General features: G+C 42.9%; 2 protein-coding genes across 2 annotated transcripts; one reads left to right on the top strand and one right to left on the bottom strand.

Moving 5' to 3' along the window:
* The first annotated feature begins 28464 nt into the window (after positions 1-28464).
* Positions 28465-49681, top strand: SMAD9 (SMAD family member 9). The gene is made up of 6 exons (XM_066571074.1): positions 28465-29039; positions 35476-35733; positions 38476-38613; positions 40413-40634; positions 44847-45103; positions 49538-49681. The coding sequence occupies exons 1-6, from the start codon at positions 28628-28630 to the stop codon at positions 49679-49681; spliced, it is 1431 nt and encodes a 476-aa protein (XP_066427171.1). The 5' UTR covers positions 28465-28627.
* Positions 49682-58399: 8718 nt separating this feature from the next.
* RFXAP (regulatory factor X associated protein) lies at positions 58400-71063 on the bottom strand. The gene is made up of 6 exons (XM_066571772.1): positions 71019-71063; positions 70113-70261; positions 69312-69397; positions 68082-68728; positions 65474-65581; positions 58400-63535 (listed from the first exon to the last, which is right to left on the bottom strand). Exons 1-6 carry the CDS (start codon positions 71061-71063, stop codon positions 63425-63427), a joined length of 1146 nt encoding a protein of 381 aa, XP_066427869.1. The 3' UTR covers positions 58400-63424.
* Positions 71064-71875: the final 812 nt, after the last annotated feature.

Raw genomic sequence — 71875 nt, 5'->3', positions numbered from 1 at the left:
ATAAAGCCACTGCTTCACTCAGTCAGATATTTAAGAGTTAGGAAAATTCAACAGGAATGTAGACTGATGTTCTCAGCTGTGCCTAGATAATAATTTACAAGGACCTTAGAAGTTTCTTAGGAAATTCCTAGCTCTACAAAAGTTTTGTTCTTTCCATGTTGCTGCTGCAGACTCGTCAACATTTTTCCCTCAATTGAATCTGCATTTATATTCACTCAGGGTTGAATCCCATACTAAATGGGACTGTGTCCTGTAGAGATTAATTCTTCATTCTCAAAGAAGAGGACAGATGAAAGTATGCAATGCTCCTGATGCAATGCTCCTAAGATGGCTGTTGTGTTTGTAGTTAGTACCACCGTAAAGAACTTCAAAATAAATTGATTCAGGTTTCACAGGTCTTTGCTTAACACAGCAAAAAAACTTACAGGAAACATTTACTGGATGTCAAGTTAGTGGCAAACATTATCTTTCATATCTGAGAGGTAATGTAATTAAAACAACCAAAAAAAGATGTGGTTGTCTTTTTGCTAGGCTGCAAACCTGACATCAAAATGCTATGTGGCCAACACACCATTTGGTGTTTGATAGCACCACCAAGTCTGAGGGAACAGACCTTCAAGAAGAAGGAGGGCTTGCAGCATGGAAGTAGTTTCACACAAGAAACTCTCCAAATTGCTGGTGTGGAGCCACAACATGGCAGTGCTAACAGTATTTTGCTTTCCCTTGTGAGGCATTGTACATGCACACTGTATTTCAAATATAGCTGTCACTTAGTAGATTGATTGCATTAGTGCAAGGCTTCTCAAGTTTTATGATGCCATGGCTTTCTCAACAGCAGGGAACAGTCACTCTTACAGATCTACTACATTTTTGCCAGAAAATAAAAGGCTAATGACTTGAAATATGAATGCCACAGTAAGGCCCATGATTAATAGCCACTGAGTAATAAAATCATTGCTGACAAAATATGTCGAATGACAAGTTTAAATCTTTTCCAATGAAAAGTTTAAATATCCCCTTGGGAAAGGAGTCCTCTGTCTTGTTTCCAGTGCTGCAGAGGCATTTTTTATTCAATTGCTTCTTGGGCAAGTGTTGTGAAGCAGTTTCCAGCACATGGACAAGAACCAAGTCTTCCCATTCTCAAACACATTTTTCTGCTAAAAAGGAGGGTGTGTACCTCTCCACTTTGTCTGTGTCCTCAGGAGTCCTGCACTCCCTGCTGAACAGTGGCCCAGCAGATTTCAGTGGCCTCATGCTGGACCTTTCCATAGCTCAATGACTGTTTCAGAGAGGAGGTACCACAGATTAAATTCCTTTAAGCTAAGCAGGATCCAAAACCTGTCTGCTCCATTTTGTTGTAGCCATTATATTGCTGTGGTGACACAGCCCCTACTTCCTACCGTCTTCAGATGATGGTCTAGTTCTCACTGTCCTACAAGTACCAAGCACCACCTCTTATGCCCAACAGCTTTTAGCTGAGGGGCTGAGGCAGGCAAGGAGAACTGCTCTAATTCATTAAAGCTGTAAAAAATAAAAGGGATTATACATCCATGTTGTGGAAATGAGATCTATTCCCTAATTCTTCACTAAGAGGGAAAATTAATTGGGAAACTGATGTTTTGTAGCATATGACTAAATACTACAGAATGGTTGGTTACTGCTGCTAGAGAAAACTAGATTGGGAGTATCATGGGAAAATACCAAACAAGAAGATTTTTCTAAAACATGCTCATTTCTTCGTCCCCTGAACTATGTGGTAGTTGTTTATAGTGGTCAGTCCTAAGTCTTGTCTTCACAAGATACAAAGTACAATGCCCCAGTAAATAGCACCAACCCACTGGAAATACCAAATTACATTAAAGAAACCTGTAGGGAGATGTTGCTTCAGCCAAGAAGAATGTGGGCCAGGTGACGGGCTCCAGCATTTTGGAGTGGCTGCCCCCACCAGAAGAGTCCTGACACTGTCCATCACATAATCAGCCAGAACACAGCCCCCTAAGCCATGGAAAAGATCTGACCTCACATCCAGAGACCAGAGGGCAACACCACCATACCCTGGCCCCTACCCTCACTCTCTTCACATTATCATCCTTGATCTAAAACCATGCCAGCTGTAGGCCCAGCTGGGTAATAAAGGGAAAATAGCAACCACCTTTTCTTCTAAAACTTTCGATCATTCAACTTACATCACTTGTCTTCAAGGCATGATAGAAGAGGGTACAACAAGCACTAAGTGCCTGCCCCTCTTCTTCCCTGTCAATGTCTCTTCCCAGCAAAGCCCCACAAGGCTGCACCTACAGTCCAGCCAGTGCCAGTGCAAGCAGTCCACACAAGCATTACTGCTGACTCCTTCTTGCTTTTCAGGACACCTCTACAATGACCATCACTTTTATTACTTGCCCAAAGCCCACAGCTGCAGCTCTTTCCATCATGGGGATTGCTGAGTCCTTATTTCCCTAAACTGCTGCCTCTCTACCTGCATTTTCCATCACCTGGAGGCTGCCAGGCCATAGGGCAAATAACTCACATATGCTGACGAAGCCTTCATCAGTGCTATCTAAAGCCACAGAGGAAAAGAGCAGCCCTATCCAAATACCAACAGTGGCACAGCAGGCCCTTGCCCATTCACATCACAAGTGCCATTCTTCTAGGCAGACCTCTGCTTCCCAGGAATTCCCCACACAACCTTCAAAAAGCAAGTAAACAAAAAAAAAACCTTTAAAAATATGCCAGCTAGGATGTAAATTCCTGCTGACTCCTTAAGACCTGCAGCCCAGTTTTCCAACGCTGCTGGGCTGCTGGTGGGCCCACAGGCAGGCTCATGTCAATATGAGCTGATGTACAAACTGAATTAGACACACAGCTCTTCATACAGCAAAGGGTAACAGAGCAGTGGTGCTGCTGCAGTATGTATTGAAAATCAGGCATCTTTGCCTGGGACCTGGTATTTTACACAGTATTATGATTTGTTATGCACAGCAAGGCAGAGATGCCCAGACCACATCATATTTTCTCTCTCATAAGAGCTTAAGAACTAAATGTAAATGGAGAATTTGAGGAAACACAAGCCTTTGATGTGTGTGGAGAGATGTAATGCATTTAGGCAGAATATTTTAATTATGTGAATTACAACAGGACAGCCTGCTCTTTTTCTTTTTAGCATGCTGAGTCATTTCCACTTGGACTCTGCAAACATGGACCCTTGCACTGAGTGTTTAAGTATTTGGAATAAACAATTAATGTTGTGCTCCAGCTTTCGCAAACCTTGTGCAGAATAAAGAAACCACTCAATTTCTTCTCTCTTTCCTTGTGATTGTTAGTGCCTCCTTTGGAGGAGTGTGGAGCTAGTTGGGCACCCCATTTTGAGATACAGAGTGCCAAGGGCCAGCTTGCTGAAACTATCTCACCCAGTTCCCAGGGATTGACTTCTGAGCCTTCTCTAAGGCTTTCAGTTGCCATCCAGTCTCATTTGTGTACAAAATATGGAGAGATGAGTCAGAGTAATTTCTCGCCCTTTATGAAGAAAACCTGATACCTTGTGCATAGTTGTGGTATTTCTACACACAGTTTACATACTAGCCACCAACCCAGTTTTATTTTTCTTTTGAATCTTTTGATTTTTTTCATACAGTAATTGTTCTGCTGAACTCTGTAGCTAGATGAGGTGTTTATTCAGCATCTGTGCCTTCTAAATATTTACTAATGAAGATCTTTTTAAAAAAACTTTTTCCCTCAGCTTATTGACTAGGCAGCGTAACTTTTTCCATTTCTTTGATCCTGAAGCCCCCTTTATTTTAATTATCCTCCCTTTTGGCAGCCAAAAGAAAATGTGGCAATATATTCCGAGCCCTTCCTTACCCCTCCAGTTAACAGAAATACCGGTTGTAGATCAAAGAACCCATCAGAACAAACTGCTTCCTATGCAATAAGCCCTCTGTCTCTGGAATAAGCAAGTTTATCTTCATTGTGCATTCCGATAAGATGTTATTATAGCAGTGACTTTAATTACATTTCTCATTATTACATTAGTGTGCAGCAACATAGAGTTTCACTGAATCTAAATGTGTTAGATTGTAAAATATGGTGCCTTTAAGTCTTGTGATGGAAGCCACAAAACAACAACAAAAAAGGGGTCGGTTTTACAGTTGGACAGATGTTTCTGTGAAAGGAATGATGAAATTTTTCTGGAGTATGGATTGGAGCATGGAAAAAGATGAAGAGACATCATGAGGTGGCAACAGCATATGCCTCACGTACTGTACATCATCTCTGTAATTCAAATGTGGTAAGACTCTAGAAAATAAATAGCTGCTTTATGATTTAAGCTGCTGTATGATTTTCCTGTCTGAAGTTCATACAGTGATATGAACATGTATGCTTTAGTGGCAAGTCTTGAAATGTTGATTTGCTTTCTTCCATAAGAAATAGCTTATTCTCCCCTTATTTCTCTTTTGGTTTGTTTGCAGGTTTTTTATGGTAAGACTAGAAAATGTAAGACTAATGAACTATCTCAAAGTATTTAATGCTTGGCATTGAGTGGGTTAAAAATATTTGTAGGTATAAAAACATTCTTCAGGATTTGTACATTTCAGATGTCTAATAGCCACTGAACAGATGCTGAGTAAAACAGATCTTTATGTATCTCAGCTTCTCTGATAACTTGATTAAATATGAGGCCTGGTATTTGGTGCCAGGTGTTTTCCAGGGGAGTGAATTTATCACATGCTTAGTCTTGCAATTCTTATTTAATAACTACTTGATCTATAACTTAATGTTAGTTCCTATGAACTGCAGTCAACTTTAAATCAAGGCATAAATTACCAAATGCATCTCCCTGTGAAAGGCACAGACCTCCAAGCAGACTGTTCCTACTTGCCCTATGGAGTGGCAATAACTTCATGATTTCCAAGACAACAACATATTTGTGAGGAGTGGATTAGAGTGCAGTGGTCTCCTTCTTGGAACTCCTAAGCAAAATATTCAGTCAGCACCCAACTTGTTTCAAAGAAAACACAGGGTAAAATGATGCACTGCTTGACCCCTATTGCTTGAAGCAACTGTAAGTTTGTGAGGTTCTTTTTCCTTCTGCCAGATAATAAAAATACAGATAAATCTGATCCATATAAATCAAGTTTTTAATTAAAATACTTTGAGCTTTCTAATACAGATGGCATTTCCCCTTCTAATCACTGCATCCTGGTTTAATGCCAACACCGAACAAATAAGATATGTTTATCAGTATAATGTTCTAGTCTGTCATGTATCACTGAGCGTTTTTTCCTTTTTATATTTTGAGTTTTAAATAGTCTAGATTATAAAGATGTTGTTTTTTCTCCCCTGGCAGGCACATATACCGTCTCTCTTTAAACTGTGGGAGTGTTTTAAAATAAAATATTATTAAGGAGATGTTTGCAACTAACATTTTTAACATCTTTACATGTTTTCATCTGGAGAGGGAAGGCTGAGGACACCATTTAGTGATAAGAGTTTCAAATGACTTTTCAAGATGTTCTTTCTCCAAAAGTGAAACACATCTTTGCAGTCTCTGTTTTGAGAAATTTGTTAATGATCTTTTAAGCCCATAAAAAAGAAAAAGGATGGGGGAGGAGGGAATTACTGGCTTCTTCTTGTTGTGACCACTATTTTCCCTTCCTAGAGCAAGAATATGAAGAAACCATATAAGAATGTGAAAATCCAAGCAACCACACCTTCTAAGTAAACAGAACACCCAAGGACATTTTAGGGATAACTGCTGCACTAGATAAAACAAAGTTTCCATTTAGATTGGAAAAGACCTCCAAGACCACCAAATTCAACCTCCACCTGAATAGCACCATGCCCACTAGGTTGTATCACTGTGTGCCACATTTTCTTGGGTTTTGAACACTTCCAGGGATGGTGGCTCCACTGTTGCCTAGGGAGCCTGTTCCAATGCATAACCACTCTATCATTAGTTTTGCCTGGGAGAAGAGGCCAACGCCCACCTTGCTACAACCTCCTTTCAGGCGCTTGTAGAGAGCATTTGAGCTGTTCAAGCTGAGTTTCAAACAGAAGGAGGCGCATCAGAACTGAAATTAACACATCAAGATGACCCCACTCAATATTTCCACAATCTTCTTCATACCTCTTCTTCATTGACAATGTGACCAAGAGAAAAGAAATATCTCTATGGACTCACTTTAAATCTGCTTCCAGAAAGGGTCAGGAATGATACCCTATCAAGTCAATAGTTTCTTCTGAAAAGTTCTGTTCACTAAGGATGGCTTCACTGGCCTAAAAATTTAGTATCTAACATGGAAGGAATATATGTCGGACTAAGTCTTGACTGGTAGAGAAGCCTATCACTAAAATACAGAGATTGCTTTACAGAGATTGCTTAATTGCAAGGTATTGCAATTGCATTTGTGATGTGTTATCAGGAGATAGTTCAGACAGCTCTACGTGTTCTTGGAAATAAATTGGAAGAAAACCAAAAAAAAAAAAACAAACAACCCCCCAAAAAAAACAAAACCAAAAAAAAAAACAACCAAAAAAACCCACACAAAACCACAAACCAAAACCAGAAATTCAGTCTTACAAAGCTGAAAGCATTTTGAAGCTAAATCAGCTGAAAAGAAAGAAAATAAATAGAAAGGAAATAATAATTAGGAACTGCTTAAAACATTCTAGGAGATACTTTCAAAACCACAATCCAAGTGAGAACAGAGGCTATTCTGGTTAACAGAGAACAGACAGACCCCAAATGAGTATGAATGCAAATATGTTCTAAAAAACACACAAGACAAAAAAGAAATAGAGATTTTAGAAAAAAAATCCTCATGGAAAAAAAAGGAGGATAAATCCATGGATGGCAAAAGTAACAATAAGAAAGGGGTTAAGTATTTCAGATAAATTAAAGTAATTCAAACAATTATTTGTTCATTACTAGGCAAAAATGATAGAACTGAGAATAAAATTAAAGATTTCAAAAACTTTCTTGGAAAAAAAAAGAGTTAAATTACTTATACCGCAAGGTAATAACATTTTCTATTTTAACAATAACTGAAGATGATGTTAAAAAGCAAACCCTGACTTAAGACATTTTGAAATCATCAGGTCAATAGCTTCTTGTGAAAAGTTTTGCTTACTGGATTCCCTGGTCTCAAAAATTCAGCATCCAACACCTTGTTCTCAAGGATTTTAAATGGTGAGCACTAATGAGCTCTATCACCAACACATGCTACTTCAACAGATTTGGAAAGGTTAGGAACATTAAAGCAGAAGACAGCTAATATTATATTAGCATTTTGAGATATATGGAATATGTGGGGTGATTAGAGGTCTTTCAGAGTTAGAACCAGTCCAGGTAAAACAAAACAGTTTAAACAGGTCATGGTTGCTAAAGATCAAGGGAGGACAACAGGAGGATGGCATATGTACCACCACTCAATAAATACATCTGATGAAATTAAAACTGAATTAAAAGATTAGCTGGTAAAGGAAATGAGTTTGATATTACAGACTTTTCAGAGGTATTCAGCTTCACGCTACCTGACATTTTAATTAAGAAAGTAATGTAAGCTGTATTGAATTTGTATTATTTTAAATTGATTAAAAACTGACTAGTTCCTAGGTCTGAAAACATCACCATAAATGGGGAAAATTTTATCAGCTTGATGGATTTTTAATGAGGGCTCAAAGAGAAAATTTCTTGACCTAACAGTATTTAACTATCTTTTTTAATAATGGCACAGAAGAATCGATGAAGTTGTTACTGAGAACTTTGTCAATGACAAGAATTATAGCATTGTTGAAAAAGGAAAAGAAAAAAAATTGAAGAGAATATGTAATTAGACTATCAGTAGCACAGGTGAGGACCTCAAAGTCATTGTATCCCTCCCCATTTCCATGAAAGAAACAGGTGTTCTGACAGATTTTTTGCCTAATCTGTTCTTCAGAGGCAGGATTTCTCCCTCAGCAATGGGGAAGTTATTCCAGTACTTGCTTGTAAGCCTGGCTCAAGAAAACAGCACATTTCTGCACACTCTGTTCCTGTCTGTAAGGTGACATGCTGGAGTGAAGAATTTTTGCAGGTCAAGGTATGAGAGGATGGGGAGTCTAACCTAGAACCTAAATAAATCTTGGGCTTCATCTCAGCAAGAGAAAATTATTAAATACTGGTGTGATCTCCATAGGTTGAAATAGAGACTTACAAGGTCAACTGCTCTCTGTGTATGTCCCCTGATTTCTAGTAGAGCTGGAGAAGCCTGGGTTCTTGATGTCCACCATTCAAAAAATGTTGAAAATTTGGAATGGATTCAAAGGGGAGCCCAGCAACTCTTAAGATTATTTAATCACCTGATATTTAAGGGCCATTGCCAGGTTTATGAAGGACAAGGTAGAGCATAAGCACAGGCTGTAAAGGAACATGCAGAAAAAATGAGCTTTTAGTCCCATGTGTAAAGACACAAGATGAAACTGCTAGTAGCTGAAGCTAGAAAAATTCAGAGCAGAGAAAGCCATTTTTCTTTACAGCCCATGCTTATGCTACCTTTTCAGCCAAGGATAAGCCTGACCATGGAACAACTTAGCAAGACTTGTAATGGATTTTCCATCACTAATGATTTCAAAATCTCTTTTTCCAGAAGATTTGCTCTAGCTCAACCATAGCTGTGGCTCTGATGCCAAAGTTCAGGGAAATCCTGGGACCTCTGTATATATGTGAAGTCAAAGGACAGTGGCTCATTCTTACTACCAATGAATCTTTGCATATTGTTTCTTTTCCATACTCTTTCTTTTCATCCAAGCAAGTTCTCAGCAACAAGAAAACTGCTCATGTTAGTAAGATAAAGAATGGACTTAGATAAAATGGCTGAGAGTTCATCTGGTTCTTCTCAACATTAGGTGTGAAGTTCAGAAGGTGAAGTGAAGGCAGGGGATTACAGCAGTTCTTGAATCAATGCCAGCTGAGCCAGAGGCACATAAATATTTCATCCAGGTCAAGCAAACATCAGGGAGGTGATTTATCACAGATTTCAGCCAGTGATGGCTAAAAAGGGTGGAAAGAATCCTTCCAGACTTTGTCTACTAAGGTTTACTAAGTCATCAACATTGCTATGCTAAAGGAACAAGTGCAAGTAGGTTGTCTCTGTCCTCTTCCTCCACATGGTCTCACAGTTTTGAGGACAAAGTAACAGACTCTGTCAGCTGGAAGATCTTCTGCTTCCAACTAATCTAAGCTAGTCTGGCATCAATCCACATATCTTGGAATAAAAAGACATCTCAAGAATCATATTGGTCTGAGCATCTCAAGTCTTATTCTCTGAGGCAGAGAACAAACTCAGCACGAATAACAAGACAGGTGGCTGGATCTCAGTGCACTAAAAGCTTTGGAGAATTAAAGTCAAGTCATTGTATGTGGATCAAAGAAAAGGAAAGAAATCAAGGGACCCTATGAAGTTTAGTATAATAATAATAACAAACTTCCCTGGAATTCCTTAGAATTTATGAGGTTTTATCTCGGAGCAGAAGTTGCCCCCAAAATCTTTAATAACAAATATGATTTCATTCTTTTAGCCAGTACTTACATACACACACTAACAAAAATCTTGTTATGGTACTGGATAGGAAATTATCTTTTCCACTTATGAAAACTGTAGTAACCTGGCCAGTCCAAATATTTTGCAGAGTCTTTTTCATCTGGTAATTGAAAGCTACAGAGAATAAATTCATTTGTCCATACCACAGTATGCTCATTCACTTCTTGACACCTCTTTCAACCCTGGATGAAAAGTGCCATGAAGCTAAATGACAAATTGCAGCTCTTACTAGTCATCTGACCCAAAAGGGAGGGAATCCCCATCCAGGTGGCAGTACCTGAAGCCACTCAGCCCGCTCACCTGTGTCTCCCAATATTTCCGAACTATTGTTTTTCAGTTTTCTCAGGTGCTCCTTGTTACTCCCTTCACGCTACTGCTGGTTCCCTTTATTCCTTCTCTCCCTTTAGGCATGCACCTTCAAACCTGCCTGCCTCCCTCCTTCTTCTGCCTCTATGGATGTATAGCTTTACTTGCAGAATCTGAAGCAAAGAGCAGTGAGATGAGCAATTGCAATTCCTTTTCTGTGACAGAACAGACCACTCAGCTGCTCAGCACAGTCTCTGCAATTCTGCATTCAGTAATATGTTGCACAAGATTGCAGCAGCTTTTTCCACATGTTTTTCTTCTGAGAATTAGCATCTTAAGCCATAAACATGCAGGGAATTGATGTGAGTAGCACAAAACATGTTTGTAAAAGCAAATGTTTCATTCTTCTTGTGCTGTAAAAGATGTGTGAAGGAAGACTCCCTAATGGTTCAAGTGCTCATTTTTAAGCCTGATAGAGATGTGTCCAAACTGTTGGGATCTTAGTTAGGATACTGAGATACCCAAACTGCCTGTGAATAAGAAGCAGGGTAAGCTCCATGCTTCCAGACAGCACAAGAAATATCAAACAGTCAAACCCGAGGGTAAGGAGTTGGGGCTGGTCCAGCCCTATCCTGAGAAGGGGAGTAAAAGGTGTGGAGCTAGGCATCCTGGCAGGGTTGGGCTTGTAGCTCAGGCACCCACGGAGAGAGATGGTGACTGCTACTGCTTGAATAATCAGCTTCTTCTTGGCAAGGCTGCCCCACATGTCTGACTCCACCCTGCAATACAGGAACAGCCCTCACTTTCCAGGGCTCTGGCACAGGCAAAGCGGGCAACAGAACCACAGCTAGTTGCTGTTCCCAAAAATCTGCTGCCAGAGGCAAGTGCCTGCTGCGTCTTTGCCTGGAGAAAGCCCTTGAGGAAAATGTGACTCATACATTAAATCCAAGATACCGTGGCTAGGAGTCTCCTAGTGCAGCACACTTGGAGCTGTTTGAGGGATCTCCATCACCCGGCACACGACACTGCTGTTGTAACAGCTGTTCCTTGTTCAGTGCTGGACACTGCCAGTACTCCACTGGAGCTCTGGAGCAGTACCTGCAGAGTCAGTGTATTTACAGCTCTCAGGAACTTGCAGTTCCGTCCAAGTGGAAAATTCATGTTATTCTATGTTTTACACAGTATCAGAGCTAAAAGACATTAGTACCTTTCCATCCATTTTACAGCTACATCCAGTCTTTACTATATAATCTTATACTGATGATTTTCTTTACAGAGTTATCCAGTACAAAAAGACAAAGTACAGACCAAAATAAGAAGAATACTCCAATAAGGTTTTGTTTTATGAGTAAAGAAGGTTGGTCCACGTTTTACAGGAGGGGATTTGAGAACGAAAGTTACATCATGTGCAGGCTAAGCGAGGGCTTTTACAAAGGGCAGGATGGGAAATGAGGCGCTGGAGAGAGATAATGGCAAATGAGAAATGGAATTAGCAGAGCCCAGGTGGTGCAGAGGAGTGACAGGAGAGTTACCCTGGCAGGAGGAGCAGAGCCTTACAAAGAGGACACTGGCTTTGAAAGCGATGTGGAAGAACATCTGGGCTTAGGGATTTGGGCTCCGAAAGTGTGTGTGGAGAGAGTGGAAAGGACAGGCAGGATATGTGAGCACTGCTCCTGAGGAGATCCCTCATTCCAAAGGTTATTCCAAGCAGATCACAGGTAACACCAGCATATATTCAGCTCTTGTAATAAAACATGTATGTGTGCATGCCACATGATCAGAAATACAACTGCATGCAAAAAAAATTGTTGCCTGCTATATAATCTGTAATGTATCAAACTCTAGTGTTATATATGTACACACACATATATATATATGTATAAACACACACATATGACCTCTGTTAGGTAGAGCTCTTTCTGATATGGGACAGTTAAAACTGCCACCACACAAATAGGAATTCAATTAAATAATTTCACAAATAATTTATGCCTATTTAACTGAAAGCTTCAATCAAAGTAAAGTTTTGGGAGCTGACTGCTCAATCTAGGCAGCAGCTCCACTGGTTGGGATCACTCCAGTAGTGGTACTGGTATTTTAATGTACCCTGCCAATGAAGATGAACTGGAGATACCACAGCAGGCTGTGCACCAGAGTGGCAGGAGTAAAGAACCGCCTTGTCCTGCTACCCCTTTTTTAGTAGCAGAAACTCTGAGCAGAGGCACGAGAAACCAGAGGTTTCAACACCTGACAGAGATCCAGTGAGACCCAGCAGAATGTGGCTGTGCCTCAGTAAGGTGCACACCACACCTCTGCCGACCCACCCCCCCATCCCCCACAACTCCCCATGTATACATCTGCAACGTGATGTCTTCAATTACAAATAAACAGCATTGTGGACATAAAATCTGAAAGCACGTCCAGTTAGAATGTGTGATTGACACTTTATTAATATTTACAGTGATTTTTAATTAACAGCATCTCTTCTGCCACTCATCTGTCGAGAAGTCTCCTGTAGGAGAAGCCCAATAAGCAGTGGGGAAGCCAACGGTATTTGAGGAAGATTTAGTCAAAGCAGGAAACAGAGATATTTTGGGGCATTACATTGTATCTCCCTGTTGGACCACAGCCCTCACGCACGCATGCTTGGATAAAACTGAGCTGCGGAGCAGTAATTGCATTGTGGCTTTTTGAGGTCTACTCAAACAACATTAGCTTTGCTGTCATGTTTTACAATGTAAAAATTTTTGGTGAAAATGTCAGCAGGATGGTATCTTTAATCATATTTATTGATTGACCTCAAAAGGCACAGTGCAATTTAACTGGAGCCCCTCAATGCAGCCAGGGTCAGGTTCAGACAGTACCTGTTCCTAGCACTGCCTGGAGCCCCAATTTCATGAGTAGCTTTTATGTCTAGTGTCCTTGAAGCCACTTGACTTCGCTTTTTTCAGCCCTTCCTTATTACAGCTAATGCAATACACTACATAGCTAGAGATGCTTACTTCTAGGGAATATGAGGGTTTAATAGGAAATCTCTGGAGCAGGAAATGCATCTGCTCATCAGTGCCAGCTGCAGTTTGGTGTTCTCTGACCAGTCCGAGAAATGATGGGACCTCCGCACAGCCCGGCGTGGGAAGGCGCAGTCTGATCCCCAAACCCGTTGCAGCTGTGCTGTCCAGCCGTCCCAGGGGGACGACGTTGATTCCAAGTCTTTGCCCGCAGCCGGCGTTTGTCTCCTGTGCCCAAAAGCCGGGTCAGCAGCATTCGTAGCAGCGCAGGACGGGGCCCACGCCCCGCTTGGCTCCTGTGTCCATCCTCGGGGACTGGCGAGAGGGACCCCGGGGAAGGGCCGGCTGCGGGGGCGATGGGCGAATAACCTGTCCCGGGGCGGCCCGGCGGTCACACACAAACGCCTCGGCGGCCCCGCACGGCCCCGGGCAGGGCAGCAATCGGGGCACCCCCTCGGCGGGCAGCCCGGGCCGGCGGGATGGAGGCCCCCGAGGGGCTGCGCTCCCGCGGGATGCGGGGCTCGGGGAGAGCGGCAGCAGGGGTGTGGGAAGGGCGGGCTCGGCGGGGGTGGTTCGCTTGTGTCTGTGCCTGCGGGTAAGCTCTGTCACGGGGAGCCCGTGTGCCGGAGGGGCAGAACTCAGCGGGTGCGGGGCGGTGAGCCCGGCGAGGGGCGGCGTGCGGCTGGTGCGGGTGCGGGGAGGTGCATGATGAAAGTGTGCGTGTGAGTGTGTGAGTGCGAGTGTGCGTGTGTAACTCACATGGGCGTGCGCTCGTCCGCTTGTGCTTGAGCGTGTGTGTGTATCTGTATCTGTGTGGATGCGCGTGTGTGTGAGCGGTGCCAAGTGTGCGAGCGTGTGCGAGCGTGTGCGAGCGTGGGGATGTGCGCTTGTGTGTGTGCGAGCGTGTGTGAGCGATCTCGGGTGTGTGCGAGCGTGTGTGTGCGATCGTGTGTGTGCGATCGTGTGTGTGTGTGTGTGAGCGCGGCCGGGGGGGCGCGGGGGCGGGGGGCCGAGGGGCGGGCCAGCGGCCGCGGCGCTGCTGGCCGCGCTCCAGCCCGGCGCACTAATACAGCCTGGCGGCTCCCGCCTGACTGACGCCGGCCGGGGCTGCTGCTGCCGCTGCCGCTGCCGCTGCCGCTGCTCCCTGGCCCCGCCGCCGCCGCCGCCGCTGCGCAGCTGCAGCCCCGCTCCCGCCCGCGGCGCGCCGAGACCCCAGCCCGCGCCCGTGGCAGGTAAGAGCCGGGGCTCCCGGCAGCGTCCCCGGAAGGGCGGAGGGGGGAAGCAGAGGGGACGGGGGACAGTGCCGTCGCTCCAAACTTCTCGCCGGGGCTGTCCCGCATCCTTCCCGAGCGGTGCCGGGTGGCGGGGCGGTGGCGGTGGCCGCAGCATCCATCCCCCCGAGCGCCCGGCGGAGCAGCCGCGGCGGCGCCCCGGGCCAGGGTCCCCCCGGCTGGCGGCCCCGGCCCCGCTGCGCTGGGGCGGTGTGCGGGCGGGGGCTGGGGCCGCAGAGCAGCGAGATGAGACAGACCGACGCCAGGACGGCGAGCGAAAGGAGGAGCGCAGGGAAAAACATTTTTATGGATGGCTAAACGGTGACATGTCTTCCCGCTGTCAGGATTTCTTTCTTTCTCGCTTAAGTAGGAGAGGGGAGGTTAAAAAAAAAAAGAAAAAAAAAAAAAGGAAAGTAAAGAAAAGAAACAACAGAGCCCCACATGACACGTTTGGAAATACTTTTCCTTTCAGAGGTTTTTTTTCTGTTCAAGAAATCCCGCTCCTGGACACGCTCCCGGGAAAAACGGAGCAGAATTGCTGGGATTCGGGGGGTTTTTATTCCAGCTATGAACGGTGACTCTGATTGGCTTCCTGTCTTTTGGCTCCGAAGTTAAAACGTTACACGTTTGTTGGTTAGCAAGTAACCAACATTTCCAAAAACAATAGCCCTCGATATGGCAAATTAGAAATCACTGCAATTTTATCTCCGTGCCCAGGCAACTCTAAGTGGGGGGAAATTCAGAGTTCGGCTCATTGGTAACAATTGGGATATTGTTTGGTAACTTTGTGTTTGATTTTATGGGTAAATTTATTTCAGGCTAGCCAGGTCTGCTGTAAAAGAGGCAATAGTGGAATAAAAATAAAAGACAGACACACGGACACGTGTGGATGCACAGACACGCACGCCCGCTGTTAATTACTTGCATCTTATAAATTAGTGAAAGAAATATTTCAGCCCAGAATGGTCAACTATTTAGTGAAGGAGCTCTCCCTTGGCAGAAGTAGGAAATTGTATGCACGGCTTGGGAATGAATTCAAGTTTGCAGTGGTTTGGGAAGGGCACTGCAGATAACACAAGTTTCAGTACTCTTCAGCATCTCCAATGTGTGGAAATGTGCCCCTCTATATGTGCAAGTATTGGTGTGGTAGGACTAATCTTCCCATCTTCAGGAGCATGAGATGAAGAAAGTGCTGCAAAATTCTTCTCCTCAGCAACGGTAGGACAAATGTCATCACTCAAACAAACCTCATCTGTTTTACTCCAGCCAGACAACTCCCTTCTTTCAGATTTGATAAGTACCAGTGTCTGGCTGGTTCATCTTTGCTTCCTGTTAGATTTTAAAGCAGACGCTGGGGATGTTTGTGGTTTGTTTTTTGGTTTTTTAAATATTGAGTTAATTTGACTTAGTAGCTAAAATAAACATGCCCAAAAATACATTTTTAGTTCAGTTGTATCAGGAGGGATATCTTGTATTTACTAGGTTTAGCAGTAGTTCCCATTTCCCTCTGCCCTTTGTGATGGAATTAGAAACATTTTCTTCTTCACTTTATTAGCTTGCACATAAGCTGATAAACAGGAATTCTGCAAAAGTGCCTTGAATAAGGGTCAAGTGTATTTTAGAACAAATCCTTATCATATCCATATTATATATGCAAACCAAGAGATTTCCTGATGGATGCATCAAATCGGTGTCAGTATTTGTAAACTGATACAAGGTGGAGAGAGCTTTTATTTATGTGCAGCAACTGAAACGAACATGCACAAAGCTGTCAACTGCACAACTTTGTGAAGAAGCTGAGAATTAGTATTTCACTAAAGAGTCATGCACACACATGCCAAATATCTGCAGAAGGTGGGGATGTGGTGTAGAGGAACTCGGTAGCACCTCGGGTTTGAAAGCTACTCTCATGAAAACGGGCAGCAGTGCTCCATCTTCGCTTCAGTGGGTACAAGATGAGGCCCAGCTCACTGAAAGAGGAGTGTGGAAGTGTCAATATAAAGTATCACGTAACATCTGCACAGTCAATTCTCCTTTCTCTCCTTTCATTCTTTTACAGGCTTTCTGCATCTCATTTTTGAATTCTTAGCTATCTGCTGTTATCAAACAGGGAGATAGTGTGTCATGCAATCCTCTCTCCTGAGTGCTAAAGTGCTGTAATTTTGATGGCCAGGCTAATCTGTCGCTATAAAGTTTTATTTTTCCATTGTTAAATTCAAAGGACAATGACTACTAATTACAAGTGACCTTTAACCAAAACACTAGCTGGAGTTTATCACCAGTGCTGATACTGACTAACAGTAATTCCAGCATCAGCAGTACTGGGCACCCTGTTTCAAAGAAACTTAAAAGAATAAGGGGAGACAAATATATATATGTGTATATATACATGCTCTATAATTTGTCTGCTGCAAAAAATACAGTGATAGTGTAGAGAGATTCCATTTTCTGTGCAATATATACCCTTTACAAATAATAATTACAGGGCTGGGGAAGACAAAAAAAAAAACCCAAATAATGCATCAGAAATATTTTAACTGAAAACAATACAGCAGAAATATACGTAGTAAAGGTTGTTCTGTCTAACTGCCTGGTTTCCTGGTACAGGTGGGTGTAAAGAATCATTAGTGTTACTGTGCATGAGCAGCAAGGGTTAGTAATAACAACAATAATTTGAGATAATCATTGCAGTCCTATTACTGTCTTTGAGAACAGTTGTGAGAAGTGCTAGACTTTGAGCACAGTGCAAAAAAATTAATTTTTCAAAAATATCCCAAATTATTCCCCATCTGATAGTTTGCCTGCAGTGTTTGAATGGGAATATGAAAATACTGTGGGAATTTTACAGGTGGAAAGGTGACTTAAAGAGACTTGGGCCCTGTGTATTTATTATAGCAGCTAAAAATCTGGCTGTTCTTTTGCAGATGAGTGGATTTAATAGATTGCAGGATCAGAGCCCAGACAGAGATCCTGACCAATACATGTTTGCATTTTAATTAAAGCTGGTGAAACATCAGGTGGATTGTTATACAGGACCATTTTCAGGTTTCTGCACCTTAGAGAGATGTAAGGTTGAGCAGTTCTCTTTGAGGTTCAGTTCCTCTAAACAGGGGTACAGCAAGGACATGGTGGAGGTGGACATAGAGTGAAGGACACTTCCCAATTTATGCAGCCACCCCTACTTTAAAAACCAAGAAAAAAAAACAGAAGAAGAAAGTCTGATAATTGATCTCTGTTTTTCTGAGACAGCATTAAGGTTGAAGTGTGTTTCTGACTGGGAGAAGCAAAGCCTTATCTTTCACATCTTTCTATCCAGAACTTGTTTCCTTCCCACTCTTTTTTCCTTGTCAGTGGCATCACCATCCTCCCTCTGCCAAACTTAGCATCATCTTTGCCTCTTCTGTTTCCTCACAGGTTGTGATACTTCCAGATATCTCTTGACAGTTTTTCTTTGTGTTACTTCTTACATTCCTCCTTCCTTTTTTTTGCAGCTGCCAAAGCATTAGTCCACACTGTGGCAGCCTTCCAGCTTGATACTGCAACCTCCCATTTCCCAACAAGCTCTCTTCTCCCACCTACATTCTGCTCCCAGATGCAAAATCCTGCATCTTTTGCTTTTCTTCCTGAAACATCTCCCATTCTGGAATCTCTCTATATGCCTGGCCTTTGTATAGGTTTTGAAAATATTCCCCACATCCTGAGTTCCCCACAACTGTTGGCCTCAAACTCACTGTCCATTAAAAGAGAGAAATGAGGAGGAAAGAAAATTAGCAGACCCGTGGGTCATTAGAGTTTGTTCTGCTTCAGGCTTCCTTTCACCCTCATTACCTGGCTACAATGGGAGCCAGACTGGCCACTTCTTGATAACGGTGGTTCTGTGTTTGCTTGGCCTGGTGGTGAGCTGGGTCACGCAGCCGTGCTGGGCAGAACAGCAGGCAGGAGCTGGCCATGGAGGTGCCCTTTTCCAGAAGGCCTTGTCTGCCAGCAGCAAAGTTCCACCTAATGAAGGATCCTTTATAATGTGAATAACCCTGCAGCTGAGGTCAATACATTTCAACAATGCCTAATCTTTTTTTTATGTGTGTTTTCTTGCTTGCCTTCACTTAACAAAAAAAACCCCAAAAACAAAAACAAACAAAAAAACCCCAAAACCACACACACAAAAACCAAAAACAAAACCCCAAAAACCTACATTTTTTTCTTTCAAGCATTTCATTGCAGCATTATTCATCAGATCATGCTTTACAAAGCCATTTCTGTCAGGGCACCTGTGGGACAGATGCAGCAATCGAGGCACCTGAGGGAAGGCTCTTTACCCTGAGGCCTGTGGCAGGAAGTGATCCCTCACGCTGCCCAGTGGGCACAAAACTGAACAGAGGCACAAGCAGTTCATGTGGCTTTTCAAAACTCTTTTGGTTACTTGCTGGTCTTGCCTATCCAAACCTACTTGTCTCTGTCAAATTACTCTGGCCCAGCTGCCAAGGTGCAGTTTCTCACCCTGCAGCATACGTGAGGTAGCTGATTTATCTCTCTCTCATCAACAGATCTTGGATTACTTCACACAGGGCATGAAACCTTCACAGAGACATCTAGAGTAGAGAAACCAAAATCCATTCCCATGGGAGGTTGCAGCTTCCATGCCTGTCCTGCTGCATGGTCCTACAGGACCACCTCAGGCTTCTTGGTGGTGGCCTCCTTGGGAGCCTTGGGCTGTAGGGGCTGCCTGGGCCAGAGCTGAGTGTTAGGAGGGGAGAGGAAGGGTAGCAACAGCCATGAAGAGGTCAAATATTCCTTGGAATCCTGAGATGGATTTGAAGAAGAGTAAATATTTCTTCTAAGGACTCAGGGCCTGATTTGTGCCTTCTGTTCAGTGTTTTCTGAAGCTGGTAGTTAACATGACATGTCATCTCACATGCTAAAGAGAATCCAGCCTTTGGTTTTTTATTCCCAGGCTCAAATGTAGGCATATGAAACCTGTTTAATCTCCTAAGAAGGTGTTCTGGTTTACAGAGAATCTGAGCAGCCACATCTTCAGCTGAAGTCACTGGGGAATGGCCAGCTATCTCCTTCTATCCCCCACAGGAGGGAACTAGATAGGCAAGTTCTCGCTCCTTTTGTTCTTAGTCCTGTTGTTGGGAAATAACTTACACAGACAGTCCAAGCATATCCAGATATTTTTCATAGAAAATATCCTGGTCCCTTGACTAAGGCAATCCTTGCCACTGAAACAGGTCTTTACATGGATAAGCACACTAATGCTGGTCTTTACCTCTTCTCAACAAAGTTATTTGCTGTAGTTCTCCAAGATGTAGGCCATGTGGATGCTCCACCCTTCCTCCCCCCTGCAGGGTTTCACAAGCCACTGAGGGCTCAATTAGCACAGATTACTGAGGATGTTCATGCAGGAGAACCTATATGTCAATCTTATTGCATTAGCAATTTCCCACAGTGATGCACAATGGAGGCCTTTTAGGAAAAACAGATTTGAGTGTGATATGGTTTGAACACAATGAAATGCTAATGCGATTCTGTGGACAACTGCTAGTGTGATGTGTACAGAAAGTGTCTTGTGTGTGAAATCCATCCCCCCTGTGCAGTTGGCCAGGCTGTCTCACCTGCAGAGAAAGAGACGTGGCCAGCAGTACTGTTGCTTCCTCCCCAGGCCTGCTGCCAGTCAGAGGGGAAGTGCTTCTGGAAGTTCTTCCTTTTGTGTTTTTTATTGATCTGTATTTCACTTTCCAAGCTGTGAGATGCTAAATCATCTGCAAAGGACGTCTCCTGTTTTAACACCAGAACTGAGTAATGCTTCAGACAGACCTCCCTGAGGTGGGATGTGCTACTGTACAATGTGAGGAGAACATTTGCTTTGTCCTTTTTCCCTGTGTGCACTGTAAAGGCACAACCAGGTATGCAAAAGCATATTCTCTTCTGACAATTTAAGACACTAAATTTTCAGAATAGGTTCCTATCACACTAGTGTGCCACATCATTGGTGAAGTAATTGTTCTTTACAAGTATCCTTATTCACAGCATTCTTAACATCTGAATCTGAAAGCAAATCCTTTTCCTAGAATGAGTATTTGGGAATGACTCCAAGAATGCCAGTGATTGATAACAAGGATTACAGAATCCGATTATTGTGGCTGTAAACTTTAGACTAGCATGGAAGCTGAAGTTCTTTTCAAGTCTCCTTCTTCCTTTGTGAAGTGTTTGTTCTGGAGGCACTTGGCTTCATGCTTTGTATCAGAGACGAATCAGCTTTTATTTTAAAAGCAAGAATTCTATTTTTTGCATATTTCTAACCCTTCCATTTTTAGAAACACCAATGGGCTTTGCTGCAGTTTCTCTGGGAATGGTGGGTATGTGAGGAATGCAGGACCAACTGGCTGTAAGATGGAGATAGCCAGAGCCATGAGAAGACATTTTGGCTTCCTAGGGCAGGTTGAGGCACCTCCTCATCACCCCAATGCCTCCTGCTTCTCCCACAGATACACCCTCTGAGCTCCTCCATGGTATGAGTGCTCCTTAGCCTGCAGCTCTGCTGGAGGAAAGCAGCTGAGAGAGGGGCTCTGCCTTGGAGGTGCCAGTCTGAGTGTGAGCAAGGCAGCCTCAGGAAGGGGTAAGGCAGGGACTGGGTGGATGGGTCTTCTTCCTGCCTGCGGGGAGCAGGGTGTGAAGCAGAGAAGAGGATGTGTCCCTGTGGGATTGCATCTTAGAAACTTTGGTGTGGCCCAGACAGGGAATACGGTGTGGTTCACTCCTTATAAACATCACAGTCACTGGTTTCCTTTAAAAATTAATACCGAGGAAGGAAGTGCAGTCGGAGAGAGATCATAGTGATAAATTGGTCCAGTTTAATATTTTTACATAGACTTTGGTTGTGGTAATTTTGTGGGGTGCCTTCAGATATTGTGGGAGATTTTCAAAGGCAAAATTTGGTGGGAACATCCAGCCCTCTGGTTTGGGTTGCCATCCTCAGCAGCTGGATGCAAGCAGCCCAGGGGTCAAAGCCAGTGTAGCCGTGTTAGCCCAGTGCTGCACCAGAGCAGAGTAACCCTTTTACTTGGTTGTAGTAGGGGATGTAGGGTCATAAGGGCTCATCTCAAGGGGTTTTCCAGTCTCTTCTTCCTCCCCAAGGCCAGCGCAGTTATTCTTAAAACAAGCTGTGTAAAATGCACTCGCAGACAGCAACAACTGTCCCAACATGTATCCATCCTACTCGTATGCTCTCTCTGAGTTTTCAAGTGGATATGAAAGACAGATTGCCCCTATCCTGTCTGCAGCAGACTTTGCACATGGGGGTACTGTTACCATGCCCATGCACCTCTGTTCTCCCCATCTTATGACGAAGCTTTCTTGAAATATCTGCCAATGTGCTCATCCACAGTCCCACAGCAGTCCTACAGCAGGAATTGCTTCCTAATCAGGCATCATGGGCATACCAGACATGACCTGGGTACTTAATTTTCTTTTGTGACAGAACTCATGCTCCTGAAACACTTCTGCAGATGTTTGTTTGTGTGGAAGTGCACATAGCTGTGTTAAGGTGTGCAGCTTATATACTGGAATCTTTCCTCCTTTGTATCAAGTAAGAATGTGTTATTCCTGTCACGAGAAGCTAAAAGATGCTGAGTAGATGAGGTAGTACTTGAGTGGTTACATGAGCTCAGAACAATTATGTGGATGCCTGAAATTTTTAGTCACTAGCATCAAATTTTGTTCTTACTTTATTTGGGAGGCAGTGAGTTCAGGTGAAGGCTCCACAGGGTGAACAAGTGGCTGGAGAAGCATGAGGTGCTGTGAGATCTGCTTTGTGATATTGATGCCTGCACATAAAGTTCACTGTAGAAGGGTTTTCTAAACAAACTTGAAAAATACTCAAGAAAATTAGTTTCAGAAGCTTATTCATTTAAGCTTATATGAATAAACAAGATGTTGCCAGGGCTGTGTGAAACACGGATACATTTGAGCTTCAAACATTCTACCTCCTGTCATTGGATCTGTTTTTAGTTGGAGCAGTCCAGGGTCAAACTGGGAAGAAATTTAATTTCTTAATTAAAAAAACCCAACCTTCTTTTCATCCTATTAAATTAAAACCGTAGGTGAGAGGTTCTGTGGTTGTGGAAGAAGTTGGGAACACTGCAATGAATAATTCATTCACTGTATTTTCTTGTGTGTGAAAGACAGTGGTTTCAGATAGGTTCATAATAGTACGCTTGTCCCAAGGATGGGTCCCAAGGACAACAAGAAGCCTCAGGGGATTCCAACTGATGCTGAAGGTGCCATGAGTGGAACAAGTGATTTACATGCTTCAAAAATAACATGTGGCCACTGTTGCTGAGCCAAGAGCTGATTACTGCACTGTGCTGCTCAGGCTGTGCTTTCACACTGCTCTCCTGGAATGAGTGTGCATGTGAAACCTCTGCTGCCCAGCTCCAAGTTGCTGTTTGGGCAAAAATATAAAAGGGTTGGTGCATGAGGCCCAAGGCAAGGTTGGTGAGGTTTGCCACTCATTTGAGACCCACATATTTGTACACACATTTGTTTGTTTGTTTGTTTGTTTGTTTGTTTGTTTGTTTTGAAACCCTTTTCCCTGCTGATGTGTAGAAGATCCCCATAGCAAGTAGCAGTGATAATTTGACTCGGGAGTTTCTCTGCCAGCCCTGCATGTGTGCAGGCTGCTGCCAGCTGGGCACATTTGAAAACATACGAAGAATCATTTAATTTAAGAAAACTCGTTTGCTTCTCTCTTTCATAGTAGGTAGAAGTAACTGAATCAGTGCTAGGTAAAAATAACTAACCAAGAGCATGTTCACTGCATTCCTCTTCACACTGATGGACTGAAACAATTTTCTCCCTTCCAGTTCTGTTGTGATTTAGTTGCTGAGTGTCAGACTTCCAGCTATAATTGTCTCACTGCTCTGTTTTCCAGCCGCTTGCATCTCCAAGAACTGCACAGCTTATGTCTAGACGACCCTCTGAGAAATCTCCCTCTGTGGCCCTACTTAGCTGTTGCAGTGACACCAAGACTAATGATGTCAGGCATTCTCAAGACAGATAGCTGTGCCTCTCACCAGACAAGTGCTGGAGTGGAGGAAGCACCTTGAAGCTTTATGCTGAGATCATGAGTACATACACATCTGCCCACACTTTTGCTTACATGCACATACACAGATACGCTTTTGAGGGACTTTGGACACTTTGCTTTTACACAGTGGTGTCTTAAGTCTGTTGTCGTTAGCATCCATGAAATTTTTTCTTTTTGACTTCTGCAGAAAACTTGGAGTGAAATTTAACAAGGACTGGTACAATTTCCCTGCTGTGCCTATGGGAGCAAAATACCCCCAGCCTGAGGGAATGGTATGAAGCTGTGTCAGAGGAGGTTTAGGTTGGATGTCAGGAAAAGTTTCTTCACCCAGAGGGTGATTTGGCACTGGAACAGGCTCCCCGGAGAAGTGGTCATAGCACCAAGCCTGACAGAGTTCAAGAAGTGTTTGGACAACGCTCTGAGGCACATGGTGTGACTCTTGGGGTGGTCTGTGCAGGGCCAGGAGTTGGCTTTGATGATCCTAGTGTGTCCCTTTCAGCTCAGGATATTCTATGATTCTGTGATTCTATGACAACTGAATTAGAGGAAACTTCATCAGCATGTTGGACTGCACAGGCATTCTGCTAGGGTGTGATGTGAATCTTCCCTGACACAATGGATCCTTCTTACATTAGGCAAAATCTAAACTTACCAAATCTTTCCATAGTGGAGATATCAGCATGTTTGCACTAGACAGAGAGGAGGGCATGTTTAATATCCATGAGCTCTGGAACCCCTCTTATTGGCTTCATCGGGACCTGGCTCCAGTTAGGAAACTGTAAGCCCACAGTTATGGTGGGCTTTCCTCTGCTCCTGGTGTGTCGGGGTCTTTAGTACCACAGTAGAAGTTACTGAAGTGAAGCTCCTGGAGCAACACATTTCTCCTGTTGACCTGAGGACCTACAGGCTATTTCTACACCAGAAGGTGAAAAATGGGCATAGGAGGAGGAGAAAATATCCTAGTCCCTTTTACTTCATGTCCATTTGGCTGGCTATTAGCAGCAGTCATTCAGACTTGAGGTGTCTCATCTCACACATTAGCTGTATGCAGTGCCTGATTTTGCTATTTTTTTTTTTCCTAGATATTTACCTTTATGTGATAAGCTCCGTGATATGTACACACATATTCTTCTCAAATACAAATTTAGGGACTTGGAGATGTGTAGGTCAGATGGGTGATAAAAATTTGGACATGTTTATGAGGCCAAGTAAATTCTATTGAAAGACTGCTTCTATACTAATAAATTAAACATTCCTTATAATGTTCTTGGCCTTGAGGCTTACTTCTGTGCAATGGTTGTCTCACCCCCCAAAACATGGTGGCTGTATGCTGACTTGTTATTAGGAGTGACCCCTGTTCCCTCCTAACTCTTGAACTCTGCACAGAAGTGGTTTGGGGGAGTGCTGCTGGCACAGACCAAAGCCATTCCAGATGCTGTGGTAATAACATGCTACAGGTAATAAAGTTCCTGTGCCAGAGATGTTTCTCACCACTGTTGTGCCACAGCAATAGTAGTCAACCCTATGTTTAGGGAGAATGGAGCCAGTGAACTGGGCTGACATGTTTCCAGTCCCACCTTCTCCTGCAGGCCACAGAAAAAAAAAAGGGTGGGTCGCTCATGTCCTATATGTCTTCTACCTCTTCCCTAAATCAAGCTTCAGATCTTAGGCTATACTCAGTGATGGAATAAAGATTTACAGCGTGGAAGACTGACCGTGTTTGGTGTTGACCCTTCACTTAGCTGACAGATAGGGAAAGCCTTCCTTGTAGTCCCAGGGGAGGGAATTGTGTTAGGAATGTATCCTGAACGATGCCTGACTCATCCTCATGATAGCACATCATATTGTCACTGAGGGAGGTAGAGGTGACCAGACCAGAACTTCCATCCTTGTATAATGGACATGTGCTGGGAATATGGATCAAAACTCTAACACTTCCCTTCCCACTGCCATTCTAAACTGCATTGAGCATCAAGAAACACAATAGATCATCAGCACAGAAAATACATCAAGTGTGGGTTTGAAATATTCCAGTTGGATAGTCAAGTTGCCTGTTACCAAAGGCATATGGCTTAAGCCACTGCTGTCCTGAAAGACTGTTAAAATTAAATTGTGAATTGATATCTCTGTCGTTGCAGCCCTGGAGCAGAGTGGCTGCCTCGCTATTTCACAATGGAGGATCTAAGGGTAGCAACACAGGGCTTAGTCTGTGAATAGTGTGCAGTATTATGTAATTTAATAACATTAAACTAGGATGTTCTGATAATATTATTTGAAAGCTGTTTAGTTTATTTAATACCATTTATATTTTATATGTCAGTTGAATTTGGGGAAAAAAGATTTTAGAAGAAACTGGGGGGAGCGCGGTAGGAAATTGTGCAATGTACTTATCTGAGACTACATCACACGGTCTGCAAAGCATGGCTTTTGCTTTTATACACATAGTCTTGGCGACTCTCCCACCAGCAACAATAGTGCTCAGACTCATACTGATGTCACTGTTGAGTTATTTAATTTGACTGAACGAGATTAATGTGTTTATTTAAAACCTTGGTCAAAATGGAAAAGAAAATCTCGGGACAATACTTTTATGTGAACATGTATGTTTTCACATCTGATGATTGTAATGTTGCATTAACTTATCAAGAGTAGTTGTTTACACATGCCAATGCCCAGGAGACCCCCTCAGATAAGAAGTGTGAGCCTTTTCCCTTTCAGCATAGAGCATAGACTTCTACACTGCTACTGGTCTGGTGGGCTTTCATCCCAGGATTTCCTTGCTTCCTGTTGCTGCTTTCAGGGTTGATCCACAGTGATCCCAGCATTGTTTTATTTTCTCGTGTGAAGATGAGTTTCGGTGCCACCAGGCAATGACAGCAATGTGATGGTGGATCCTCCACAGGTTCTCACCAGGGCAGTGAGAGACAGACACCTCCACTGCACAGGATGTCTGGATGGGGCTGGTGCTGGGCTTTGTAGCCTGAGCCTGCTCCTGCAAGGACTGGAGCCTGCCTGTCTAAATTTTATCCACATTATGTTTTACGAACAGATTGAGGGTGTTTATTCCTGTGATATATCACTCTGATTTTCCTTCATTCTCACATGTATCCCTTAAGTGTTTGGAATAGACTTTGGTTTTGTCTAGAGGCATTAGTAACTATCCAGCTAAATACTCCAGGTCATTGGACTTCTACTAATATAGAGCAGGGAAAAAAATCTGGAATCTGAATGTTCTTTTTGTATGGTGGGACAGGTTTCCACAGTCCTGTGGAATTGATCTTTGACTGATGAAGGGCATGAGTGATGGGGTTTCTGCCATGCTCTGTCAAGAGCCCCTCTTGACAGTCGGGGACAAATGGACACACACATAAGTTGATAATGTAGAAATTGCAGAAGCCAGAGCTCAGTGCTCTGGTGGGTGCCTGAAGCAAGGTGTGCCTGTTCTGCTTTCCTGTTTTGTAGTTCCTTTGTGCATGTTTTTATGGTGCTTGGCATATGAAAGTCTTGGGGAAGAGCAGCTGCTGCCAAAGAGTTGCTTTCATGATTTCTCTTCTGTGGGACCAAGTGCTTCCATCCTCCTAGTGCAGTGGAAGGCTTTTGGGACTTTGAGCTCCTTCCCCCACCACTGCTGCTGTTGTGGAGGAAGGGAAAAAGCTTGTTATGTTTCCATGTATCTGCATTTCTCAGTGATGGGCATCTCTCAAAGGGAAATGCAGTGGAGCATAGGGATGGGCATGAGAACAAAACAGAAGAGCTGGGAAAAAAACAGCTCTAGGCAGTACTTGGTCCTCAGTAAACATCACAGCCTGTCCAAGAGGCTGTGCTGCCCTGGGCCATGTGTGCTCACACTGCAGCATGCTCCAGAGCTCCGTGGCGCCGAGGGTATCCAAGTATGCCAAAGAACCGGTACTTGGGATTGGCCTCCTGCCTCACTGTGTTGTACCTGTGCCTGCACACGGTGTCCCCAGGTGCCCTCTGAACTCTTACAAGACCTGTATATTCAAGGAAATTGCACAAAACATGGTTTATGAAGCTCTTCCGCTCCCTGTGCTGGGCAATATCTGTCTCCCCAGTGGCTGCATCTAAGTGGTGCTGAGGACTGGGAGCAGGCCTTTATTGGTGGGGCAAAAAGGTCCACAGGGGTGGAATAGGGCAGTCATGGAGCTGCTGCTCTCCAAATGGAGAGGCATCCATTTGGAAGCTGACCCCATCGCTTGTTTTAAGTGCCCTCTGTGTAGTTCAGACTTTTGGACTTGCTTTGCACAGGGGGTCCATGAAATATATTTAAAGCAGTAAATAGCTTGACGTACGAGGACATTTTTTCCTCAGAGTTCCAGTCAGTGGAAATATGTAATTTTCAGCTAAAATTAGACTGGCTCCAGCTATACGAGAAAAAAAAAAAGGAAAAGCCCTCAAGAGCTAAACTCTTTCTGTTGGACTTTGTCAGATGTAGCAACTCCTAGCAAAAATAACTCAGGATCCATCCACTCAGGATCCATCCAGCACAAACTGTGTCCAAAAGTCTGTGATTTGGATCCAGAAAGCTGTGAACTGTTGATGAGAGAGAAACAGACTGTATAGACTTTTCTCTTCCATGTAAGAAAATATAAATAAGTTTAGAGAATACTAATAAACATTTCAAAAGCCTTAAATGAAATCTAGGAGAAGTTTAAATTAATTTTGCAGTTAATATTTTACAACTCTTGACAGTACAGTGAGATTGGAGTGGCAGAGAGTGAGTTGAAATCAGAACAGTGTTCTACTCATTGCTTCCATAGAATTTGCTGTCACAGATTTATTTTCATAGAAGATGATTGAGCTGAACCTACAGCTACCAGCATATAAAAAAGAGGGTAAATTTTATTTTGTACTAATAATAATCTTAGTCCTGCATCCATTTGCCTGGTGCATTAAACTCTAAACACAAGTTGAAGTGACTGGATACTTTACAATTTCCATGAAATCCCCAACTCTAAAATGAGTGGGGTGAATAGTGTGGAAGAGAGGCTTGGGCCCAAAATAAACATTAAAAACCAAACAGAAAACCACTGAAAATTAACTACACATTTTGAATGATTTCTCTTTCAAAACGTTTTATTGAAGGAACAATGGAAATAGTGTGTGAAGCCTAACCATGTATTGTGTTGCTGTTCCAGGCTTCATCAGCAGTTTCTTGATGTTTGGAAAGTTCTGAGACCCACCCTGTTGGACTACTTGTGCCTAAGACTACAAAAACATACGTGTGAAAGAACCTCTCTTCCTTCATTCCACTGAAGGAAGTGTCCATCACAGCACTGTGGAAACGCCGTGCACGCCTTGCAAAGCAGGAGAACAGTTTGTGCTTCCCTTGACGTTTGTGCACAATCTCTGCTTCTTATGCACTCCAGCACCCCTATCAGCTCCTTGTTCTCCTTCACCAGCCCCGCAGTGAAAAGGCTGCTGGGCTGGAAACAAGGAGATGAAGAAGAAAAGTGGGCAGAAAAAGCTGTTGATTCCTTGGTGAAGAAGTTAAAGAAGAAAAAAGGAGCCATGGAAGAACTGGAGAGGGCTCTGAGCTGCCCGGGTCAGCCCAGTAAATGCGTCACGATCCCACGTTCCTTGGACGGGCGGCTGCAGGTGTCCCACCGCAAGGGGCTTCCCCATGTCATATACTGCAGAGTGTGGCGCTGGCCTGACTTACAATCTCACCATGAATTGAAACCACTGGAATGCTGTGAGTTCCCTTTTGGCTCAAAACAGAAAGAAGTGTGCATCAACCCCTACCATTACCGGCGGGTGGAAACCCCAGGTAATTATGTCATCTGCATATGATTCGCATCTCTGCGTTAGCTCTTGCTCCGGCAGGTCTAGTCTTGGTGCATCCTACAGCAGTGCTCTGAAATGTGAAAAGGCAGGTTCCATCTGATGGAAGGATCTTGGGTCTTACCCTGTCTGCTGCTATCATAGCTCTGGCAGCCAGGACTAGGGAGGGAGCAAGAGCTCCTCTCCCGTTGGGGTCTGAGTCCCGTCGGACCCCTGAGGGCACCCGGATCTTGTCCAAGGTGCTGAAAGCAGCTTCCTCTCCCTGGACGTGGGTGCTGAATCCTCCCCATCTGAACTGGTTTGCATGAAGTCTGGGCACCAGCCTGGCCTCACAAGTTGACCACCAACAGTTGAAAACCAGTTGAAAACCAACAGTTGACTCATTAAGCCCCAGGAAACACTAGCTCTCTCTTTAAAGATAAGAGTTGCAGTAAAATGGCATATTTTGCAGTAAATATGAAACCAGGTCAGTTGATTCTTCCTAAAATACCTGGTGGACTGCCTTAAGTGGGATTTACTTACCTAAATGGAGAGTTTATGTGAAATAAATCTATCAGGTTCCCATAAAACTTTGACATTTTCTACTGATAACCCTCTTTGGACTGCACTAAAAACTTATGACCTCACTGAAAGGTCATTTAATTGGGCTTTATGTCAATGAAACAGCTGTTAAAAAAATTGTAGTGTTCAGTGTTGACTTCTGTAAGGGATCTTGGAAGACAGGGCTGGCAAAGGTCTTGAGCAGTCATCCTGTTTTCCTCTGCCCAGACTCCTGAACCAAACGAAATTACCAGGTACGTTCCTGACAGATATTTCCTAATAAGCTCTAAAAATCCCATGTGATTAAGGCTCTACAACCTCCCCAGGCAAGTGAAGCTATTGCTTTTCTATCCTTACAGTTCAAAATGATTTCTAATATCTAACCTAGCTCTCCCTTACTGCCAAAAATCACGGTAATTTAATTTACTAATGGATACGGTTGGTAAGTGTATACTTTTTATTCTGAGATTACTCCTTGTCTGGCATGAATTTTACTCTGAGGTGACATTCGGATCAGATAAGTGAACCATGGGATGTTTCTTTTCCCACAGATGAAATAAGGGAAAGACATTTGTTAACATTTGTTAAACACCAGGGGCTGCTTCCTCTTCTGATAATCCTTCCAGTGCAGCAGAGCTGTCATTGTGAAGGTGTATCCAGTCTGCTGTAAACATTGTCAAAACTTTTATATTTTATAGCTACACTGAGTGGCGCTTGTTGTCAACAGTTTTCGGTGGAAAAAGCTGATCTCACGCCTTGCTAAAGTAAACTTTTCAATAATTTAAGAAAAGATGCTCATAAAATATCCAATTTTTTTTTGTTTATTGCACTTCTTTATTTGCAGGCTGCAGTCTTTCGTGTCTTATTTCTTCTGGTGTAACTTTGGTGCAGTTAATGGAGTCTCCTCAAAGCTGACAGCACTGAACAGTGCTGATTTCAACCCTGGTTTTCTCATCTGTTCAGTGCCAGCTAACAAACACTGCTAATGGAATAGTCCAGCAGCTGCTAAATGGCTTCCAAAGCTTGTTGTTCTGATCCTGAAACTCAGAAGCTTTCAGCTGTGAACATGTCTCTATTGTCTGTCTGTGCAGCAGACTGGCAGTATCTGTGCTAGTAAAGTAGAAGGGGACAAGGTGCAGGTCTGGGTACTGCTGAATTGGTAACATAATCCCAGGAACAGCTTTCACCCATGTGGACTTGTGTGGACTAGCAGCTCTCAGAGTGCAGAGTTAGCCCACAGGAGGGACTTTGGGCACTTTGGACTTGGCCAACTTGTTCTGGAGGTGAAAGTGAGTGCAACTGTGAGCTGTGCTGTACCAGTTCTCCACAGGACCCAGGAATTGCTCTCAGGCTGTTGTATTCACTCCTACAACTCTGCTTACAGGCACAACTCAGAAGCTTAAGCTCACAGCCATAGTATATATATATTTGTACAGTATAGCAGAGTGCAACCCACTCGGGTGCTCTGGGGCAGCAGCAGGAGAGAGAACTTGCACCACTGCAAGTGGTGCAATGCAGCTCCAGTTAGAAAGCAGTGCTGCAAGGAGGTGTTGGCAAGGCAAGAGAACAAATGAGCTTCATGAGAAAGTGGCAGCAGTGAGATCACCACAGAAAAGTCTGGGAGTGGTTGATTTAGGTGCCAGTCTGTTTAAACAACAGTCCTCTTTTAACTTCAGGAAATCTGCATCTTGGCTGTTAGTGATTTTAGTTTTATATGAGATTCTCTGAGTTTCATCCTCTGGTGCTAAAGAATCCCTCACTGAATAAGTCAACACTGTATTTTTTATAATCCACATACCAGCATTATTTTCATACGAATGTCCACCCTTTTGGGGATCATTTTCCATCACTGCAGTCTTTGTTGCTGAGTCAACCACTCCATGACCAGATCCACTAACTTCAATCCAGAATGAATGAGCTGTGTCAAAGATGGGAGGGCCTCATCCTTTCTTTGACAGCCTGACAAATCCTCTGTTACTAGAGTACAGCTTTGAAATCTGGTCAGAGATTCAGGGATTTCATTACCACTGCTGTGTCCTCAGTCTGCCCAGTCCCATTTTAGGCTCTGCTACTGAAACTGCACAGATTACACATGGCTTTTATTGCTGCTACAACTATTCCTGGCAGATTTCTTCTCAGGTCTGCTGAATAGCAGGTGCCACTTAGGAAAAAAAAAACCAGAAAATATTTCCTCTATGTGTGCAACATCCCACTGCAGAGAGGAGATGGCCACCTAATCTGAAAGAGGTAGGTATGTTGGTTATGCTCTGCTTCCCCCTTCATTGTTGCCTTTGAAGAGCTTCTCAGTGGTTTGTTGACCAGACTAGAGCTTTTCTCTGGTTTGTTGTCAGCAGAAGCTGCCTAAACATGTACCCTATCGTTTTTATAAGAGATCATTCATATGTAAGTACTGTAAATTTGAGGGTGCACCATTGCTGTGGACAGGAGAATTTTTGATTTAGACTAACTGACTGCTTTCATGAAGCCTGAGTGGGACTAAGATGTGATAGCCTGCAAGGTGGAAGACCATCTGATGGCTTCACTGTTGGTCGTGTGTTTGGGAGTAGCCATGGGCACAGGGAAGAGAGGGATCTCACTGGAGAGTGGTCTCCAAAAGTAGTAAACTATGCGGAGATGGATTAATGTGTGAGAAATCGCAGTGTGGATGTTGTACCTTAAATTAAAATGAGGCACAGAAGTTTGCTTGCTAGCATCTGAAGTCACAGGCACAGCCAGGTTCCCAGCAAGAACTGTTTAAGCTAAAGGGAATGGGAGAAAGGTATGAAAAGAGGTGGCAGGACTTAGGACATGACCATATTTGTCTTCAGTTGAACAAAGATCATCAACACTTGAGCATGCATAGAAGGGAGAATCCACCTCTGGCTCTTGGTGGACAGTAGCACATAGAAGAAAAGGGCCCCAATGAGTGGAGAAAATGTGGGTAATTTATGAGGACAGACAGGTGCCAATACATTCAGTTACTCAGTTTTATGTCTCTGGTCACACTTCCTTCAGAGTGGTTGAGCCCTGGAGAGTGACATGTTACTGAAAGAACAAGGAGAACGAGGCCCTGGGGGATACTCTTAGCCACAAACAAGAACATCTCGGAATGCCTCCCCACCACAGAGCCTTTATCCCTCTAGGCAGTCACAGAACAGTCAGTGGAAAGAGTGAGTGAGGTGGCAAACAAACTGTTCAGCAGAGCAGAAATTAAGAGTGCCATGGTCAGAGCCGGGAAGGAGTTCAAGGCTTGAAAATTCTTCCTGCTGACTCACTCAAGGCAAATCAAAGGCTTTCCCTGGCAAGCGCTGTTCACACATCCGGATTCTCAGCTTTCATTTAGAGAAGGAGTTGAGTTCTCACAGGGCTGAAGGAAGCAGCTCCCTCAGCTGTGGTGCCCACAGTCAGCCTCTCAACACTGCAGGACATTGCTGCACACAGCTGCCCCTTGCTCAGCGCCTCTGCTGGGTGCAAAGGGATCTCCAGCTCCTCATTTTTGAAGGCTGTTGGTCAGAGCTGGCTCATCAGCATCAGACCTGACAAGCATCATACCAGTTTCATGGAGCTGCTGTGGAAAACTCCAGAAGCAACAAAGGAAAACTCCAGAAGCAGCAACAGCTCACAGCCTGGAGCTGTTCACAGGAGCATGGGATGGGAGTAATACAGCTCACCAAAACTATATCTGCAGTGATGGTAATGGTCTTGTCCCAATATATAGCAGTTAAAGAGTTTATTCCTCTCCACTGGCTGTTAAGAGATGCACAGGGGACTCGGCAGTGCATTCCAGATGTGAATACTTGTATTGCCTGTAAGAGTCCTACCTGGATGTTTAAAGTTAAAAGAACAGTAAAGAAGCAAAAAAACCTTTCTCTACCAAATGACTTAAGAAAGTGGCAGCAGACTCTTCATGCCACAAATAGGGGCATATGAGAGACAGAAGGAAAGAAAATAGTCTCCAGAGCACCAATCCTTGTCCTGGCCAGAGGCTAATTAGCAATGCATTGGGCCAGAGAACCATGTATGTGTGGTATCCTAACAGGTATCCCAGTGCCTGTGTTTCCAGGCAGAGGAGAAGATAACTTCTGCAGTGAACTCCCTGCCATCAGTCCAATCTTTTGCAGTGTTAGGGTTCAGTTCTTCAGGTCATGGGTGACCAGCAGATTCCCAGTGGTATATTCCAGTGGGTGAGCAGACAAGTTGTTTAACCCCGCCTCTACTGCAGCATGGTACTACATTGAGCAAGAAGCTGTGAACCCATTGTTGGTACCAGGCACTGTAAATGCCCCAGCTCTCTGAGCAGCTGATGTGCATTCCAAGCAGAGATGTGCATTCCTACAGCCTCTTCTCATGCACATGTTTTGCATTATCTGTACATTATTTGCTTTATTCAATAGCAATTTTTCCACTCTTTCATTAAGCTGGATAAATGAGAGTTTGCTATAATTAAAAGTTGTTAGCTAACCTACCTAAAAATAATTTGCCTTACATAGATGGCTTTTTGGCCCAAGCAATATGTTAAAACATGTTCAAACTGTATATTCCCATCAACATTTAAAAACAAGAGTGTACATTGCTATTTGCTTCCATAAACTAGTAAGGATAGACTGGAAGATGATGTGCTGCTGGGTTTTAGGCCAGAGGAACTCTGGATACTAGGTCAGTCAATACAAGCCTGCTGAATTGTCCCTGATGCTGGGACAATTCATCCTTCTCACAATAACTCAAATTGCCTCCTTATCTTCTTTGGTGGCTTTTAGATCTGCATGATACCAACTGGGAATTTGTTCCCCTTACCTGTGTTGAAAGCCTTAACTAAGATAATTAGGTATTGTGTGAGCTAGTAACTAACAGAGAAATCTTGGGGTACAGGAATCACCCATTGTAGGGGCTGCTCTTCCCACCAAGGACTGTGGAAGACACGGTTAAAGCTTCAGGTTGAACTCTCATATTGAAAATTATTCAGCAAGCCTCCTTGTGTTCCAGCCTAAGGACTGCATCTTCATAGGTATCTCACTATTCAAGATTTTCAAGGTGTTTTGAGTCTTAATTCTACTCTTGCTTCTCATGTCAGAATCCAAAGTAATTTGGATCAGTTTTGGGTTTCTCAAAGGGGCAATGCTGTTAGCAGCACTGACAGTGTGAGATGAAAATGGAGTTTGTGGATAGGCAATATCTTCTACTAGACTAATTTTTAAATGGGTTAATTTGGATTTCATTTTCTGGCCCTCATTTTTCATGTCTTAAATACCAGCCACTGACATATGCCTTCTTACACTAGATCTTTTCTAACTATATTGCAAGACCCAAATTGATATTGCTGCAATGTTTGAATTGCCATTTACATTTCCTTTCAAAGATCCCACTGTCTGTCTGGCAGCATTTTCAAGTACCTGACAACATTTTAGATCTGGTGTCTGGCCTCAGGTTTCTACTTCTTTTTGCCCATCTGTAACATGCTGGTAGTAAAATATGTAGTGTATTGTAGAGCACTATTAATTGTTATTAAACTTGGCTGTGAATTTGGCACATCCTGGTGATAATATTTAGAAAACTTATGATGTGTTCAGTTTTTGAAGAAGCTAGGAATAGGTAAGTTTGAAAGGGAGAGATGTGCTGTATTTATGAATTTTATGGTACTTTGCTCAAGTCAAGATTCCTTATTTTGCATGTGGAACTGCTGTAACTGGCTGCAGATCTGGAGAAAAATGTCCAAGAATTCAGCTTTTGATTCTTGGGTTTGGACAGGTTTGTTACTCTTCAATGACTTGTATGCAGACATCAATATTTGAGATGCATGGAATATGCCTCTTTTTAACTTACAACAAGATATACTTTCAAGAACACAGCTTTAACCATTTTTTTTCTGCTGTTTTTGTTTCCAGTCCTACCTCCTGTACTTGTTCCAAGACACAGTGAATTTAACCCTCACCTCAGCCTCCTTGCCAAGTTTCGAAACACTTCTCTGCACAGCGAGCCACTGATGCCGCACAATGCCACTTACCCGGATTCTTTCCAGCATCCTCCATGCACCCCTTTCCCATCATCCCCCAGCCACATGTTCTCCCAGTCACCTAACAGCATCAGCTACCCCAACTCGCCAGAAAGCTCTTCTGGACCAGGAAGTCCCTATCAACTCACAGGTAAGAATGAGCTTTGGGACACCCTCACTGAGGCATTTGAGGGTTGTGACAGGGCCTGGGGTCAGGTGACAATTCTGTGCTCCCCCACAGACTGTAGCTGCAGATTGAACTGTTGGATAGAATGGACTTGGAACGTGATTTCTCGTAACTGTCTCCTGTATACTGTCTCTCAGTCCTTCTGACAGATGCTCAAGAGATTGAGAACTGTAGTTGTCCTGCTCCTAGAAGTGCCTGGGTGTGATGTCATGATTACTCTGGGGAAAAAACTGAAGAGAGAAGCAGGTGTGGCAGAAAAGGGCACTTGCAAGACCTAAGTTAGGGACCTAGCATGGTCAGGGTCAGAACCTTTAGAAACTCCATCAAGGAGAGAGGATAAAATGAGGAAACTGGTGTGCAGAAAGCTTTTTAAGTTTATGGGAATCCTACTGACTGTATAAATTTCAGAACATTAGGTGTTTAACAATCTGGCCAACACTTGGAAAAGTCACAGCAAGTTCCTGTGACTTTGGAACATGTTCCACAGTTCTGAGATTAACAGGCATATATCACTCAGATTGTTTGTGTTGTGAACTCCTGACTTAGTACAGCTCTAGTTACCTGAAAATTTAACTGTGCTTTTGCTGCTAATGCAACACAGTTAAGAGCTAGTTTTAATATCAAAACACGGTTCAGATTCGCTTCAGCACTTTAACTTTCAAGCAGTTTCAGTTATGTCAGCTTTTTCACAAAGATGAACTCAGGTCAGAATCTTGTAATTTAAGATTTTAGCATCTTAACTATGAAGGATTTAAATTCAGGTCCTTAATGATATGCCTATTTCATTTTAAGAAAGAAGTTTATTTTACAAGGTTTTTGTAGCATTTGAACTTCCTTTTAAATTGAATACTTTCAACACAGTATGATGTTTTTCCTTCCCTCTTCATTCATTGAATGTGCCTTCATTCATTTATTCTCTAGATCTCTATTTCTGATTATATCATATTTAGCAACACTGAAACATTTCATCAAGTAGCAAGACTTGTTTGTCTTGCCAATATTTTTCTTTCTCCTGTGTGTAACTAGGTTGGATTCAGTGGAGCTGGTCCTGACAGGTAAATCAGGCCCATTCCAGCTGTGTAATGACTCTGACTCATGCATTTAACTGAACTTGGGACCTCTCAAAGCTACTTAATAATGGAAGTGGCTCAACCTGAGCTTCAGTATATCATAGCACGTAGCATACTGATAAGCATAATTTGCCTGTGTAACAATTAGGGATGGAAGGCTATCTAAAGCAAACTGGAGTTACATCAAGAACCTTGAGAGGGATTGCTGTGACCAAATACAGATGTCAGCAATGCAGGTTTCTGTGTCTGATGGAATTGTCTATACTCTCCCTGTAACCAGTGGAGGAAAACAGACACTCCTAGAAAAAGATTCATTGCATCTTCTGGTATACGTCCAATACACTGTGTCTGCAGGTTCCTATTTTTCTTTAGTGGATATAAGGAGACCTAAATGTGACTAGTTTAGGAGCAGACATTAAAAATGTCCATATAACCACATGATTCTGTGATTATATTCCTTTCTGTAAGTTATTTTCTCTTTCACTATTTCTTGATTCTGTTTTACTGTTTTTTGTTGCAGGGTTATGTCATCTAAGTGTTAGAAATATCATATAGTGTATGAAATTCCTAGGTCCTGAACAGTGCTTAAATAGAATAGAATAACATGGCTTACTTGGAAGATTCAGTGGTTGTCTCATGATACAGTTCTTAGTTATCCACTCGGGATCAAGTTGCTTCATTTTGAGGGCCAGACAACAGACCCCAAACACAAGAGGGAATTTCAGTCTGGAACCAAGTTAAACCCTTCTTAGAGAGGCCCTCGGTCCTGCAAGCTTGTATATGGCTATAATTTTCATATAAGCTCATTGAGTTTCTGTTCAAATGAGGCAAAACTACACACTTTTAGTGCTTATGCACTGAATGTTGTCATTTTATAATATTTAAATGAAGTCCTTTTTAATTTGGCTTTCTAAAGTCTCCAGCCTTTCTGGATAATCCCCACTGTAGAGTCACCTTCTGTTTTCTAGCTCATGTTGCTGTAAATGAAACAAATCAGGAGCTGAGCAGTTGTGACTTGATACTTTTCCTCCCAATGTTTTCATGACATCTATTGCTCTTTGTGGGAGACTGAACAAACCAGGAGAGGGACAAACTTCCCTTGTAGGACAGGGGAAAAAGACAAGTCTGGAGGGAGTTTTGTCAAGTCTGGTTTCTAAAGCTTTCCATAAGCTTTTTTTACATATTATGAAGAAAGAGAGCTTTCTCCCAGAGGATGAAATAAAGTTAGTTTCTGCTCTTAAATGGTCCTCCACAAGTTTTAAATTAAAGACAGAATTCTGGAAATAACAGATGAAACTGCATTACTTTCTTAGGGTAACAACCAGGGTTAACAGAGAACTTGATTTTACATGGGTCTAGGCCTGAGGTACTGTTGTGACCATCCCTCTCTCTTTCAAGCACTGCATGTCCAACATGACAGCTTTTCCTTCCCATCTTTGCTGAACATGCAATGGTCTTAATATGGAGACTGAAGGGAAGTCAGATTCAGATTTGTGCTTTTTCAAGTCTTCTCAAGCCAAACAGTACTGAAGTGGTAAAATACTCACCAGGAAAAAACCAGGAGGAATTTACCAACATACTGACTTAGGTGTCTTTCTTCCTTTCTTTTTCCTTTCTTTTTTCTTTCCTTCTGTAGTGGAAACTCCACCTCCACCCTACCATGCAAGAGAACCTCCAGGAATCCACAATGGACGGTCAATGGATGCAATAGCTGAAAGTCAGCTAGTGTTGTCTTTGCCCAATGGAGGTAAATCTGCCGATGGAGAAGCTGAAAGTAAATACCATTTGTACTATTCTTTAAGTAAAAACTTTTAAGAAAAAAAAATTGTTTTAAAAAATTGTTATTTGCACATGAAGGGTTAGTGATCTGTAATAATAAGTTTCAGTCAGTTTTGCAGTAAGGCTGTGTGCTAGACCCATCCATTAGCTAGCAGGAGAGGTTGATGTAATATTTCCATGAATTATGTGCAAACTTACAGAGTTTAGACCTTATTTGCATCAATGGACTATTACAGTTAAAAAGCTGTTAATGCAAGCAAACACTGTTATCTACATTGTAAAGATAAACATATCAAATCAGGGATGGTGGGGCAATATAACACACAAAAGCGTTATCAATATCAGAACTCATTTCTTTATCACCTTCAGCTCTAGGTTTCAAGTACTTTAAAGCCTTATGGTAGGGGCCTTTTTACTGCCATCTTTGTATAAATGTTATGGTTCTGGCTGGTTAGAAAAGGAAAGGACATGTTCTAGTGGAGTACAAAGATATTTTGACAGAACTCCAAAGTCTTTGTTGTCTTATAAGAATTCTTTAGTGGGAGAGGCATTAATGGTCAAAGAAAGGTCTGGGGTCCTGTTTGCACCCCTCAAACAACTTGATGACCTCTCCTCTTGATGGCCTTTCCTACCTTTGGGCTAGTACTGGCTAGTGCTAATGCCCCCACCATTGAGAGCCCGTTGCTGCAGAGTAGGAAGGGGAAATGGAATTCCTCTGCTGGCTTTTGCTTTGGCTTCCTGCTACTGCAATGAAAAATCGCTGTTGTTCTTTTAGTCCATCATATTGTGTTCCTAAAGAAGTGTTATTTCTAGAATGAGGACTGAGCACTGCACACACATGCACATTTAAAAAATATCGCCAGGCTTCTGAAACAGTGAGGAGTGTGTATTTAGCATGGAACTGGAGCAGAAGGAATGTGAGGGGATAGTGCTAATTACGGATGGGGACACAGAATGGCTGGATAATAACAAGTTATCAGACACCAATACTTATAAATAAACTGTCAAGCTAGTTTAATCTCTTTATCACAGCCTACCATCCCTGATCACTATCCTAGTGAATATTAGTTCGAAGTTTATTAGAGGTTATGCACAGAGGTGCTCTGGGGGCAGGCGGGCTCACATGCCTGTGGTGAGCAGGCAGGATAAAGTTTCCTACTAATTCCTGTAGGACAAATGAGGCTCAGAGATTCTGTTACATTTTTGAATCTTTCTCTGTCTCTGACTTAGAAAACCTGAGCAGGGATATATCCAAAAGAAATGACCTTGCTGACATTTCTGCTTACAGTTCCACATGGAAGCGGAAAGCCTGAAAGCGTGCAAAAATTGGAGTGATTTATTACTTCTGAACTCCAGAGTTTGGTATTAGGCTGAAGGCCTAATACCAAAAACTTGGCTCAGTTTTGACTTGCTTTGAGCCCATCTGTCATCACTATCTCCTGCTGGTGTGCAGAGCAGATGTATCCCTTACTATTTTCAGTGTATAGTTTGGGCCCCAGTTCAGCAAGGACTGTCAGTATGGTTGATTTAATGCAGTGGAGATTCCACTTTTAAGAAGAAGTGGGGCTCCTCGAGGCTTAGAGTTAAGCTGATGCACCAACCTTTTGCATGTTTGGTACTTCAGTCATAAAATCAAGAAGCAATGGAGCTTCTGTTGGGATAAAGTATGACATAAGTGACTGTTTAGATAAAGAGATGGGGGGCTGAGAGTGGGAGGGAATGAAAGAAAACAGAGAAAGATTGTTTAAAAAATATGCTGTAACCTGAGCAGCTTCCTAATTTTATCTCCTACAGACTTTCGGCCTGTTTGTTATGAGGAACCCCAACACTGGTGCTCAGTTGCCTACTATGAACTCAACAACCGGGTAGGGGAGACTTTCCAGGCCTCCTCTAGAAGTATCCTTATAGATGGATTTACAGATCCTTCAAATAACAAAAACAGGTTCTGCCTGGGTCTGCTCTCAAATGTAAATCGCAATTCTACTATAGAAAACACCAGGAGACACATAGGAAAAGGTAAGAGGAAATCCCCTCTCCTCAGGAATAATATTCAGAGCTCAGAAGATCCATGCATTGCATGAACAAACCTATCTGATTCATCAGATGTGCTTATCTTAAAATCAGACCTTTGACATCTGAAATAGAAGAAAAGCAATGGATTCTTTTCTGACTGGATAACAATCAACAGAGTAACTCCTTACAAAGGCTATTTACTTGGCCAGCAAAGAGAAAAATGTTGTTTATAGTTATGTGTTCTAATTTAGCAGTATGTATTTTCATTTTATTTATTAGAGCTTCTGGCAACTGGGAATATTGCCATTTAAATGCCACTAAAAGGATAATTGCTGGTGCCTCAGGGCTGCTTCTCCTCCCACCAAATAACAAAGGGAGATGGATGAAACACTTAGTAGTTGAGTTACTTAGCTGAAGAACTCTGGTGGAATTGTGTTTGTAGCTTTCCCCTCCCCCCCACCTCCCACCAAACTGATTCCCTGCTTTGTCAGCTTTTCACTAGTAAAACTAAGGTTTGTATTCTCCCACCAGCAGCTGCTGGTGCAGCTCTGTGTGCTCCAGCTCTGGTGTACATATACCCTCAGCATGCAATGTGACATGCTGCTGGGGCCAAGCACGAGGAGACCACACCTGGACACACATGGCCGCACACACTCTGTCCCAGATCCCCAGGGCTGTGTAGGGTTTGATATTCCCCCAGAACTTACTGTTGTTTGTGGTGGTGAGTCAGAAGCCCTGTGCCAGCCACTTCTCCATGCAGATGAAGCTTTGCCTGTTCTGGTACATCCAGTCTAGGCTCATTATCTTGCCAACCCAGCCTCTCACCAGTAGCTGCCTGGGAATGCATTTCCCACTGGGCTAATTAACTCTAATTGTTCCACTCCTATTATCTTGTCAACCTCACCTCATTTCCCAGGCCTAGAGCAATATTTTAATTGGCTCTTGATAGTCTAGTGTTGAATGACTGAATACAAGGAAGCTCTGAGACAAATGTGATACATTTTTTGCAAACAGCAGTGAACCTGAAGGCTGGAACAGGCAATGTTGTGCTAAGCTCTTGCACTTTTCCCCAGAATGAAAAACACTTTTGTTGCGGATGCTACAAGTGTGTGCCTTAGTGGTTTGTTGTGTGGAGTGCAAATGTGTTGTACATCTAATTCTAACTTACTTAAAAAATAAAGCAAAGCTTTACATCCTATCAGTGTAGGCTGTCAGAGAGATGTAGATCAAAGCCGAACCTGGCCCTAAAAGAAGAATGACAAAAGATCCCAGCTGTCATTTGGCAATGTGACAGTCTGTGACTTTCTGCCCCCAAAAGGTGAGGAGACAGAACAGAAATAAAGTTAGGTAAATGCTAATGGTCTTCATCCATTTAAATGTGAAGATCTGTCTTAATTGATTAGAAGTCCTTTAAAGTCCTACACTAGGAATGTGCCCAAGGGAAGGGAGCAGATTGCCCAGAGAGGAGCTTAATATATCAGAGATCCTTAATTTTACTGCTCTTCCCTGTTTATGCAAATCCTAAAAAACCATATACAAGTGGAATAGAAGTGGCACCAGTGCAGGCCTGCAGAAGAGCACAGAGCAGCTCCAGAAGCGTATAGTTCAAAGGCATGGTGGACAGATGAAAGCTCCTGAAATGGATACAATTGTCACATGTTAACACTGGAGAAAAAAGAGTGAGTAAACAAGATTAGCTCAGTAGGATAAGGATATGTGATTGAATCGTCATCTAGAGTATCAGCGTGAAACCATTTCCTGGAAATACCACATCAAAGCTAAAAACAATCCAGAACACAATGCAACATATACGAGCAATTGGACCTGTTTCAGCAGTCAGACTTCAAGGACAAAAAAGTAACTTTTGATCAGTGTCAAAAAGATGTGGATGCTTGGAGACTGCTGAATTTTCAGTTTCTGCAAAGGCAATGAAATACCACTAAAACATATGGACCTTTGATTTGGTCTTCTACAAATATGTATTTAGCTGCTTGATTTCCTTTAGGGTGCTTTCCTTTGGTGAATGAGTACTAGAATAATAAGAATACACACTGATCAGTGTTGTATTTACTGCTTTTAAAAAGTTCACAAGAAGAAAACAATTTGTAATCTCTCTGCTTTCAGAAGTGGCATTGATGTTTTTGTTATTGTAGCACAATGTTTGGGCAATGCCTTTGAAAGCATTCATTTTTTCTCAGAAAATGGGTTACTTAATATACTTTGAAAACTCAGCCTTTAAAATTTTTCACCTTAGCATTCCCTGTGGTGACCCTCAGTCAGTAGCTTCTCCTGAAGATTTGAAATGTGGTGCACATTTACGTCCTAATTCTTCTCTCCCTACCCTCTGTTCTCACTTCATCTGATTATTTCAGACAGCTATATGGACTCTATCAAGTTCCTTTCTGTCCTTCCTTTTTGCCCATTTCCATGGGAAGGAAGATCAAGTGGTAACAGTCATGGTGTGCAGCACCTCACAGTGCCTGGTGCAGCAGAAGCTGATGCTTTCCTGTCACTGCTGTTCCCAGTGCAGCACCAGAGTGTGCTCTGAGCCACAGCCCTGCCACTCACAGATCATTTCAGATCTTGTGGGTGCTCAGAAGTCAAGTGATGGCTTGAAGACAGATTTTAAGGTTCCCATCTGAGTCACCCTGGAAGACTATGGGAGAGTGTATTTTTTCCCAGATTCTTTTCCCACTCAACCTGCTTTCCCCCGTGCCATTCCCATTTCTGTTTAGAGGCTGGTTTTGTCCTAAGGATGTGCTGCTGCCCCTTGTTGTTAAGACTGCAGAATGATGAACAGACTGGGAATATGTAACCAGTCTGTTTGTATGAAAGACAGCAGGAATAAAACTAATTACAGCTGCATTATTAAAGCACAGTTACCAGTAGCTTTGCAGGCAGTCTACTGAGGCTCTGTGAACATTTGTGTGTGTCTGAAGAGCATGCCTAGTATTAGAGAGGAGGATTTTATTTTTATTTAGTGGTGGTTTTTACAAGAACAAAGAATTGAGTTTTTCCACCTCTCTTGGCCCTGGGAAGCATTCATTTCCCCTAATCTAGCCATGGGAAGGGTGACTGGGCATTTTCACAGAATGACTTGTCCCCTTTCAGGTCGTGGCTTCATGCTCACTTTTCAAGCAGTTTTCATGCTCACTTTTCAAGCAGTCAGGGTCCCCACTGCCACACTTATACTGATAAAGATCTCACAAGATCTCACTGAAAATAAATTTTGTTTTGTTTTTAAGTTTATTAGCTGGTTCAGTTCCTCAGCCTGGACAGCAGCCCAATCCTCAGCTGTTGCTGCCAGCATGAAAGCAGGTGTGTCAGCAGGGGCAGGGAATGGGAGAGCCCTTTCAGCACCTGCACAGACTTCCATGGCATTAAGCTGGCTCTGAGCCTGCACTCTGTAGCAGATGGAGTGAATCATCTGGTCACAGTGCTTCTCTCTAGCTATCAGCTAGAGAAGGCATCTACACAGTTATCATCTTACAGATGATCCCCAAATTCAAGATGGCTGAATTAGGCTAAGATAAATTCTCCCACCAGTTCAGGTATGTTTTCATGCAAGCAGATATCCTTGGTGGATCAGAATATTTGAAGGGATAGAAGTGCTTCCATCTTAATTTCCCCAAGGCACAGTCAAAATTTGAGTTAGTATTGGTAAGTCACTTGGGCACTGAAAAGTTCTGAAGAAAATCAGTCATTTTCTTGCTAAAGGTCACTTGGAACAGGATCTGATGAGTAAGTCACATCATGTAAATGCAAATACATGGTTTTGAAGGGGCAGATAAAGCAAAATACAGAAAAGTATTTTAAGTACGTGCCATGCTGTGTTTTAAATGTCTGACAATAGGATCCTGTAGTAAAACAACGGCGTACAGTGAAGTGGATCTTGGCCAGTGTGCATTTGCTTAACAGCAAAAATACATTTAGCTGTGTAATGCAATAGTGATTTTTCAGGTCTTGGGTAGTTTTGATTGATGTTTAGGATATTGTTGACATGTGTTTCATGTTTATGTATGTGTATTTTGTCATAAAGTTACTACTTTAGTACAACTATGCTGTTGGGTAGAAGTAAAGAAACCAGCACTGAGAAACAAAGATCCTGGAAGGATCCTGGGCTTGTATGCCCAAACCAGTAAAATAATTAATTACTGGCATAAAATGTGCTGTGAAAAATGGAGACATAATACATGTTACTTTTTTTTTTTCAAGGTGTTCATCTTTACTATGTCGGTGGAGAGGTTTATGCTGAATGTGTCAGTGACAGCAGTATTTTTGTGCAAAGCCGCAACTGTAACTACCAGCACGGTTTCCATCCAGCCACGGTCTGCAAGATCCCCAGTGGCTGCAGCCTCAAGATCTTCAACAACCAGCTCTTTGCCCAGCTTCTTGCCCAGTCAGTCAATCATGGTTTTGAAGTGGTGTATGAGCTGACCAAGATGTGTACTATTCGAATGAGCTTTGTTAAAGTAAGGATTCTTTGCTTTCTCTTACATTCTTGCTTTTGCTTTCTCTTGCATCCTTTGGTGCAAAACTAGATCACATCAAATCTGTTCAAGGGAGGATGTAGATACCCAACTTTCGAATAGCAATTCATACTGCCTGTTTTCCAGTATTGCCTTAAACTTATAGGTGCTCAAAATCAATAGCTTTTGTGGTCAACCTGAAAATCTCTTTGATTACAAAATTTAGGTGCTCCATAGACTCTCTGTGGAAAATAGGCTGAGAATGCATGGTGGTATTCCCCCACTGATTGTTCAAAAAGCTCAACTCAGAAGAGCTCAGCAACATATAAATGTTGTAGCACATATCTTAGGCAATTGTGATCTCTCCTATTGTTACTGGTTTGCAACAGAGCTTAATAGAGCCATTTAAAAGAATGTCCATATGTATTTAGGCTAATTTACAGTCTCACCAGTAGCACAGACTGGTATACAATGTCTTAATCAAGAAACACTGGGTCCTTCTTCATCCCTCACTGAGCTTGAAGAGAATTGTTGTTTGCCAACTGCCCAATCCCTCACAAATATCATCTTACTTTCTGATGATATTCACTCTGGCCAGCCACACAACCAGAAGGGCTTCTTGCAAGCAGAATGGAAAGCCCAAAAGAATACTTTACCTTCCCCCTGTTATTTGAATGAGACAAGAAGCTACCAAATGCATTACTGTTCTGATGTCCTTCATATTTGAATTTCACAGTCTGACTGCTCTGTGGGAAATCTATCAGTCTTTGTGGGACTTTCTCAAATCTTCTGAATGGCCTTCTCACCAGAACAAGATCTCTCAACTCCTTTTAGCACTTAGGATTTATTTGCATGCCTGTTGTAGCATCAGATAGTTTCCAGATGATGCTAGACCAACTTGCTATAGTGCTGCTGGGGAGAGCCGGCAGCAATGTTCAGCCTGCAAACTAGAGCTGCTGCACCATTAGAAGCTCTTGGTCCTGCTAGGTACCATAAAAATGGCTTGAGTATGTTCCTTTGTCTTGCAGATTTGTTTTTATACAAATGACTGAATTGAGGTGATTGAATTCTCATCTAAGATACCAAAAAGTGTTTGAGGCTCAAGTCCAGTTTCCTTAAGTTCTACAGAGCTGATGATTTGTGTCCTACATATCTTTCTGGTCTTTTTCTAGCCATCCTTGGGGACCCATCTTCTTAAGTCTTCAAGAGCATTAGGAGTGCCCTGTAATCTCTCCCAGGAGTCCAAGCCAAAATCTCCATGCCCACGACCATGCTATTGCTTTGTTCTTGGGAGTGAACTGGTATCTTGTTCACATACAAGCATTAGGGCAAAAAAAAAAAGAAAGCAAGAAACCCAACAAACAGCATTTTCTTTAATGGAAGACATGAATGGGCATGTTGTTTGTAAAGGCAGTGTAGCCAGTTACACAATATTTTCATTATCTCAGCGATTCAGGGGCAAGCTCTTTGATGTGTTATCTGCCTCCATGCCCAGCATGGCAGCAGAAATGGTGGTGTTGATGCACTATAAAATGCTGCTGCCATATTATCACCTTGCTTTGTTGAAATAATAGCAGCTGTTATTGTGCCTCAGGCACCAGAAGACCAGTGCAAGGAGTTATTTTGAACTCTTTCTCATGACGTCTGGAAAATTGCTATGCAAATCTCATCTAGGCTCTTTCTTCCTGGCCTGCAAATACACTTCCCTTTATTCAGTCTTCCCAAAATATTTCCCTCCCAAGGAGTGAGCCCTCCTGTGTTCAGTCTGGGGTCAGGAGTGATCCTGGATGTTGGGAATGCAGTGCCAAAGGGGCCTGCTGTCTGTCAGAGCCATAGTCCAAGAGGGCTCTCGCGTGCAGGGCAGTGCTGTGGCTTCTCTACTGACTCGTGTCCAGATACTGCTGGTCACCTACAGCCACAGCCCAAAGGGCTGGAGACCCTGCCTCTGACCCCACCAATGCTTGAGCTACCAGCTGGGAGGCCAGGATAGGTAGGGATCAAGATATGAGAAACTTGACAGGGCTGTGCCATCTTCTGGATGTAGGGTATGGGACAGAGGGAGGGGAAGGTCTTGTCCCCTCTGATGCCCTTTTTGTGCCCACAGAGCAGCTTAGAGGAGCTCAAATGTGGTGTATCATCAGTGACAGCAGCTTCCATCCACTGAGCACTGCTGATAACCAAAGCAGGATGGCTCTTGCCACCTCTCCACAGGTGAAGCAGGTGAAGCACAAAGGGAAGAGATGGAGAGTTTCTCCAAGCCAAGGTCTGAACCCAGCTCAATTCCTCCCACATCTCCCCAGGTCTTGGGGCTAAGGGGAACACCCAACAGACTTGAAAGCTCAGCACTCTGGGACATGGAGCCTAGGCTGGAGAGAGCTGTTGCCCACAGGAGGAGGGAAGTGTTGGCAGAAGCAGCAGGACCCATGGGAGTACCAGTATCCTCTTCCCACCATGTGTGGAAAACACCACTGCAGCTTTGAAAGTTGTACACACTTCATTCCCTCATTAAGAGAACTCCAGCTCTGGGTTCTTCTCAGTCCTGAGGTGAAGGAGGCTACCTGCAACCCAAAAGTTATATACAGGGAGCATCAGAGTCCTTCCCCTCCTGGCATTTCCCCTGGGGGTGCTCCAGCCAGAGACAGCATCGCTGGGAGTGTTTGGGAGTTGCCAGCAGAGGGAGATGGCCAGCCACCTGCCAGGCTCCCCCAGATCTGGCACATTGTGCTTGAATCCTGTAATTGCTGTTCCTCTAGATTTTCTGTCCTGCCTGTCAGCAAGGTGTGCCACCTCCTCTGACACTTGCTCTCCTGGCTGTGTATCTTCACTGCAGTTGCGTACTTGTGACTTCACCATCTCGGAAGTCTGACTGTGCTGGCATTTTATGCAAACAGATAGAACATCAATTTGAGGTTCTATGAATGCAGGCTCTTTCTAGTCTGATAAATGCTCTGCAGTTCAGAAAAATGCTGTCTGTTTGGAAGTACTCTTTGGGCTTTGGTTGGTCCATATCTTACTCTTCTGCTTTCTTTTCCATTTTCTTCATTAATTGGCATGGATTTTATCCAGACCACTTATGGTAACATCTCATTTTAGTGTTGATCCTAGTTTTCCAGCTATCATCTAAAGAAGTAGCTGCACTGGCAGCCACAGTTGTCTGAGCTGCTCAGCACTCAAATTTTGGTGACTTTGGCAGCCATCAGTCTTAATATACCTCCATGTCCTTTTGTTGTGACAAGAATACCAACCTGCCTGCTTATCATAATGACAGGTATGACTCAGTGTCTGATCAGCATCCCAAAAATGAAGATCCTCATCCTGTAGTAGGACCATGTTTTGCACATTGCCCTATGGAAATCTGAGATCAGTTCTGCCAGTGATACATCTGGTGAGCTGCAAGACTCTGGGCTGTGACTTGCATGCCTTGTGCTGCTGTGACGTCAGGCTGCTTACTTAGCACTGCTTAGACACTGTGCCTGCTTGAATCATAGAATATGCTGAGTTGGAAGAGATTCATCAGGATCATCAAGTCCAGCTCCTGGCCCTGCACAGCACTATCCCCAAGAATTACACCCACAAGCATTATCTGAATGCTTCTTGAACTCTGTCAGGCTTGGTGCTGTGACCACTTCCCTGGGATGCCTGTTCCAGTGCCCAGCCACCCTCTGAGAGAGAAGTCTTTTCCTAACTTAAACCTGCTCCTTGAAGCATGGGTACTTCAGGTTTTCTCTTCTCCCTGCCAGCACCCCATCCCTACCTTCTCTCAGATGCCTCATATCCCTTATCTTCCCCAAGAGAGTTGGAGAAATTACTGCAGGACTTCCCACAACAGACAGCTGGGAACTCTTGTTGGCAAAGAGGACATGTTCAAGGATAGAAAACCCATGGGAAATATTTATACATAGGCTAAGTATGGTACATAGGAACTGCTGGAAGTTTCCAGAGGTTAGGCAAATACTTAGAAATTCTAAATTCCTAGAATCACAGGATGAATCTCTACCAATACACAAAGCAGTGCCCAGGACCATCCCTAGTTCCTGTTAATGAAAAAGGCTGGCCTGCTTTTTGTCGGTGGCAGACAGCAGTCTGCCAGACTTCCCTGGGCATGTCCCTGGGGTGCAAACAACAGGGACCATTCCCCACAGGCTGTTTGCAGGCAGCCAGGCTTAGAAACAGGCTTTTCCATGCTAGTTGTTCTCTGCACCTGGAAGTGTAACTGAGATTTTTAATTTAATAGCATTGAGTCCCTGGCAATTATGCTAACAATGACCTTAAAAAGGAGCTAAGTTTTTAGAGAAAATTATCCCTAAGATAAAGCAGCAAATCTTGGGAACTTGGCTGGTGGACTGTCTGTAGTTGTGTTAGACTATCAGCACTGGAGTTATGATTTAATGTTTTGAGTGTTTAAAAAAAAAAAATCACTTTTTGGTCCTTTTATAGGGCTGGGGAGCAGAGTATCATCGCCAAGATGTTACAAGCACACCCTGCTGGATTGAGATCCATCTGCATGGACCATTGCAATGGCTGGATAAGGTGCTGACACAGATGGGCTCACCTCACAACCCCATCTCCTCAGTCTCTTAAGAATCATCTCTAGAATTCCCTTAGGATGGATGCTATTGCAGGCAGTGGCTTATAGAATTCCCATGAACAGAAGCTTCTATATGTAGATGTATGTAGATGTAAATATATCTATACATAGTCTACTCTCTTTTTTAATTTTTTTTTCATTTTGTGGTTTCTAGTTACTCTGATGCCAGTACAATAAGCTTAGAAAGTCGGGTATAGCATATCTGTTCTCTAGTACAAAATAAGCCAAATTCCTGCAAAAGTGTCAAACATTTCCTGTGAGCATCTTCATTCCCCTGCCAAGCCAGTAAACGGTGCAAATTCCCAGCACTTTCAAGTGGGTTCAGAAACCTATCTGTTGCTGCTCCTAGTAGGTGAAATTCACCCTTCTGCAGGCAACCAAAATCAGATCTCTGTGCCATTTAAATTCATCTTACATCCTGATTTCAAGTCCAGAAGAGGACCTGAGGTGGTGCACAGGACTTATGCATAGAGATGATTTTTATCTAGTGAACTGAAGGACTAAACTGCCATTCCAGTCTGTCTCCCTACTGCAAAGCACGATGGGACAACAAATCCTCTGAAGAGCTGATGTACATTGTCTCTCCTGGGATTTGGCAGGAGAAGGGAGCATGTTCAGCACAGGAACCTTATCTCAGAGCATTCTGGACAATCTGAGTAGTCTGATACTGCTAACATAGTAGGGTATGGTACTGCTGCACTGAAAAGCAACAAGCTCCTAAGAAAAAAATAATAATTTAAATATATGCCCATGAGTTAAAAAAATTAATTAACTTCCAGTGCTTTTTTGCAAAGTACATAATACATGCATATGTGTCCGGTGTGTAAACTAAATCCTGTTCATTCTACAGTATTGATGTAGTTTGTTTTAAGATTAGGACTGTCTGTATTTAGACTGCTGTGCTGATATCAAGGTACTCCCAGAAGGGATTTGAACTGTGATTCAGAAAAGGGACATTAATTGTGCATTGAAGAAGCAAATAATTACTTTATCATTCACCCTGGGAACAGAAAGCCCCACACTCAAAGGATGCAATGAGAAGGAGATGGGAGTCAGCCATATCCATCCCCTGTATTGGGCCAGTCCTCAGGATCTGACAGCATTGCTCGGGTCTGACTGAGAGGGCTTCCCTGCCAGTCACTTCATACATCCCTGTGGATGGTTTCTCATCTTAGGTACACGCATGCTTCTTCATTTGCTGAGCTTTTGCCTTGCCTGCAGAGGATGGTGAGGCATGGTGAAGCCATGAACAAGTAAAGAGTGAATCTGTGTGCAGAACCTTGTCTGTATTCTTTCTGTAAGCAGGGAAACCTGTTGCCTGTACCCTAATCCCATCCTTCCAAAATGCTGTTCACTTGGAAACCTTTCCTGAGAAGACAGGTGAAACTCTTACTACATTTTGATAATCGTTCCTTTTGCTGAAAGAGTTGAGATTATTTCTTCCCAGGCATAACAGTCCACTGAAAATTGTTTTTATTTAAGGGTCAGAAAGACTGAAAACATCTGCAACATTATTCCTCCATAGAACAAGTACAAAATATTAGTGGAAAAAAAATGTTTTTCAGAATATTTCTTTTCTTCTCACACAATATCTGGTGCTGGACATTTTGCTGCATAATTAGAAGAAGACTCCTGAAATCTTCAGCTGTATCACAAATGCAAAAGGAAATAACATTCACCAGAAAGACAGTGAGTAAACTAACAGTGTTATTTCATTTGAATGCATCTTCAGCTGCCTGCAGCTTTAGCAGGGCACAGAAGGATAAATTGCTGTTGTTTGAGCAGTAATAGCAAGTTGTATAGGAAATTTGTAAGTGCAAAGAACCCTATTCTGTCACCATTTGATGTCAGCAGTGTCACTGTGAGATAGGATAAACTTTACAGTCTCTTGCAGCAATGAAATCCAATAACAATAATAATCATATACAGAAATTCCAGGTGTGCCATTTACTACTTAGTAGACTTTAGAGACATCAGTTTGGAAAAATGCATTTTCCTCAGCTCTCTCTGTTACAAGTGATCAGATACTGGTAACGTTTTTTAGCACGTTTGTTGCCCCTCTTCTCCAGCTGCACCTTTGCTCCAGGATGAGCATCTTTTGATTTTGCTCATTCTTCTTTTTTTTTTTTTTTTTTAGCAGCTAAGGACAGAGGATATCACCTTTTCTGTCCAGGATCTAGCTCTGTCTCTTATCCTAGATTCTTCCTTGTCTTTTAGGCTGAAGCCTCCTTCCCTTTTAATATAGAGAGAAGCCTAGGAGTTCCTTTTAGACATTCCCAGCATTGTCATCTTCCTCACAGAGAGCAAAGGGAAATGTTCTGAGATGCATCTGCTCTTGGGCAGTTCCAGAACTCAGTTTTCTGTCAATACTGCAGAGAAAAATTGCATGGCCAGTGAAGAGAAGCAGCTTCTTCTGGGGCATTATTTGTTTCATCACAAGGTATTTCAGGCAGGTGAAATACACTCCTATCTGAACATGCTTGTGTCTTCCCACTGAATAAAAGGGGAACTCAGGGTCATTAGCTCAAATGCAGACTGCTACACTGGATGTATTCAAAAATAGATGAAGGGAACCTAATGAAGGTGTGGTGACTTTCCCAGCCTAGTAACGATGCTTGCTCAGCAAGTGTTTGTTTCATTTAAATGGAAGTCGGTCAATTTAGAGCAGTTTTTCCTTTCCTTTATGTCTACCTTTAATCATTTTACAAATAGGATTTGGCTTCCATGTAGTCCATACATGCATCTCATTTAAGGTAGTCACTTCAATAACTGCCTTACTAATAAGAAAAGAGGCATTTCTGGAGCATGATTCTTCTGACCCATTTAAAACACCTGTATTAGGATGAGATGAATTTCTACAAATTTAACTATTTGCTGAAAACTGGATCAAAGCACTCGATTCTGGGCAATTCTGGCAACAGCCATCTCTTTTTAGCCTTTGGGAAGGCAGATACCACTGTGTCAGTTGTTTCCTATTGTGATGGTTTCTGGGGGCTTAGCCCACTCTGCTGTGCAAACACACAGAAGCTGACAGCTCCTCCCCAAAGCCCACAGTACATGGGAGGAGCGGTAACAGTGGATGAGACAAAAAAGTAAATATGATGACACCTGCCCAGATAAAAAGTAAGGCTAATAAACAATTTATTTCCCTTTCTTTTTTAACAAGGTTTCTTTTACAGGCTTCTCTAATATATATGAATTGCAATTGGTAAAATTCAGGTTTCTTGCAATTTACAGCAATATAACTTTGTATCTCTAATGTCTTCCCCACTTTAGAAGGAGATAATTTCTGCTCAAATGTCTTCATGAACCTTTAAACCCATAGTCACTTTAAGGTCTTTATAAATGTTCTACTCATTAATGCTCAGCCTTTGGAGACAGTCTTCCTGAGAGATTTAAAACCACTTACAGCAAGACTACTTAGTTGAAAGCAGATTTTTAAAATGGGTTTTTTGAGTCATCAACAGTTCATAGCCTCTTAAAAGTTTCTGTGGAGGACTACCATGCATCAGCAGGCAGCAGTGGGAGCCTAATGAGGCAGAGTCATAAAGCACATGCAGCATGGTATGTAGACCACTTGTTTTCCTATTAAATAGTTGAGAGAAGATGACTTCAGTTGCTGCCAGTTCTTCAGCAGCACCAGTATTAATGTGCTGTTTGCATCCAGAGATGACAGGAGCAAATCTCGCACCCTGACTGCCTGGAGCCATTCCATGGCACTGCTGCTTGGGTGGCTCAGTCCCATCCCCTTGCCTAGGAAAAGCTGCCCAGGTATGGCACAGCAGTGACTGTAGCCTTGCAAGGTGCAGCACGTGCCTGCCCTCCCCATCAGCTGCTATTCCACCAATGTGTTTACTCCTCATCAGAATGCTTTGGCAAGCTCAGTCTTAAGGGTAAAGTATCAGAAGCATAAAGGGCAGCTGTGGCCCAAAGTAGCATCAGCTGGAGTTGAGGAAATCCTTTCCATATCTCCAGCAGGTACTGTGTCAAGACTTTCACTACCTGAGCAGCCTTGTTCAAGCAGTCCCTGTCTGGAACAGGGTGTCAGACTTGATGCCATGATGAGATCCCTTCCAATATACATCATCCTCTGGATCTCTGTGGAGATTCAGTGATAACTGGTTGCCACAGGAAGGAGCTCATTGTTAGCAGCACTTTCAGGCTGAAACATGTTTCTCCTTAGTTATTTCATATTAGTGTTCCCTCAGTATAAAATCAGCACTCCAAACATCTCTCACTGTAAACATATCTTCACCACACCCCTCTTAAAATGCAGAAAACAAGGCAATTGTGACTGTAACCTTATCTAATATGCTCTTGTTCTTCCTGACTTACAACACCCACCTTTATCTATCAGCTCTACAAATGAATCTCACCAGTGACTAAGGAGATGCACAAACAGCTGGATTTACAGAGGCAGCTCAGACAGAGACTTGGCTTCTTGACTGCATGGAATCAATTAATAAAAAAGCCTGATCAATTTAGGAACTTTAAAGGGGTATCAAGTATAAGACTAATGTTCTTGGATTAAGACTGCTCTGGTACAGCTATAACTTTTAGGAATACTTTAGCACTACATGGTACTCAGCAAAGGAAAGAAACATTACATCCTCTGTACGATTCAGCTCTTCCCCTAGCTCCGCATAACCTAACTTAGTACAAGCAAAATCAAACACAACAAAAAAAGATCAATGAATCATAAAGTAGAGTAATTACATATCATTTTTCAAAGTTGAGAAGTGCTGCCTAAAATGTAGGTTTATATCACGAGAAGGCCATGTAGTTATAGGACAAGTGGGTAATGGCTTTATTGAAAGAGGGTAGTTTTAGTTAAGATATTAGGCAGAAATTCTTTATTGTGAGGGTGGGGAGACACTGGCACAGGAAAAGCTGTCCCAGAGAAGTTCAAAGCCAGGTTGCATGGGGCTTTGAGTAGCCTGGTCTACAGGAGGGTGCCCCTGCCCATGGCAGGAGGTTGGGACTTGATCATCTTTAAAGGTCACTTCCAACCCAAACTATTTGATGACAATGATGTCCCAGATGCCTGCCAAGCCAGAAACAAAACATCCTTGCCCTAGAGAAACCTGGAGAACTGGTTGTTACTTGAACATCTGAACGCAAGTCCTTCGGAGTGAGTGGAGACCTCACTGAAGGGGCTGAGAAAATTTTTATAAAGGATTTACTAGTTCATGGGTGTTCTAATAGCCAGAAGTTCACTGAGATGATGAAGAGACTGAGGAGGAAGAGGGAGCATACAACCAGATAAGCCAGGTCACCGCTGGAGGTATAAGGCAGTACCTGCTCAGGCAGCCACTCAAGGCCTGTTTTAGGAGCAGCTTGAAGTACCATAATCCTTGCTTGGGTTTTTGTTACACCTGGCCTGGGAGAATGTGCCAGCTTCCTGATTAAGCCATCCGATGTAGTGGGGCAAATGGTGTCCCATGTGTTCCAGAGAGTAAGCTCTGGTTGCATTTGGGAACCAAACTTGGAAGATTATCTTCTGCCTCACCACGAGACTAATGAGGAGCTCAGCTTCAGGGCATTGTCCAAGGACACTACAAACACATCCAGTATATACTCCTCAAAGAAAGATGCAGTCTGAACAGAAACTGCACTGCTGAAAGCTGTGGACTATATATAGAACATCTAACCTGGGAATTGCGACAAACCAGCTCATTACAAGAAAAGGTGGGAAATTGCAGTGCCCAAAGAAAAACAGTCAGCAGGAACCTTCATGAGGACTCCTGACTAAAATCAGATTTTTAACAGTACATAAGGATGGACAAGTATGCTTCCCTAAGAGACCTAAGAGGTCAAGTTACCATGAAAAAAGAGCTTGAGAGAGTTAGTCTCATCTTGTAGCAGGGAGAGAGATTCTGTGAGACTTGAGATCTATGAATTAAGAAGTTCTCAACCTGGAGGCTTCATTGCAGCCACTGAAACAGGGCTTGTTCCTCATGGCAGCTCCAGGACTACCCTTCTGCAAGATACAGGAAGCCTGAGTGGGCATTTAGTCTTTGTTCAGTTGAGAGAAAACTGTGTGTCTAGGAGTCTAGGACAGACAGACACTTCTGCATGTTGGGGACCAGCACAGAACACAGCCTTTGGTTTGTACCCATCATCTACCCACAGGAAGCTCCAGAACAGTCAGGAACAGCCAGAATCCTGTTACGTGTTCACCCCAGGGCTGTCCAGACACCCTGCCCAGGCGTGCCTTACATTACATTGCCATACTGATGCCACATTTCTCTGCCAGGGGGGTGAGGCACATGAGAATCCTAGCAAGAGGACACCTCCACTTGCACCTGGGCCATGCTTGCAAACTTGGTGCCTGTATAGATAACAAATCTAGTTTGCAGGCCATGTCTCTCACACAAGGTAGACATAACCACTATGTCCTCCAGAATCAGCTACTCTTCCATTGCGGTCAATGTGAACATTTGCAGCTAATTGTGAACACATTTTAGATCTTCAGTCATAGTGTTTTTATTATCCATGGATGCTGCTATTTTATATTCTGTGTTAGTATTCAAATAATATTGCATATGAATAGCATAGGGTGAAATAGACCAACCAGTTAATAATTTTAAATACAGACCTCATCAGCAAAGAAAAGCTAGAGAAAACTTGGTAAAATCTGACCCCTTGCACTTTCACAGTAGTGAGCGAGCACGTCATATTCAAAGTGTTTATTTGATGCTAAAGTGTGTGTTGTCTTATTAATTCACAGTTATGTCCATGAGAAGCTTTGTAAACAAGAGCAAGGGAACAAACATAACGATGAGCAGAGATATATGCACATTCAGATAAATTTTTTTCACTTACTCAAGCAATTGGAGTTCTTAATTATTTATACTTTTAAAGTACAAGTTAAATGTACCACAGCCTGCTTTCTGCAGATAAGTCAGTGTTAGCAATTTAAGCCTTCATTTCATATCACCTCTGTGATATTAATGGGGTTGAGAAGTTAGACAAGAAAGTTAAGAAACAGGCCTTTTTGTGTGGATCAATGAAGCCATGAAGTTGCAAAGCTCTATGCAAGGGGCTAAAATGGTGGATTTGAGCAAGGAGTGTTAACTATGGGGTTGTGTTAACTATGACCTATCAGTCTGGTGAGAAAATCACTGTGAGTCATCCACAGATTAACAAGAGTCACTCATGTCTATGAATAATTCTGCCCTCTGTTTTCCATCAGAAGCAAAGCAAAACATCTGCACTATCCACAAGTATTACTCATGGTTTGTGACATTCTGTCAACCAGCGTAGGTCGCTGTATAAAAAACAATACTTGGGCTGTTGCCTCTGGAGAATGAAAAATCACAGACATAGCTTCAGGAGTGCAAGAGACCCGGGGCAGCTCAGAGTCCTCCAACCAGCCCTAGAGTACTCTATTCCATGCCGTGTCATACCAAGAAAGATGGAACAACTGCTAACCAAGGGGACACTTTCCCAAGCATTCCTCCTGCTGCATTTGATTTGAGGCATTCTGAAGACAACACATTTAGTCTGAACAATACACTTTTTAACACACTCCACTTTCTTTGGCCAGAATTATTCTATTGTAAAAGGGATTATTCACATCTTGTGTTTTACTGTTAATAAAGATATTTCTGTTTTAAGAGCTCCTTCTCTGGTTGTCTCCCATTCTTCTCTTTTAAAGAGATTGGCTGTAGGTCCCAGTATGACCACAAGTGACTTTGGGAACTGGAGCATTTAGAAAGCCTTTATCATACAAATCAGTCTTAGGCAAGAGGAATCAGTGAGTAATGGGACGCTTGACACAAGAAAATATATTGAAAATTAATTCAGCATAAAATCTCCATGTATATGAATCCCTCACTGTCCTGTGACAGATTTGATGATTCAAGAGGATGGTGCAGTTTTCTTTGGATGGGGACAGCTCTGATCTGACAGGCAATCACTGTCACTGAACAGTGATGCTGCCCTGTGACAGAAGCCTTCCCTCTGGACCAGACCGACATTAGTGGAAAGACAGACTTGCAGCTGCGCAGTTCTTGAACTGCTCAGGGACAGTGAGAGATATAGTAAGAATGTACTCTTAGGGAAGTGTTGTGTTTCCATCTTCCTAAAATTCAGATTTAGTTTTCCGATAACAGAAGGGAGTAGACAACATAATAGGCCTCAGAGCTACACAGACAGTGCTGGCTTGGGAATCCCATTCAATCTTCTACTCGAACAGGAGAGCACTGCTACCAGCACATCTCCCAGTGTCTGCACCAGCCTGATGGTGCTGCTATCACAGACTACCAAAAATACAGGAGAGGTGAGCTGCACTCTACTGTACATCTCTATGCACAGCTTCAGCACTTGACATTTGTTTTGACATAGACAACTTGTTCAGTACTGTCTTAACAAACACTCCCTGTGCCAATTTTCTGCCCTGAGGGTTTTGGTTTTAAAAAAGTTCAATCAGATCTGTTCACCCAAATGTTCTGTTCACCTTTTAAAAGTTGACTATTTAAAACAAAATCAAATACATTATTCTACAATTTTTGCCAATTATGTTTTACATATATTCTTACACACTGAAAAGTTACCTAATTTTGCTTAAATCTAAAATAATTTTATGTAGCAAGACTTTGAAAGACAAAATTTCCTTCTAGTCAGAGCTGGCTGTTTTAGCACAGGAAGAAAAATCCATACAAATTTAACAAAACAAAAAAGAACAGATTTTTTTTAAAAACAAACCAAAGATTTTACTCATTTATTGGTCCAGAACTGTTTATACAAAGTCTTTCAAGTTCTTTTTTAAAGAACAACTTGCACAATGCTAAACACAAAAAATCCCCACAGAACAAGTTGTACAAATACAAAAAGCAGAGCATGTAAAAATCCGCAAGACTAAAAAATACTGCCAAAGAGATATTATTTAGTGGATCAAACTGCTGCAATGTAAAAGTAGTACTTGATAATAAGCACCTAACCCATTTGGATAACCTCTATTCAGAAATGTGGCTTAATACAAAATGATTTTTATAAATAAAACATGGGATTTAAAATTTACATAATATAGTGTTTGGATTCTTAACCCAATCAATTGCAAGTTCATTTTAATTGGCTGAAAACCTGTGAAGTCTAGCACTGCAGCTGATTACAGATCTGTTGTCTTAAAAGAATTTTAACTATACTTCTTTGAGAAGAAAAAGACTAGATTTTGAATTATTTACTATTATGAGTTAAAAACTTTATAATTTAATTTAGCCACTTAAAAATTAGTGGTATTCTAATCTGTAATTAAATTACATTTCACATATAAGAAGTTAGTAATTTCAAATAACTTCATGTAACAAGGTCCAACTCTCAGTTTCATACTTTTCACCTGATACTTTTTAAAGCTTTTTGCCATTTATCACTTTAGGAACTTTTAAGTGCAAATTCTTTTACATGCTATGCACAATGAAGCATTTCAAACCTACTCAACTTGCAGGTAATAAAGAGATCACCTACTTGTACTTTTCTGAAGTTTTCTGAAGCTGGATTGACTTCTTGATGGCATGTTGTCTTTGCCTTTAGTACTAGATTCTATAGGACATGAATCTCTCATATCCCTGAGCAATTGCTGTAAGCTAATGCCACTGGACTGACTCAACTTCAGAACTTTGTTTCACAATGTCCACACAAAGTAACTGACTTCCATCAATGATTGTCATCAAAGACTGGCTTAACTGTAAATGTTTACATAGAAAAATGTTAATTTATTATAATTTTTGTAGAAAAGGGTGTACAGCTAAACACTGCTACCATAAACAAGTTTTTATTTACAAATTAAATATTAAAAAATTAAATATTAAAATGAAGGTTTAAAAATAATTGGAAAAGACTTCTCCAGATTTCAGAGGAAACATCCCCATAAGAGATCACGCAGCCAGTGCTACATGGAGTAAGAGGGTAGCATTACATAAGCTCAATTGGGAATTCTGGAAAAAATCATGGACAGGCCAGAAGGCAAAGATTTTGGAGCATTGCCAGAGAAAGAGACTTGTGCACAAGAAGCACCCCCACATAACGAGTTTCCAGAAGATGAAAGAGGCTTTGCCCTATTTAGTGATGGATCCTGCTGTGTAGCAGGAAACCATCAGAGGGGGACAAGTCATTGAGGCTGCTGAAGGAGAAGGCAAGTCAAGCAGAGGTGAAAGCCATCTGAACTAGTCAGAGAGATTGCTGAATGAGAAAAGTGACTTGCCTCTTTCTCTATCCTGACTCCTGGATGGTGGCTAATGACCTATGGAGGTGGCTGCAAAAATAGAAGACCAATTGGCAATGCAAGGATAAACCCATCTGGGCTGGACTGCACCTGCACAGGGGGCAGGACATCAGCGCACAGATCGAAAATATGACTGGAAAGGTGTATCAGGGAGATGTTCACATGCCAAAAAACCACTCCACTGAAGAACAGGTATATATGGCTGCCAAAATTGAATTAAATTAGGTACACTTGGACTGGGTGTGGAATGGTGAGCTATTTATAACCTGATGGGGCCATGAAACATCAGCTGCAACAAACAGATGTGCTCATCAATGAGGGACTGACCGGACCATAGAGGCCATTGCGCAGATCATTCATGAATGAGAAGCATGTGCTGCAATCAACCAAGCCACTGAAGTAAACTTTCCCTGGAGTAGAGGGCAGCAGCTGGGTTTCCAGTATGGTGAGACCTGGCAGACTGGACCACTGCCATGAACATGCCAAATACGTGGTACATACTCACCGTGGTAGAGGCAACAACTGGCTGGCTGGCCACATTCCCTGTAAACCATTGCCTCTGTTCAAGACACCATCTCAGGTCTTGGGAGACACATTTTGTGGCAACATGGTACCCCAGAGAGAATCAAATCAGACAATGGGACTACTTTTCAAAACAACCTAATAAACTCTTGGGCAAAAAAACATGGCATTGAAAGGAGATCACATCCCTTATCACCCATATGCCTTCTGGAATGATTGTGTGGTATAACAGACTGCTGAAGACTGTGTTAAGTGTTAGGTAATGGGGCATGGAAGGACTGGGATGTAAATTAAACAGAAGCCACTTGGCTGGTTAACACCAGATCTGCAAACCTCCCTGGTCCTGCCCAAACAAAACCCCTACACACTGGGGGAGGAGATAAGGTCCTAATACTATACATTGGAAGTGGCTGGGAAAATCGGGGTGGATTCCTCTCCCCATAGGAAAAGGCAAAGCCGTTTATGGGATTGTCTTTGCTCAAATACCTGGGAGTACTTGGTGGGTAATGCGGAAGAATGGGGACACCTGGAGAGCACCCATGTGCTCCAAGGAGATTTAACCTCAGGGGAAAAATAATTTGTGGTTTAAGTTGTATGTTGCAAAAGTAAAGCAGTAAAAATGACATAAACTGATGAAGCATGAATTTTGTGAGGAATAAGGAGAGTGGGAGGCACAGGGCAAACGTTAGTGTCCAATAATTAAGTGTGCTGCTTCTCCAGTCCTGAGCACCCATCTTGATGGAATCTAACCCAAGTCATGGCCTGATTTTGGACATCTGAAGGGGTGGAGGATGCTCTTGAGATGGGAAAATAATACCTATCGGTGAAAGGACAGGGGATAGCAGTTAATGAAAATTTTAAATCTGTATGTCCAGCCAAAGTCAACCCATCACAGCCCCTCTGCTCTGGTGAAAATCCCATCTGGTGGACTGCATCCAGCTCTGCAAGCCACAACAGAGGAAGGATATCCACCTGTTACAGCAAATCCAGAGACAGGTCACAAGCTGATTAGAGGGATGAAATTCTCTTATGAGGAAAGGCTGAGAGAATTGGGATTGTTCAGCCTGGAAAAGCAGCGGCTTCATGGTGACCTAATTGCAGCCTTCCATTACTTGAAGGGAACCTACAGGAAAGATGGGAGAGGGACTTTTTACAAGGGCATGTAGGTGTCTTGGTCCCTCTGCGAGCCTCTCAGGAACCCTGGGCCAGTCCCGAGTCGGCAGACACCGGGGGGCAGCCCCGACACGGCCGACAGCGGGGAGACACTGTCTGTGTGTGCCCCGAGGGTGCTGAGGGCACCTGGGCTGACAGCAGGGAGACACTCTCTGTGTGTGCCCCGAGGGTGCTGAGGGCACCTGGGCTGACAGCAGGGAGACACTCTCTGTGTGTGCCCCGAGGGTACTGAGGGCACCTGGGCTGGGGGGAGACACTCTCTGTGCCCCGAGGGTGCTGAGGGCACCTGGGCTGGCCGCCTGTGCAGCACAAGAGACACCAGAGACATTGGTAGAAGAGAAAGGGCCGACTCTTAGCAGGAGTTAATCCAAGGTTTTATTAGGAGCCCCAAAGGAGCTCCTGCACCTCAGGGGCCTCCTGCCGAGAGCCCCAGGAGATGTGCCAAGGTCACATTTAAAGGGAGGTGGAAACCAAAAGTAGATAACATTTTACCAACCAGTGAGTGACCCTAAGGGATGGATGCTGGGGGATAGACACATAGGACAGCATATGGGGCAAGGCTTGGGGGGCTGACTCCCAGCCTCTGGCTAATCACTCGATGACCTGGGCCAAAACTTCTGGATGGAGGGGATGGGATGCTGAGTGACTGACAGAGAGCCAGGGTGGGGGTTTGGGGATGATCTCATCCCGCGAGAGGGATAACACAGGTGAAGGGAGGGGGGCACAGTTTGGGATAAACCATTTGGGAAAAATATGGGGATACAAAACAAAACTACTTCAAAGTATTACAAATTATAAAAACACACTACAACATATAGGGACAGAGTAAGGGGGAATGGGTTCACACTGAGAGTAGATTTAGATTAGATATTAGGAAGAAATTCTTTACTGTGAGGGTCGTCAGGCACTGGAACAGGTTGCTCAGAGAAGTTGGGTATGTATACTCCCTCCCTGGGAAGTGTTCAAGGCCAGGGTGGACAGAGCTCTGAGTAACCTGGTCTTATGAAAGGTGTCCCTGTTCACAGGAGGGGAGTTGGAACTTGATGATCTTTCAAGGTCCCTTCCAACTGTTGAATACATCTGGTGCAGGTAGTTGATTTGTAAACTGCAGTTAGAGATGCAGACTGAGATGCAAATTGAGCTCTGGGTGGGAGGAAGACAGGAGGCAGTGAACTGCCAACTCTTTGCGCAACAAAAGGCATGAAGGTGAGTGGCTAGCCAGGTGAATGGACACAGGGACATGGCAGGAACGGAAGACTCAGAAGGGAAGACTCAGGAGAAAGAGCCTTAGGCTGTGATGGTACAAAAGCCCAGAAGTTCCTTTGTCTGAGATCCCTTCTCAGAGGCACCAGCCCAGGCTGTTTCTGTGTTATTACACTGTTAATAAATTGCTTTATGGAACAAGGTTCCATAAAGACCTGGGGTCAAACCAGTGAGGAAACCTGGTCTGACTGCCAGCCAGGTGTGCAGGGAGTCAAGTGGGGCGCCTGTCAGATCACTGGAGCTACCCACAGTGAAGGAGCTTTGGTCCCAGAAGTTGAAGTCCCTGGCACTGGGAAAGTGACTGTCAGAGACTCCTGTGAATGGTCAGACTGGGAAGTTTCCTTAACACAACCCAGGCCATTCTATGATTTGCTCACAAGTCTGCAGACACCCAAGCAGCTCAAAACCTCAAAAGTGCAAACAGGAAACAAATACATAACAACAGCAACTTCCATTTTTGTTTAAACACTAAGATTCTTTGTATTTATACAAAATACAGATCCTGTTCCTCCTTCCACACCGGACTCATCTGCAGATCATTGATCTTTCCTCATTACCCAGGTGCTCCTTGAAACTGTTGCTGCCTTTGTTCCAAAGCTTGTTGACTTAACAGTTGCTGTTGTTTCTGTAGAAACTGCACTACTTCTGGGCTTCTGAGTAGGGACTGAAAAGAGAGAGAAAGTGAACTTTACTTTACAAAACTCACATATATTAAATAGCTACCATAGTAATATTTTTCCATTATATGAATTTGCACATTACCCACTGCTGTTGCTTAATATCATAAAAACCCTGTAAGTATAGCAAACAGGAGTAATTTATTGACATATCAGACAAAAACATCTTTCAGTTGTGCTTCAGTTCTACAGATGTGCTTCAATTGAGCTAATTTCTACATTTCTCACTGTAGATCGCTCAAGACCAGTTTAATAAATGAATAAAATATTGTAATCCTGCAGCAAAGCTCATGTGCCTGTCAGAGTTCAATCATCGGGACTATGCCCATAGCACATATTTTAGTTTTAGGCAGTTCTGTGAGGAGCAGGGAGTTGGACTCAATGATCCTTGTGGATCCTTCCAACTCAAGAAACTCTATGGTTTTCACTGACTGTCCAGAATTTCCCAACATTTCAAAACAGCAGTCCATCCACAGGGAATGACTTAAAAAACTCCTCTGCATTCAATCAAAAGACAAAAGTATCTAAAAGTATTTGCATTTGGCTCCTGGCTTGAATAGCTGCAGTCTGTAATCCAACTCTGGTTGTTCACTCTCATTCCTGCATGGTGGCGGCACAAGTGATTGTAAGGTAAAATGGCAAATCAGGTTCCTTGGCAAATTGATTCCTTCCAAAAATTAATACAGGAAAAGGGTTATTTTTCAGCTGAATGAATTCCCTAGATGCTTGCTCATTGTGAATGGTTACTTCAGTGATATAACCAAAGCGGTACTGCAAGTCAGAGGAGAAAGAGAGAAGCAAGAACCAGATCAAGGAGAATCTGAATTTCAGGAATACTGGAAGGAGTCCTGAGTTCTTAAAGAGCCTTGACATAATTAGTGCAAAAGCTCTGAATATCTATTTAAAAAGCTTCTGGTTGCTGTACTTCTATAAAAAATAATGTTTCATTCATAAGATGCCTTTCAAATTTAATTAAAAGCCATGTCCATAGAAACAGACAGGAAAGGGGACAGCAAGCCAGTAAGTGGGGCATGAAGAACAAGAGATAATATGAAAACTACTCTGTAGTTCATTACTTGTTTTCCTCATAAAAATGTTATGAATGTTCCTCTGAGTTTTTAGACGCAATCACTACAAAAGTGCCATCACTGAGAAAGAATTATCAAGAAATACATCTAGGTAGTTGTATATCTAAGACTGACATGATGTTTCTTTTAAGGCTTTCCAAATTTCTGAACAAGCACTACACTATAATGAGGATTGGTAAATTGTGTTAATTGCACAGGTAACAAAGGAAGACCAATAGTCCCAATAGCTTTTGAAGAATAGGGACTGCAAAAGAGGCAACAAAGAAAGTTGTAGTGAAGAAGCTGAACAAACTGTAGGTACTGAATGATTTCCCCATTAAGCATTGGGCTTAACTTGTTAAAGGAAAAACTAGTGTTTAAAAAACTTACAAGATACACCATTTAGGCAGTCTGCAAATATTATAAATCGCACTGTTTGCTTAGAGTTTGCTTTATCAACACACATATACACAATTTTAAGTTTTATATTATACATCTATAACTTCTAAAACACACCATAGTAAAGCTTACATCAGACCTAAAGTCCATTCATTGTTCTACCTAAGGCTTTGGTTGAACAAGCTAAAACCATCTCAGTTACACTGTAGGCACTATTTACCCTAAAGAAACCACCCCAACTGTGACTTTCAAAACTTCAGATCATTAAATTCAGTCATCTTAGTATTCTTCACAGAGAGACTGAAGCACACATCTCTGAAGCATGTTTCAAATTTGAAATTATGCACTTGCAGTGCATGCTTATTAAACTCATTTTCTTTTCTCACAATGGTGACAGGTAAACACTGTTACATTGCCTTTACTTATTTGAATTCAAAATCTCTCAAAAACAAGACTTACCAGCCTCTTTTTATTCAATACTTGTTCTAAAAGAGTAGGTCTTGCTGGGCGATCTCCAATGGATCCTGTTCTTTGTTTTGTGACAGACACTGAACCTTCAACACTATCCTGAACATGACAGAAAACAAAAAAAAAAAAACAAGGGAGGTCAGACAATGAACTCTGATACAGTCATACACAGAAAATCCCAAGAGTAAAGAACATTTGCCTCCTTAATCTGCAGAGCAAAGTAACAGCACAGGAATGGAAATCTCTCTATTCAAGACCAGGCCTCTTCTTTCCACCTCCTTTCACTATTTCACCAGCAAGAGTGAAGCAATGCAGCTGAGTTAGTCTTCTATACTGCAACAGGTTACTAGGACTAGTTATTGGCTTCAATTTATTTGACTGCCTTTCTTAAAAATGAAGTAATTCATAACAGGTCAGCCTCCAGCTTGTGGAAATGAATGATATTTACCATTTGTAATTGGGCAGGAATGACAATAATCCTTGTAGTACCAAAACATACTTGAGAACACTATGATGAACACGCCAGAGCCACAGGCTTTTTTTTTTTGCCCCCAAAGTTTATTCTGTTCCCTGTACAATCACCAGTCATCTGAATGAGACATACTAGTACAATGTGGCTCTACAATCTGCTCTAAAGAAAATATGAAAGGTTTAGAAAATTTCAACCAATGCCGAATCCTATGTGTATTACATTCAAAACTTACTGATACTTCTGTCTACCTGAAAGGGTTCAAAAGCAGGAACAACAAAAAACTATCCCAGTACCTTTCACTTCTATCCTCTCCACAGAAGTGAAAAATAAAACTTCTACTATGAACTTTTAATGAAAATGGCCTCAATAAACACTGTAAAAAAAGTAAGTTTAGCACTAAATACCCTGCTTTTTCCTGCAAGTTCAGGCCCTAATTTCCTTACATTCAAAGCAATCTCCACTTGCACAAACTGGGAAAAGAAAACCCACCCTCTTCCAACATGCAATAATCACTATTTCATGCTACAGATCAAAAAGTTTTAACCCATCACTACATGAAATGCAGCATTTTTACCCTTCTCCCATACTGTCCCGTTTCCTAAACTAGCACAAGTATTTGTGTAGACACATCATGAACTGAGCAAGAAGAACTATCAGGGAAGGAAGAGAGAAGAGGGAAAGTCATGCTGGTATTTAAATCTAGAATTAATTTTCCTCTTGAATAATGTGTGCAGCTTCTCTTATTGAAATGACAAGTAGCTACTAGAATTAGAAAAGGCTCACAAAACAGCACGGATGATAATATTGTGTAACTTTTTCAATGGAAACAAGCATGCTGCGCCTTTTCAATGTGAGAAGGAAAAGACTTAGACTAAATATTACAAACACAAGAAGAACTGTTCTAATGTTAACACTACCTGGCAAATTAGGTTGACACCAACAAGATTCAAAAACAAGGTGAGTATTCACACCAGGTAGCAGACCTGAAAAAGCCATCAGAATGTAACAGAGGCTCAGAGCTTACAAGGGTTCAACAAAAATCCAAAATATTATATGGAACACTTATCAATTATAGTTACAGAATACATCAGGAAAACATCAGCAAGTCCTTTGAACTAGAAGAGGAGAGAATATTCCCCAGCACATCACGTACACTTCTCTTTTTTAAAGCACCTGCCTCATGGCTTTTACAGACATACAAAAGAAGATCCTTTCGTGTGACACCCAATACGGTTGCTATTATATTTACATGAAGAAAAACAGAAAGAGGAAAGATTTGGGTGGTCAGTTTGCAGTTAGATCAGTTCCCAGTCACACAACTCCAGACACAGCTGTGATGACATAAAAAGGTTGCTTTTAGCAGGAGTTCCAGGTAAGATTTTTTTTTCTTCTGACAATCACTATTTCACACCTACCCCTTTGAGCACAAACAACTCAGAACCTTCAAGTGTAAAACTATTTCCCTTTTTCTGTTTCATCTAAATACAAGATCTGAAACACTAACTCTGTACAAGCGACCATCACAGAAGTGTATGGTCCTAGCTGAGTCACAAACTGTAGGAAAAAGAGTATTTAAAAAAAATGTACATTACCATCAGTTTTCCCACTGATAGTATTTCCCCATCTAAACAATACACATTAGCTTATACAAGTTAAGTACGAACTACCAGTGGTCGAAATATTTACCTGCCATTTAATATAAAAGTAAAAACAAAAGGCATCCTGAAGAACCTGCACAACTGATTTTTGTACATCTGATACCCAAAGCCGTTGACTTTAAAACCCCACACTTCAGCACCAGCTGAGAAACAAGTCTGACACCTCTCTTAGTCTATACTTTCCTCCCACGGGAAAAAAAGCCACGCTGCAAGTGAAGCATCTTCTAGCGACATTTCTTTTCTTGGAACCTGATATAGCTGTAAGCTTCTACAATTTACCTCAGAACTGAAAACAAACGGAGTTTGTTCTGGCAAACAGGAAGAAGAGCGAGCTGCAGGACGGCCCTAAACTTCTTCCCTTCCTCTGGCCGTCTGGCAGATCCCTAGAGCCCCCCAGGAAGCCCCAGCTCCGAGGGACCCCGCGGCACCGAGCGTGGCCGGGCCGAGGCCCCGCCGCCCCCCGCCTCACCTCGGCCCGCGGGCCGCCCCCCGCGGCCGCCGCCCCGCCGCCCCCCAGGGCCTGGTCGCTCTTCTTGCGCTTGTACTTGTCCTTGTATATCTTGTTGCGGTGCCGCTTGCACATCCAGGGCTTGCGCTGCTTCACCACCTGCGTGGTGGTCTCGCTGCAGCCCTCGTACGTGCAGCTCTTGCACTCGCCGCCCGCCGCCGCCTCGCTGCCCGCAGCCTCCGGCGCCGCCGCCTCCTCCTCCTCCAGCTCCTCCAGGCTGGCCGTGCTCTCGCCGCCCGCCGCCTCGACCTCCTCCTCTCCCACCTCGATCTCGCCGGGGGCCCCCAGCTCGTAGAACACCATGAGGCCGCCGCTAGCGGAGGGCGGCAGCTGCGGGTCGGCGCTCGGCTGCAGGACCGCCCCCGCCGCCCCGGCCGCCGCCTCCTCGCCGCCGCCGGGCTGCATCACGAGCAGCGTCAGCTGCTGCTGCGGCGGCGGCGGCGACGAGGAGGAGGAGGAGGAGGCGGAGGAGGCGGGAGCGGCGGCGGGGCTGCCCTGCAGGGCGGCGGTGCCCGGCCCGGCCCGGCCGGTCCCTGAACGAGCGCGCCGCTCTCGCGCCTCCGCCCGCGCGCAGGCGCCGCGCGCACGGCGCACGCGCCCCGGCCGCGCTCAGGGGCGGAGCCCCGGTAATGGCGGCAGCGCCCCCAGGGCGCTGTGGGGGAAGTTGCGTCGGGGCTGTGGCTGCACCGCTGGCGTGAAGCGCTTGGGGCCGTGTTAGAGCAACCAGTGTGGTTTGGCCCCGGGTGGTAGATGCTCGTGGTCGAAAGGAGCATGGAAGTCGGAGGGTCTGCAAGCAATCAGAAAGTTATATTAGTATATTGCGCGCTTGGCGTGGGAATTGGTTTGTTAGCCCCTGACTTACTGTGTAAGCACGCGGCAGTGGGTTTGGATATAGGGGCAGGATGAAAGGAAAGAGCGAAACATTGTGAAAAATGCGTATTTTATGATGGGCTTTTCGCAAATATTGAAATTAAAATTAAAAATATTAAATTTAATATTAAATATTAAATATTAAATATTAAAATTAGTATTATATGTGTAGTGTCAGAAATTAATGCTGTATTAATTCTCTTAAGTAGTGTGTTAAATATAGTTTTAGGTTATAACAAAATGTTAAAATAGAAACTATGCAATGTAGGATGCTTTTTCTCTAAAGAATGGTCTCTCACCGAGATAGCAGTTACAGGATACCTAAATCTTTCAGAGAAAGAGAATTTATTGCTCCATTATCAGGAGAAACTAACTTCTTCCCATCTCGCTCAGGCAGGATGAAGCCGCTAGGATTATGAGCAAGAAGCTGACACTGGTCAGACAGAATCCTTTGTTTGAATGGAATTTATGCATCATGTATGAGATGTATGAATGAGTTAATATGAGACAAGAAAAACAAAGAGTTAAAGACAGTCCAGGTACCTCATTCTGGGCAGCACGAGCCCGAAAAAGGACCCTTTTAAGGGTTAATCCTCCATTAACAGAGGATTAACCCTTAAAAGCAATAGCCTGTTGCATGTTCATACACCTCATACATGATGCATAAATTCCATTCAAACAAAGGATTCTGTCTGGTCAGTGTCAACTTCTTCCTCTGAATCCTAACGGCGTCTTCTGGGCTGAGCAGGGCAGGAAGAACTCGATAAGAGAGCAATAAATTCTTTTTCTCTGAAAGATTTAGGTGTCCTGTAGATGCTATTTCAGTGTGAGTCCTCTCTTTAAAAAGGGTATCTTAGATAGCATAGTTTCTATTTTAACATTATGTTATAACCTAAAACTATATTTAGCACACTATTTAAGAAAATTAATACAGCATAACTTTCTAACATAACACATATAATACTAATTTTAATATTTGTGAAAAGCCAATCATAAAATATGCATTTTTCACAGCTTCAAGGAACTTCGATGGTCTTGATCTCCTTCCACAGCCCATGCCCACATCTTGCCCTCATTCCCATGCTTGTGTGATACTGTGTTGGGCTCATCTCCAGGAACTACAACAAGGCTGTTAGTCCAGGAAGAGTGCTGCCCTCCATCCGCATGGCCCCCGTCTCCAGCCACATCTTCTCCTTTCTCACAGGGAATTGACACCAGCAATCCTTGTCTGTTAGTGCAAACAATCCTTGGTTGGCTCCATTGCTATCCAGCTATCGTTTTTGAGACATACACATGATCCCATAATCTTCTGGGATTCTATGCCCTGTCAGCCTGCTCAGCCTCCTGTCCTGCTGGGGTCATGTGATGGCTGTCCAGATCCAAGCTTTCCTGCTGCTGAGCTTTGCAAGTGCTGTCTCTAGGCTGTACTTGTATCCTTGCTCTTCATCCACTGTCACTTAAGAGTGCAGATACAGGGATGTAGTTTGGCTTCTCCCACTTAGCCTTTTTGTTGCCTCTAGTGACAGCCCATGTGGCTGTCAGCATGCTGCTCCTTGCCCTTTCTTCCTTTGGGTATCAATTCTCTCCTTGGGTTACTTCTGCATGGCTGCAGAGAAGTCCCACTGACTTCCATCTCCTTGATCACCTGCTGTTGGCCCTTTATTTGTCTTACCTCCTTACTTTCCGTGGGTTCTTGCCTTTCTCATTGCACACAGCAGTTCATCCCATATTAAAGAACGCTGCTGACTCCATTTATTCCCTGGCAATTACCACAGCTCCCTTTTCCTGTCACTAAGACAAATGATTATGCTGTTCACAGTTTTAGGCATTCTGTTTTGCCCTCAATCTTGTCATAATACATTTCTCTCTCATTTGTCAAAGTAGTTAATGATGGTATAGTCCTAGAAAAATTGCAGTGAACTGAGTAACTGTCCTCATTGCCTTTGACCAAGCAGTCATGGGTGAGGTGATCTCCGGCTCCAGGGTTTAAACAGGAATTACAGACTATTTTTGTCAGTTAAGACTTACTTTCCCCACATCTGCTTCAGTGTTTTTCATCTCTGTTACAGCCATGCTACGACAACTTGCCAGAACCTTTCTTTAGGACTCAGCCTTGATCTGTGTCAGTAGTGAAAAATACAAAAATTACACATTTTCACTGTCATATTTTCTGGAAAAGTCCCCTCACCAGGATTTCTTCTCCTGGGAAGCTGAGAAGCCTCAGAGAAAAAGGAAAACAATATTATCTCATTTGTTTCTCCTGTGTTTTGCTGTTTTGAAATGTGGTTGGAGATTGTTTATCCAACATGTGAATTGTTTTGACTTAATGACCAATCTGTGGTCAGGCTGTGGTGGACTCTGGAAAGGAGAGTCACAGGTTTTTCAGCAGTATCTTGTTAAGCTTTCTGTCTGTATCCTTTCTCTATGCTTTAGTAAAGCATTCTTTAATATAATATAGTAACATAAAATAAAAAATTAGCCTTTTAAGAACATGGGGTCAGATTCATCAATTCCTTCTCCATCTGAGGAGCTCAGAAAATACCACACGCATAGCTTTGTTTTCGTCCTGCTTCTGAACTATTTTGATGTCATCACAAAATGTTTGGGGTTTTTTCGCATTATAGGCCCATTCAAATAATTTTTGTTTATTTCTTTTGCTTTGAATGCATCTTGAAAGAATGTCTTCCTAAAATTCTAAGTTCTCCTGACATTAATTAAAATAAAATTCCAAAGTAATAATGAATCAAAATAAAACACATTTTTCTCCAGCCACACTCCCTGCATATGTACACATGATAACTAATTAAAAGAAATAGGAAACTGATAGCCTTTAAATTCTAGGAAGAAGAGTTTTTTGGGCCCTTCAGCCACTTCTGTGAAGTCCC

The sequence above is a fragment of the Molothrus aeneus genome, chromosome 2, assembly GCF_037042795.1.
Source record: "Molothrus aeneus isolate 106 chromosome 2, BPBGC_Maene_1.0, whole genome shotgun sequence".
In the NCBI taxonomy this organism is placed as follows: Eukaryota; Metazoa; Chordata; class Aves; order Passeriformes; family Icteridae; genus Molothrus; species Molothrus aeneus.
The sequence above is the reverse complement of the archived record's forward strand: the minus strand, read 5'-3'. Positions and strand labels throughout refer to the sequence as shown.

Excerpts from the sequence above, each read along its gene's own strand:
- SMAD9 (XM_066571074.1), top strand. The coding sequence starts at position 28,628 with ATGCACTCCAGCACCCCTATCAGCTCCTTGTTCTCCTTCACCAGCCCC. Across the intron at positions 35,734-38,475 it reads AAGTCCCTATCAACTCACAG|TGGAAACTCCACCTCCACCC; the intron begins GTAAGAATGAGC and ends TTCCTTCTGTAG. Across the intron at positions 38,614-40,412 it reads TGCCGATGGAGAAGCTGAAA|ACTTTCGGCCTGTTTGTTAT; the intron begins GTAAATACCATT and ends TATCTCCTACAG.
- RFXAP (XM_066571772.1), bottom strand. The coding sequence starts at position 71,063 with ATGGCTGTAACAGAGATGAAAAACACTGAAGCAGATGTGGGGAAA. Across the intron at positions 68,729-69,311 it reads TCTTTCTCTGAAAGATTTAG|CGCGGCCGGGGCGCGTGCGC; the intron begins GTATCCTGTAAC and ends TCCGCCCCTGAG. Across the intron at positions 63,536-65,473 it reads TATTGAATAAAAAGAGGCTG|TCCCTACTCAGAAGCCCAGA; the intron begins GTAAGTCTTGTT and ends CTCTCTTTTCAG.